We start from the raw sequence: 72,089 nt of genomic DNA on the forward strand, positions 1-72,089 counted from the left end.
TCATTTGCATCTTGTTTATGGCTGTGTTTGTGCCAAAACAATGGAGTTTAGTAGTTGCAAGAGAGACTATATGGCCCACAGAGCTTAAAATATTTATTTACTAACCAGCCCTTAGCAGAAAATCTTTGCCAACTGCTGTCTTAGAACACTCATCATACTGTATGAGAACTGGTTCTATTCATATTCATCTCCTGAGCCAGACTTTTGAGCTTATGAAAGGCTTCACTTTGCTTAGAATGAGGCTTTATTTTTGGTTGGCACTTTACAAATGTTTGTAGGATGAAAAGGTAAATGAATGAATGATGTGGGCTTGGGCAAGTCAGTTCCCCTTTCTGGGCCTCAGTTTCCCCTTTTATGAAGTGGAAGAGTTGGCTAAGGTGATGTCAGTCCCTTCTAGCTCCAAAATTCTGTGTTTTATATTATGGCTACTGTTTCCCAAGTCTGTCAGTATCTTGAAGGGGATGCCCTTACAGGAACTTGAGTGGAGCATATGATGTTAGTGTATGTGATGTGTGCGTTGCACATAGTGTGAATACTATAAATCGATAACTTCGTTTCTTCGTGTCTGCTTGTCTTGTGTGAATCTAGTGATGTGAACGATTTTCTCAGGCCCTCAGAATCTGAACATGTGGAGTCCAGAGACCACGCTCTGGGTTTGTAGCCACCCACTCACCTCCATCAGCATGCATCCACAGAAACAGCCCAGAAAACAGCCATCTGCCCTCACTTAGAAAATCTCAATACTTAGAAAAACTTACTACTTGGAGAATTGTGGCATTTTTCAAACCAAATAGATATAAAGTCCTCCTCCAAGCTTCATGAGTGCACAAGGCCACACCTGCAGGTGGTGTTTGGTGGATACCTTCATGGCGCAAGGGTAGGGCCTGAGGTGTTACCAATGGGATTGATTTAAACCATTATCCTGCACTGTTTTCTCCCAGAAGGGCCGCTGCCTCTCCCCAACCCCATCATTGTTGAATGGACAGAATCTTAGCATTGAGGCACATGTGACATGAGGAAATGTGCCTGCCTGTAGATGTGTCCCGATGAAGGCTTCCTGTGCTGAAGCCAAGACCAGCTCTCATGTAATAGGTGAAATTTGTTTTCTGGACCCTTCTGTTCCCTTTTCTGCCCCTTCCCCCAGGTTTCTAACACTGTCCACTGATTATCCTGTGCTTCTGCTATGATGCACCCAGCGTGGGAAACACTAGAGCTTTCGGTTCAGTATCTCTTTTCCCTTTCCCTTTTAAATGAAGAGTGGTGAGGTATGGTGGAAAAGGGTAAAGCACTTAGAATCCAGTTAGTGTCAGACCCAGTTCCTCTACTCATCAGTGGAGCTTCAATTCCTATTATCTGCTAAATGGAGATAATACTTATCGTTTACCTCTGCTAATCACCCAGAGTCCCTTATAGGCAAGGACCATGCATTATTTATTATTTTTTATCTCTCACTGCTCAGTATACAGCGTGCAGCAGACAATTGACATATGCCTCCCAATCAAGAACTGACTCTACATATAATCATGCATGGATCATGAAGTGCGGAGTGTTTGAGCTAAACAGAACTCAAAGACCTATCCAGTTCAATGTCAGCAAATGAGAGGCAGGCATACCCCACTTCCCACTTCTGTGCTAAATGGACATAAACAGTCACTATATTCTTTCCAACTGAGTGTCTTTTCTGACCTGAACTTTACAATCTTCTGCAAAGCTCTCTCGGGGGCCACTACCTTTCAACTGAAATTATCACTGGAAGGAAAAAACCTATATACCATTCTGGATTGAATTCAGCTTCCACCTTATAAATGAAGAAACCCAGGCCTAGAGAGATGATATGATCTGGCCGAGGTCACAGAACTAATTGCGGGGTATGTTGGAACTAGAATATAGGTCTCTATGTTCTTCATCCAGTGCTCTGTCCACTACCTAATATTTGTGTTCTAACAGAAGTCTTGATGCCTTCAAACCAAGGAATGAGCAGTGGGGGAAATTTCTAGCAAGGGCAAATGAGATTTGTGGGGTTTGTTTTGAGACAAGAGGCCCTTAGAGTCATGTGGCTGTCTCCCTAGTAATTCAAAAGGCAAGTAAATTATTCAACACACTTTCACTGAAGGCCTCTTCCAAGCAAAAGTGCAAGGCCCCAGAAGTCTAGATAGATAAAATGAGGACTCTGCCCCAGGGCTTATAGACCCATAAACAAACAGTAAAAAAAAAAAAAAAAAGAGGAGGTGGTAAGTGTGCTAACAGAGGTATGCTTAGAGCTCTCTAAGGTCAGAGGGCATGACCTCTCAATACCCGGAGAAGTCAAGGAGGGCTTAATTGAGGAAGTGACTTCTGAGCCGATTCTTCTAAAAAGTCACAATTCTCCAGAGCAAAGAAGGGGAAGGGTGTTCCATCAGAGGGAACTATATGTGCAAAGTCATAGCTGGAAAGAGCCTTGCACATATAGGGACTTCCCAAGAGTTCTGCATGGAAGAACATCAGATGTGTGGTGAATGGGGAGGAGGGAGGCGCAGTTTGAGGGCAGTGTCAGGACAGGGATCTGGAGAGATAAGCAAAAGCAGCCTGCTTTGAAGGAGTCTACAAAGGCTGATAAGACATATATAAAAATAATTATAACACATGGTAGAATGATCCAGTGCTTTTCAGAAGATCAAAGGAAGTGCAGGGGAGCTCAGATAAGGGAGAGATGGTTTCCCACTGGGGGTTAGAGACAGTATCACTGATTAGTCAGGCAGGGTTAGAAGTGGTCCTTTTGAACTTCTGGGATTCAAGTAGAAGTTAAAGGTCTGCAATATAATTACCTACCCAATAGTGTTCTTTTAGATCATATCTTTAACTTAATGGACCAAGATCCTAAATCTCAATGCACTGCTCTGTGGGGTGCCTATTCCCGTTACATAACCTGGTTTTGTTCACCACTCTATCACCAGTGCCTAGAATAGTGCATGACACCTAGTAGGCACCAAATAAATATTTGTGGAATCAGTCTTTTAAATGATGTATTTTTACCATGGTAACTACATACTCTAGATTTTTTTGGAGTATCCTTAAAATATCCTGTCCCTTAGTTGCCGTTAGTACAACTGTATTTGTCATGCATCTGGAGTTCTGACTTAGAAAATATAGTGACAGAACCCACAGCCACAACATAGGAAAGCTTCATTCTCATTTTCAAAAACTCTCCCCATGCCAGCTGGAGTGTTTGGGAGAGAGGTGGGAAGTGAATGTGGTTTTGTGGAGAGCACACCGTTTCTGGGCTGGAGGCCTCAGCCACACCCTTCTGCATGGTTGGCTGCCCATGTGGTCTCAGACCAGGGCTGACCCTTGGTCTTGTTCTTTGCCCACTGAAAACATAGGCTTTGGGAGTCTTGGATGAAAGTGAAAAGCGTTAGCATCTTAGAAGGATGTAGTTGGGGTGCTTGTGGCCTTGTTCGGGTCTTTCCAAACAACTTTCTGGCTGTTCTATTGGGAGAAGAAAACTTCCACATCCCTGGGGATGAAAAAGCACTGTTTTACAAATTTAGCATCTGCTTGACCCTCCCTGGAATGTAACATTAAATGTACTTGATTATCACTGTCAAGTGGATCATCAGTGAAAATCATTATCAACCCTATATGTGTTTTGGGTATTTTTTTGTTTTTCAGTTGTTCCATTTTTGTTTAGTTTTAGATTCAGATGCCAAAATTACTGGGTGCACATAGATTTTTTTTTTGAGTTGAGGAAGAGGATTGCATTATATTCTGACTTTTCACAGCTTATATTGATCTCTTCTTGAAAATTTTGAATCCCTTCTGTATTTAGAAAACAATAGAGAAGGCTGTCTTTCTTAATGGTTTCACCATCCTCCCATTCACCCCAAATAAAAGCTTTTAGAATTATCGCCTCCATTTCTCTCACAACTACATGTCAAGTCCTCTTAATTCCACCCTCAAATTATTCTCACATGTATCCCCTCTTGTCCTGCACCTTAATTGAGGCTCTCAATCTGGCTCATTCTAACAGCCTCTTAACTGATCGCTCAGACTTCAGGATCTTCTGTTCTGGACAGCCTTTGCACTGCTTCCTAAACCATGGTTAGACTACGACACTCTCCTCCTCTGTAGCCATGGGCAGCTCCTCATCACACAGGGAATAAATATAAAGTCCTTGGCATGCTATTCAGAACCATGTTGAGTCTTGACAATATTTTATCAGCTAACTTTCGGAAATTAAAAATGAGTAGAAGAAAAATAAATGTATACAATAAACTGGACATATTACATAAAACCTATTGTCCAAAAATCCACTCCAAAAGGAATATGTGTTTGTGTGTGTGTATATATATATATATATATATATATATATATATAAACGTGGATAGATAGACAGGTGTATATATATATATACATACAGTGTTATAAGTGGTTACTAGGGTTTTTAGGCAAGCCCACAAAAGTCTATTCAATGTATAATTATAGGCAAACTACTGTGCTTGTGTAATTAAAACAAATTCTGCAGCAAAGCCAACAAATAAAACAGGAAAACCACTAAGATTTACAATTATTTTAAGAAATATATCTTGACTACTGGCCCTTCAGGTGACAAGATGGACCGATAACTACATTTGTCTTAATAGCTAACCTTTACTATGTGCTTACAATATGCCAGGCCATGTTCTAAGACCTTTACAAGCATTAGCATTACAAGTATTTGATCTCACAACAACCTTATAAAATAGGTATTATTATTTTCCCCATTTAACAAACAAGGAACTGAGGCATAGAGAAGTTAAATAACTTGCTCAAGGTCACACAGAGAGTGGTAAAGGTGAGATTTGAATTGAGGCAGCTTGGTTCCAAAGTTCCCACTCTAAATGACAAAACTAGATTAAGAGTCACTTGAGAGTTATTGGGAACAGTCAGGGCCAGTTAATAGTGGAAAATGTGCAGGAAGTGTCTGAAGCTGGCAACAAGAGACTGGCTGGGGACAAAACTGGGTAGTCAGGATTGAGTACTGGGTGTATGATGTTTCGTTGAGGTCATTTTGATGCTAGTGATAGTTTGACATTCACACAATTCATTTCAATAAAGAATAAAGCATTACATTTTCAGCTTTTAAAAAATCATCGGGTACACTATGCAGAAAAAAATCACCCTAATGTCAGGAGGAAGTGAAGGTCAGATGGGGGAATTCAGGGATGGGGCTGTAGTCAGAGATGTGGCAAGAGATGGTGAACCTTAGAAATGGAGTAAGGTGTTAAACATACTATTTGTTCATTTTTAAAAGGTGATTCGGCTTGATTTTTGTTGTTGTTAGTGCCATTGAGTTTATTCTGTCTCCTAGCAACCCTGTGTGCAGCAGAGCAGAACCCTGTCTGGTGTTTTTGTGCCATCATCTCACCTTGTGGAGCTATATCAGACAATGCTCCACTACTATCTGTAGGGTTTTCATGGCAAATCTTTTCAAAAGTGGATGGCCAGGTCCTTCTTCCTAGTCTGTCTGTTTGGAAGCTCTGCTGAAACCTGCCCACCATGGACGACCCGGCTGATATTTGAAATCCTGGTGGCATAGCTTTCAGCATCACAGCAACACACAGCCACCACAGTATGACAACTGAAAGATGACTGGTGTGGTTCCCTGAACCGAAACGAACCTGGGCCGTAGCGGTGAGAGCGCAGAATCTTAACCACTAGACCACCAGGGCTGGCTGGCTTGATATTTAGGGTCATAGAATGTCCATGGTGTCAAAATGGGCTAAACAAAACGTCCAACTTCAAAGAGGGACTTGCAGGAGGAAGAGGTAAAGTGGTGAGTGCTAACCACAGCCTGCCTTGGGCAGAAGCAGAAGGAAGCCTCAGGCCAAGTAATGGAAGGAAAGTTGCTTTCTGTTTTGGTTGTCAGTAAGAGCATAGAATCAAAACACCGTTTTTGCAATGGATGAGTTTACAAAATTGCAGGAGGTGTGGCGAGACTTAAAGACAAGACATTTTTGAAAGGTCTTTTTGCTTTGGACTATTTCCCATCTGAAAATTGGGATTATTTGATGAAGTGGTGTCACATCTGGTAGACCCATGGATCAAGACAAATAAAGTACTGTGAGAAAATTGGGATACAGAACCAGGTTCAAACCCAGGCTCCACCGCTTGCCATCTGTGTGTCTTCAGGTAAATCTCAACCTCTCTGAACTTCAGTTCTTTCATTGATTAAAAGGGAATAATAATCCTACCTAAGTCTCAGGGTTGTTGTGGGCCTTAAATTGTGCCTAAGCTAGTCAGCATTCAGTAAATGTTCATCAAATGACAAGAGTGGTTAGTGCGATTACAGATGAGTCTCTATTTTATTTTTCTGTATTTCTTACATTTTCTACCATGAACATATATTGTGTTTGTAATTAGAAGCAAAAAAAACCCATTCTTTTAAAAAATGACAGGCATAATTTCCCATATTTTCACATTTGCTTTTTCCACCTTTGTCTCTTTCGTGTTTCTTTCCGCTGTACAAAGCATGGATCCTCGCTCCACAGTGATATTCAGAATATGCCGTGAATGTCAGTTGTTCCCTCTACTCCAGCATGGCTTTACTGGGCTCAGCTCCCTGTACCCAGGACTGCAGCACTGAAATGAGGCAGAGAGTCACTGGTAGCTCAGTGCCCGCAGGGAGCTCTCTTCTTTCCATTACATATCGATCCCCCGTCCTGTCATTTCCTGTCTGCCACTCAGCTGGATGCTCCCAGCCATTCCCAGTCCTCAGGGGGCTCCATTTCTTTCTCCTTCTAGTTTCATTTATTCAGTACCAAGGCCTGGAGGCACTGACATAGGCTGCAGGAGGCGAGCGTCAGCTGGTCTTTGAAAACCAGGGAGAATGTGGGCGAGTGCATTAAATGAAGCAAAGTGCTGGCAGGAAACCAGCTTCTAGTCTTAAAGCTTCCTCTGCTTCTCCTCTTTTTCTTTATAGTTTTAGGTTTATGGGTCCCAGATCTCCATATTTGCCTTCCAGAGATGCCTTAGCAAGAAGAGAAAAGATGGATGTATGGATTTAAGGCTGACTTACAGCGGCCCCTGAAGCATTCCAGGACCAGGAAGCATAACCAGGGGCTCTGTCACATTTGAAGCTACCCGGTCTGCCTACCATCTCATGCAGTAGGCCTATTTTCAGTCAAGGGGGTAGGGGAAACCCAAAAGGCCAGGATCTTTCTGTGTGTGGGCTTCTAGGAGCTAAAGGTGTGGTTCGTCAGCTTCCTCTCAAACCCATTCCTGCTGGCTTGTTTCTCTCTCAGCAAACATTGCTGCCATCCACCCAGCTGCTTAAGTCAGAAATCTAGGAGTCATCCTTGACCACTTCCCCTCCTTCACATCTCACATCAAATTATACACGCAACCCTACTTCTCCTCCTCCTTTAAAATGGCCCTTAAAGCCTCCACTTCTCTCCATTTCCACTGCTATCAACCAGTTGAAACAATCATGCTCTCCTGACTCTAAAACTGAAATTCTCAAATAGGATAGTTGTTTGAATGCCAGGTAGACCGAGATGACCCCTAGAGAGGATAAGGAATGTGTAAGGGTCACATAGGTCATCAGTGACAGATCCAAAGGAGAATCCAGGCTTCCTGGTCCCAAGTCCAGCACTGCTTCTGGACACCGCCATGTTCCATTTGTTCATTCATTCACTGTACTGTATTGAGACCCTGATAGGTGCCAGACACAGTGCTAGACACAATCATTGTCTCCGTCTGGGGCTTCTTCAGCGTTACCTCTGGGAGTGGCTCCCCATGTTGGGTTATGGTTGTCTATTCGTTAATTTATGTCCCCTCACTCCTGCACATTCTCAACTGCAGACTGAGTAGGGCATCTCTCAGGCTCCTGCTGAGTTTCTCATTCCAGCATTCTACAAGTTGGCTTCTGCATGGTCTCCTCACAAACAGTTTCTGAGCTAGTGGGGCCAACAAAAAATACACACATTGAGACACTTCTCCAGAGGAAACACTTTATGTGATTCCAACATTTAAACCACAAATAAGTGGGAATATTTCCCTCTTGGCCAAATTTATAGTCTATATAGGAAAAGGGAACAGGAAAGTTGATCTGCTTCAGTTTTCGTTTCTATCATACTCCATAACTTCTTGTGAAGTCAATGCTCAGAGCATAGTAGGTTCTTCAGTGAACCCAAGATTCCAACTGATTCATTTAATGCATGTTAACAAAGATGTACTATGTGCCAGGCACAGTAATGGGCACTGGGAGCACAATACTGTATCACATAGACAGATATCCTGCCTTAGGGAAAATTACAGGCTAATGGAATCTGAATTAACCTACTACTTAGTTTCCTTTTCAGTATTATTTGTTTCTGGATACCATCTTTACAAATTTCAAGTATAGGATTATAGAATCTTAGATTCTAGGAAACATAAAGGAGATATTCATTTGGCCCAATGCCTTTCTGCCCTTAGCCAAAGTTTAACTCTCTTTTACAATATCCCTGTCAAATGATCATGTGGTCCCTCCTGGGACACCTCCAATAATAAGGGATTTACTACCTCCAAGGTGATCTATTTCTAAACAGCAGAAGGAGTTAGAATGTTCTTCCCTATGTTGAACCAAAATTGGTCTCCCTAAAATTTGCACTGTGTTCTGCCCTCTGGGCCGACACAAGACAAGACAGTCTCTTCTGCTCTGAGTAGGCCCTGGGCTTATTAATTTCCCCAAGCATTCTCTTCTCCAGATCAAACATCTCCACTTGATTTTCTACCTTTCCGTATAAACATGGTTTCAAGCTACTTCTCTAGTCAAATGGCCAACAGAGCTACTCCCTCTCGCTCCATGGAAGCATGAGAAGAATATTCACATAAACAATATTATTCTCCTTGATTGTCCCATGTCAAGCTCAGAGATCATGTGATCATAGAGCAAACTTCTCCTACCCCTGCAACAACCCATCACATGCAAAACTCTGTAGATAGCTTTGAAACAAGCAGGTCAACTTTGTTATTCACAAACTAGAGCTAATAATATTGAACTTTCACCATTGCGAATATTAAAAGAGATAATGAATGTTGCATTAAATACTTCAGCAAGTAGTGGTTGAACACCCATGATTAGACACTGTGCTGGGCTCTGGGTAGGATATAATCCTGAAAAAGAGAGATGAGACCTCTACCCTTATGGGGCTTACAGCCTAGATCCTGAATATGAGCTGCTTTCCAAGGGTCATATGGTTTGAACTGAAGCCCAGGGGTCCCCGTGACCTTAGCTGGAAGCTCCAAAATGGTACCATTTTTATGATTATCATCATGATGAACATAAATACAACCATATTAATGCAAATTAAGCCTTTAGGTATTCTAATTTCTTTGTGAGCATAATGCTTTTAGAAACTCAGGAAAAACCGTAGTGGTATTTCTTATGAATAATAACATTATATCACAGATTGTCTCATTTTCTCCTCCCAGAAACCCCATATTTCCCATAAATCAGGGAGGTTTATAATAAATGAGCTGAGTTAGCTTCCACTCAGTGACTGTTTATTCAAATCTGGATCACTTTCCTAATTTGGTCAAACCGAATGCGAAATTCTAGTGCAGAACAGCAGCTTCATGGAGGAAGGTGCAGCTGTACTTATAGGTATGGTGCCTGGCTCACTTCCCCCCTCCAGATGTCTGCTAAAGCAGTTGTCTTGTCCATAAAGTTGTCTTCAGCTGTCATAATGCAGTAGATGACAGGATGTGCTTCCAACTTCAAAGAGGCTTTCAGCTTTTCCAAAAGCTGTGTCTTGGCTTCCTTATCATTTCACATCACAGTTTGCTCAGTGTTTGGTCAAGGAACTGATAGAAATGGAAGAGTTATTTACCATAAAACATGTAGTCTCTTTGCTCAATTGAAACCACTGATCTTCCTGTTTCTGTTGCTGTGAGATAATCCACCATCTTGGTGGGGTGTGCATGAAACCACCACCTAGGGGAGGGGAGTGACCACGGGATGTCATCATCTGTGTCAGAAGAGTGGTAAATATTTAGCAGGAAGGACTTTACATTTTCCTATCTGAGAGGATGCTCCACGTCCACCATGCTGCTGGGATGAGAGTTAAGCCTCCTCTACTGATTCTATATGCTGACGAGATTTTTAAATACTGCCTATGTCTTGGTGTGTTAATCATAATGATATTTATAGTGGCTGATATTTATAGTGACTAATATTTATTATCTACAATTAGCCTGGCATCGTGCTTGGCATGAGATATACTTTATCTCAGTTAATCCTCACAACGATTTTCTGAGGTAAACATTATTCTCTTTTTTCCTGTGGGGAAACTGGTTCACAGACAGCAAGTGGCTTGCTCCGAGTAATTTATTCCAAGCGCCAAGATTCAGGCCTATTCCCATGCCTGCAATCTTTTTACTCCTTTGCCCCACTACCCTGTACACGTGAATCCCAATCCAGAGTAGAGGGGGCTAATCTCAGGATGTCCTTCTCCCCAACTTGTCCACTGTCTTTCATTGTTTGTGTCCTTTTCTATCTCCTACATAGGATCTAAGTTCCTCTGAGGGGAAGATAACTTATTCATCTTTGTATACCTCCCCAGGGAAGAGAACATAGTAAGGTGTCAATAAGTGCATTTTAAGTGAAAACACTCTCACAAACCAGAATACAATGCTATAGCTAGACTTTCTGACTCCTACTTCAAAATTACAGAAAGCCTCCCATTTTAAAATTAATAATGAATCAAATCACCTTGTATAGACTATGTGATAGTGGCCGTGGAATGATGGAACAGTAAAACCACTTTTTACTATGGCTCCAAATTGTGCATCCTTTTGCTGTCCAAAGCCAGAGAGAATAAAATCTTCCCATCCTTAGTGTGACACTCAAAAGTAGTTGAGCAGAGACATGCAGTTGTTCAAAGATGGATAGAAGAACTTGCCGCTCTACACAAATACAGAAGCTTCCCCAGAAGTTCAAGAAACTGGTGGCACTCATGGTGCAGAGCACATGGGAGGAAAACTCTCCCCTTTATTCAAGGGGGGCTTCACTTGGAGCAGTTGAAGATTGAGAGACAGTTCCTGGCATTAGTATTTAAGACTCCAACACCTGAAAGTCATCATTCCAATTGGAATGGAAGAAAAATGGAACAAATAGATGTATAGGGATCAGCAAGCCAGGAAAGAAAGCAGACTGAGATGGTAACAACAGCTCTCCACGTTTATAGAACATTTCCTATGTTCCAGGCACTTATGTTATTTTTTTTAATCCTTACAACAGTCTAAGGGGTAGGTACGTTTTAAAGATATAGAAAAGAAACTTAGAGAAGTTAAATAACATGCCCAAGGCCTCCTTGTTGGCAAGTGTAGAGCTGAGTGAATTCAACCCAAGTTTCTCTGACTCCAAAGTCTAAGTTCTTAACCATCAATGCTAATCGTTAACTACACTTACCTAACCATCTCATTTGTTCCTTGGTGAGCAAGGACTAGAGGTTAAATACTAGAGATACCTGCATACTATTTATATTTATGTAAAAGCTAAATGTATAGTTCTTGTTTTGTAAGATGAGTGCTATCATTCTAAATTAATCTTTTAGTTGTCAATATCAGTCCAGGCTAACAACCTCCTCTAGATAATATACAGGGACATCTGAACTCAGTGTCTCCAAAGTGACAATTTTGTTCAAGAAACTGATGCCCAGAGTGGGGAGACCAGATAAGCAGCAGCCGTTACAGACTTGAGCCTGATGAAAAATGCTACTTGTTTCACTTATATTTGTAGAGTGGATTATGGTGTACCAGGCATGTCATATGTATTATTTCACTTGATCCCCTAAGGAAAATTATGAGGTAGTTAAGGCAAGTAATAGTATCTCTATTATACCAATGAGGAGACTAGCCCAGTATTATAAACCTATTAAGTGGTAGAACTGGGACTTCAGTTCAGGTCCTGAGAATCCAACTTCCAAATAAATGAACTTCTAGCCCTTTTAATCCTTCAATAATGTGGATGGAACTGTGTTCAGGTCTTGACTCTGCCACACATCTCTCTGAGCCTTCAGTTTTCTTCTCTGTCAAATAGGGGATGAGGATGTCTACATCACAGGATTGTGAAACTAAGTGCAATAATGTAGATAAAGCCCTTTTGCTAAAATAGTGAAAAGAACAGACGCAGATCCTACCCTCATGGACCATACAGTCTGGAGTTAGGAGGTGGGGAGTGAAAAACAAAAATTCAATAATTATACGCTTAACGATCAAGTTACAATAATAATGGGTGTTATAAAGGAAAAATACAGACCACTATGCAAGTGTACAGTCAGGGGAGCTAGCCTTCTGTGTGGCTCAGGGAAGGCCTCCCTAGGCCGTGGCAGCTAAGCTGAGACCTGAAGGATGAGTGGCAATTAGCCAGGTGAGTGGGGCAAGGTGGGAGGATTGGGTATGGGTTGCAGCAGAGACTGTTCCAGGCAGAAGGAACATCACCACTGATGAAGAATCTTGGTGCCCTTGAGGAAAAAAGAAGTGACTGTGTGGCTGGAGAGTAAAGAGCAGGAAGAATGATGTGAAAGGATCCTGGTAAGGTAGGCAGCCTCCAGGCCATGTGAAGCCTTGCAAGTCAAATTAAGCATTTTGAACTTTATCCTAAGAGCAATGGGAAGTAATCAAAAGGGCTTTAAACAAGCGGCAATATTAGATTTGAACTTCCAGTTCCTAACTAGGGAAAGTTGGGATCTTTTTAAAAAGCTTTCCTTTCTTTTTTTAAACACTTCTCTATCATCCTTTACATGGCAAAGAGAGACATAGGTTGTGTGTTTGAAATGTAGGATGAGAAAACCTAGACTGAGGCACGTACCAGCTCTTCCCTTTACTACTTTCAGGATCTAGGACAACTCAAAGACTCACCTCAAAGTCACCTCAAAGACTACTTCTGTTCTTGCCATCTAATACAGTTGCTGCTCTCTCTAAGCAAGAATTAATCTTTAAATCCTAAAAGTATGTTGAAAACCAGTCTGCATATTTCTGGGAAACTCATTGATCCATTCTTTTTGCTGAGCAAACATTTATGAACCATCAGCCATGTACATGGCATCATACTGGGTGCTGAGGGTATAGAAGTGGATAAGAAAGAGGTCCTGTACTTTAAGTACTTACAGTTTGGGGTAGAGGTAGGCCAGGAAAACAAATAAGTAATCACAGAGAAGTAGGATCTATTACAAGCAAAGAAGCAGCAAAGGAATAACTCACAAAGCCTAGAGTCAGCGGAAGTTTTTTGGGGTTTTTTTGTGAGGAACCCTGAGTTAACATCTGTGCAAATCTTCCTCTATTTTGTATGTGGGATGCCTCCACAGCATGGCTGACAAGTGGAGTAGGTCTGCGCCCAGGATCTGAACCTGTGAACCTGGGCTGCCAAAGTGGACCGTATGGAACTTTAACCACTTAGCCATGGGACTGGGCCCCAGGGGAAGTTTTTAGACGAGGTAATTGGTACATAGAATGTGCTCAGTACCTGTCAAGTAATGTATGTTGAGTAAATAAAAGTTTGAATTGAGTCTTTTTGCCCCAACTTTATTGTGATATAATTGATATATAACATTGTGTAAATCCAAGGTGTACCATGTATTGATTTGGTACACATATATTGCAAATGATTACCACTACAACGTTATCAAGCTGAGGCTTGAAGGATGAGGGGAAGCTTAGCAGGCAGAATAAGAGGAGTAAGGAATGAACAATCACAAATACTATAAAAGTGTGTTTTTTGAGATTATATTATCACCAGTCAACTGGATGAGTTGAAAGGGAGAGATTATAGGTGAGAAGACGAAGTGAAAACCTGAGACAGGAATCCAGGTGAAAGGTGAAGAGGACTTGAGATTCCCTCAGCAGTTATCTGGCTGTGCTCAGTCTGCCTGGCACTAAGTTGCACTCAGTAGTACAGTTTATGGCTTGTAAGCGTTATTTCTTCTCTACATGAATGGAAATCTCTTCTCCTTCACTAGGGCAGAGACCATGTCATCTACTGAAATCTTTATGGCACCTAATACTATGCTCTTTATCCCATGTGCACCCATCAAAAGTTGGGTTGACAATTGGATTCACTGTGCTGGAGTGGGAGTGAGCTGGAATGAGGGAAAAGGGAAAGGATTCCCCTTCTGTCTTGTACCCTAGGCATTCTTCCCTCCCATAAGAGGGAAGGCAGCATCTTAAACTCAACCAAACCTGCTTTTTATCTTTCCCCAAAAGCCTGGTATGTCTTTTCTCTTGTTCTGTTGCACCTATCTACCCTAGCTAGAAACCTCAAAATAATACTGGAAGCCAAGGATAAAGCTAGGGGGAAAAATCATTTTTTAGGCTTCTGAGAACTATACTTTTTCCTCCAGGATCTTCAAAAGAATTTTCCCTCTCATTCACACATAGAAAGAAGTAGGTGATCCTAAGATACAGCAATGCCACTTCTCTGAATCTACTCTAGAGACACACTTATACACGTACCCATAGAAGCATGTATAAGTGTGTTCTTTGTAAGAGTGAAAAAGTGAAAATGGCCTAAAAGCCAATTAATACAACATATGCTAACTAAACCATGGTATATTCATAATACAGAATACTATGCTACAGCTAAAATGAATGAAGTAAATCTATAAGCATTAATGCAGAAAGCACTCCAAGACTGATTGTTTAGCAAGAAAGGTAATTTGAAGAATGATAGGTAATGTATTATAGCATTGGTGTAAAAAATAATCAACAACAAACCAACAGCCCCAGACAGTAATTTGTCTTCTAGGCTACATATATATGCATTAAACGCATAGGAAATAGTCTGGGAGAATACACACAAAACTGATTAAGTATTGTCTGTGTTTAAATTTTTTTCACAAGTGTAATCATGCATTCATGTGTTCATGATTTAATTAAAGTATCTTTTAAAATAAGAAAATCATTAAGGATGTACAGTACTGTTTTTAATAGTGAAAAGTGTAAACCACCTAAATATCCAGCAGTAGAAATACTATTAAATCAATCATGGTCAATCCGTGTGGCAGAATTTAATGAAAATGATACTGTCAAGGTATGTTCACAAATGTAAATAAGTTAGTAATCTCTAGTTCCATTAAAAAATAAGCAGATACTAATTATTATGTTCTGAATTATCCCAATTTTTTGTTAACAAATATATGCACAAAAAGATTTGAGATAATTTTTTATAAAAGGTTTACAGTTGTTTCTACATTGGTGGGATTCTGGTTATGTTTTCTTTTGCTTCTTTCTTTCTTAGTTTTTCTATAAGAAATAAGTAATAAGAAACAAAATTATTTTAAGAAATATAAATGAAATGAGGGAATTGAACTAGGAATGACAAAAGAAAGAAAGGTGAGAGGAAGAAATACGCAATTGTGGTTAGGAATAATACAGAAAGTAGGGAAAAGATGTTGTTGGGATGTTTTTTAAGGAGATTTTTTTATTTTCCAGAAAGTTAAGGGGAAGGATATTTTTGTTCTCAGAGTTTTTCAATATACTCTCCAAGCCATCAAGTTCCTAAATATAACCAAAGATGATGATTTTACAAGCAAGCAAATATAAACATAGTAGATGTTTATATTTCTACATTAACAACATGACATTGGAGATGCAAAAGTTGTTTCAAATTGGCTGTATTTTATTTTTTGAAAAAAATTTCCATTTTGAGTCCCCTTTTAAAATGTAACACTCCCCACCCCCGCCATGCCTTTAAGTTTTTTAAAAAGGCAGAACAAGATTAACATAGCAACATTTGGGAGTGAGGATGGAGAAGAAAGGAGCAAGAGAGAAGTGGGAGAGGGTTGAACATTTGGGAGGAAGGGGAAAGGACAGACATTTTGCAGAGCCTTATCTTATAGTGTACTATGCAAACTTGCGTATATATTCAGATCATCTAGGGATCTTGTGAAAATGTAGATTTCGATTCAGCAGGTCTAGGGGGCGGGTACTCTCAGGTGATGCCCATGCTGCTGTTCCATGGACAGTTTTGAGCATCAAGGCCTTAGAGTCTGGGAATTTGCTCTTTTACTTTGGTCGATTTGCATTTCACATGGGAAACCTCTGGCCATGATAACCTCTTTCTGACCTAAGGTGGGGTTTTTTTGTTATAAAACCAATTAGTGGAAACTTTTCAGAAAGTCATTTTACCACATACAAGGTATAGTTCAAGGTCCTATGCATGGAAGTGAGTAAAATGGGAAACAGAATATGCAATGGGCAGGAGCCCCTGATATACAAGTGTTATTTGTTATAAAGGGTGTGGTATTATGGAAAAAGCCCTGGACTGGATGTCCCAAGACCTGGTTTCAATCCTAGTGATCATTAGCTAGTTTTGTGTCTTTGTGCCAGTCATTTCTCTCCGGTTCTCTGCTCCCTTTTCTGTCAAATAAAAGAATTGATCTACATGGCTTCTAAAATCTTTTCAGCTCTGACACTTGAGGAGTCTATAAAGGAGATCCTATATCAACAAGAAGGGAAGAAAAGAAAGATGTGCCACCACACACACAGCTGCCAAGGATCCTGTACATGTGATATTATAATGGAAGAATTTTCCCCTTGTCTGCCCAGATGCAAAAATGTTTTTGGAGTGAGAGACTGGGAAGCTTGCCTGGTATGAAATCTTAGTACCCCGACTTCCTGGTTTTGGCAATTTAGAGTCTTGGGAATCTGTCCTAGCCCCTGTAAAGTAAGCGGACTGTGTAAACAGGCCCTCCAAGAACCTCGAAGTGGCTCTGGTAGCTTTCAGATCCTAAGCTCCTCAATCCTTGGAGCCACCCTCATTCCCCTACACCAATCAGGAGCCAAATTCTGAGTTCTCTTGAGCTTAAGGTCCCAGCCAAATGGCCCTACTGCCTTCTTGCTTGTGAAAGCCTCCAATTCCCAGCCTGTGGCCAAATCCAATTTTTGCAGCAAATCAACCCTTCCCCCAGTAGCACCCCACCGACCCTGAGTGTCTCAGATGCTGCAGACTCTATTTAGGCTTGTAGCAGACAAGTCTAAGGGAATTGGGCAGGCCAGGCAGTGACACTTCTTTCTCTATGTTTGAGTGCTATCCTCAAAGTGGGGATCAGCCCCTGGTATGATAAGCACAGGGTGGGAGAGGGACCTGCTGTGGTGAGATTACCCAGACTCTGAGACAAGCTCCTGCAGCTCCGCCTCACACCTCAACAGACCTGCACTCCTGTCTTTTAAATTACCAAACAGGCCTGCGGCTATTCTAACAAAGACTCACAAGTCACCTATAAACACGCCAGCTTCAGGCCACTTCCTGTGGTTTGCCTAAGCCAGCCAGGAGGGCAGATGAACACTGTCCACGTTCCTGAGACCCCTTCCCCTGCAGCTACTCACGCAGGGCCTGGCCTCCTGAGGTACCCACCTGGGATGCAGTGACCTTGTGGACTGCAGGAGGAGTTATTTTCCCCTTTAGCGCCAGCCTAGGCTGGGCTGAATGATGGGCGTGCTGTTACAAAGGCTGCTTTTCATCGTGTTCTTCCTTGGTATTTTTGGTGTCTGGAGAGGACTTCCTTTCCTCCTATGGTTAATTAGCAGCATCATAGCATTTTCCTTTTCTCAACAGAAAGTCTGTTCCCACCCCTGAGGCCAGGCAGAGGAGGTGGCAGGTGTGGCTAAGTACTCCCTGAGGTTAACCTCAAACTTAAACTTAGAACCATACTTGTCTAGAAGCAATGTGAAATGCAGGATTAGCTTCCATTTGGGGCAGAGTTGGCAAGTGGGCACAGGTCCCTGGCAAGCCAGGGGATTGTTTTCTAGCGTCTCAGTCAGGTGAGGAGACAGGAGAAGGGGGTGGGGAACCAATGCGTGTTTGACACGTTTGTGAATTGTTCCTACAACAAAGGCTTTTTTAAAACAACAGAGTGGAGCTTTATATATTTGAATGAGAAGCACACAGAAGGATCTATTGTCAGAAGAAAAAATTGTATGAGTAATTGTGCATGACTTCAGTCTTCCCAGTTAAAATGTTAGGCTTGTTAAGGATGACTGTGGACATTCCTGTGTTTTCAGCGTGGGGAAGACAAAGGAAGGAGCTCCTGGGAGGTGAGGAGGCAGGTTGTCTAGCAAGACAAGAGAGGCAGGAAACCAAGAAGCTCTTTCCCCCACTTTTCCTTGCTGGTTCCCATTCTTCTTCTACTTAATTGAGGTACCACTTCCTACAGGAAGACTTCCTGCCCCTATCCCCTTCCCCCATGTATTATTGATACATATCTCCTGTCTTTTCATTATTTACTATACTAGAGACTATTGATAGGCTGTAGAGCAGTGAGCATGGATGCCAGGACCAGACTCCAGCACTTCCTAAATGTCTAACCTCGGCTAAGTTATTTATCCTCTCTATACCTCAGTTTCCTCATCTATAAATGGGAATAATACCTACCTTGTTTATGAGGGGATTAAATGTGTTAATATATATAAGGCACATAGAACAGTGCCTGACATATACCCCATCCTTAGGAATGTCAAGACATGGTGTGTCTTCTGCAGAAAGTTGGCTCTTCCTGGGGCAGGCTTAAGAGAACAATATGACACTGAATGTAATGGAATACATGAAAAAATCACAATTCTAGCCATCTCAACATATTGCAATATTGAAGAAATAGAGAGAAAAACAATTAGCTAGTGGTAATATTAGAGATCAATAGGTATTTTCTCTTGTTCTCTCTTCTGTTTATGTAGACTTATTGCTTAGAGAGTTGCCATAACAACTCTAGCCAGAAGCTGAACTTTGACCTTTCCTCGAGTTTTAATTTCTATTTGTAACCCAATCTTTAATTTAGTGGACATCATACAACATTTAAAGACCTTGAATAAAGCATTTGTACCACTCTAATATATAATTATCTGCAAGATAATAAAATAATTGTAATTAACTGCTTTTACCTAGTTGGTTTACAAAATTTAAACTGACTGCTGCTTATAGAACATTATATCAGGCACCTCACAATAGAAATAGGAAACTAGAGCCAGGGTCCCTACTCTCAAGGAAGTTATATGTTAGTGGAGGAAGTAAAGATAAACATACTAAAAACTAGAGAAAATAAATATACCAGAAACATGTAAATAGTGTAGAGCAGTGTAAAGTGGGCTTTGGAGTCAAACTTTAGGTCTATTTCTTATTAGCTGTGTGACCTCAATTAATTCAGCTAGCTTTCCAGAGTTTCAGCTTCTTCATCCACCAAATGAGAATTTTGATGCCGACATCACAGGAGTGTTGTGAGGCTTCAAAGTGATAATATATGTAAGTGTCTGGCACTTTTTATTAAATGAAATTATTTTAATTAACAAAGACACTGTATTCCAACAGCACACTTTGTTGTCAGAAATTTTATTATCAAGAGGAGAGATAATGGGAAGAGGAGGAAGCAAATCAAGAAGGAGAACCAAGCACAAACATATACCTACTCTCCTGCCATAAATCCCTTAAAAGAGAAAAGATAGCTTTTAAAATCAGTAGGTGTCTACCAGTACCAGCAAACAAGAGAAGAGGCCAAAATTATGATAAAAATCTGGATAGGAAGCAGCTGGGATCAGGGTGGTACAGAACCCAGAGCAGAGTATTAACATACTCCAAACACTCTTAAGAGGAAATTACTTTGAAGGTAGGAGCAGAGAATCTCTTAGCTCAGAGGAAGCAAATAGAGAGAATAGGAGGGGGTTGTGAAGCAATCATCAGAGTTATTAATCTTTAAACTGCCCTCTGAACAACAGACCTCTCCTCCTCCCTCCACTTCAGGAGGAGGTAGGTGTGTGTGTCCGGAGGCGGGGAGTGGGAGTTGGGGGTTGGGAGGGTTATCCACGGGTAAGACACAGAGCCTCACTCTAAGAAAGGAAATCATCTGTCTGGGGAGGGCGCCTGCTGGGGAACAAGGGCCTGTGAGAAAAGCAGGGTTGGAAGTAACCCCAGCTACCTTCGACAGACACAGAGAGTGGAAAAAGGAAAAGCTGTTCCTGCCCAGCCTGTCATCTGTGACTTCATCAGGTTAAAGGCCTCCTTATTTTGGCATTTGAGGATGGACGAAGGACTGAGTAGGGAGGAGTGTGGTCCCCAAGCCTGCCTCTCTGCCTGCTCCCAGCATCTTACAGGGAAGTCTGCAGTCAAAATGTCCTACTCAGAGTCGTGACTAACCCTCCATTATCAAAAGAGCCTGCAGGGGAAATGGATAGCTCAAAACTGAAGTGAAAAAAACAAAATACCTACTAATTAACCTATCCTTCAAACACAGATATTAACGGAAAACTAAGAATCACCAGATACTTGAGGAAATTTAACAGCTCTAAAGAAAAGCACTAAGACGAACAAACTGAAAACTGACCCCAGAGAAAAGACAGGTAAAGGAACAGAAAGGAACACTTAAAAAAATTCTAAATAGCATCATCCTCAGAAAGATGCTTGAGGATATTGTAGCAGACTGCTGTGAAAAAGGAACAAACAAATGCTATGACAAAGGAAAACCAATAAACAAAAAGGAAATTAAAAATGATGATAATAAATCCAAAAAAGCAATAGATGGGATGAATAATAGGATGGATATGGCAAAAACTGGGGGTGTTATCCAGAAGCTAAGTGTGAGGAAATCTCCCTGAATCTACAGAAAAGATGAAGAATGGAAAATTTGAGAGAAAAATTAAGAGATTGCTATGGACTGAATTGCCCCCCCAAATTCATATGTTGAAGTCCTAATCTCAACATGAATGTATCTGGACATAGGGCCTGTGAGGAGGTAATGAAAGTTAAATGAGGTCGTTAAGGGTGGAACCCTAATTTGATAGGGCTAGTGCCCTTATAAGAAGAGGAAGAGACCCCAGAGCTCTCTCTCTGCTGTGAGAGGACACAGCAAGAAGGCAGCCATCTGCAAGCCAGGAAGAGAGCCCTCACCAGAAACTGAATAGGCTATCATCTTGGTCTTAGCCTCCAAAACTGTGAGAAAATAAATTTCTGTCGTTTAATCCACCCAGTCTATGGTATCTTGTTATGACAGCCCAAACAGAGGAATACAGAGACACAAAAGATTGATTCAGAAGTGCCTCCATTCATTCAAAACAAGTGCCAGGAGGAACTGAGAATTGGTGGGGAAGAGATCCACAAAAAATAATTAAAGAAAATTTTCCCAACCCAAAGAAAGGCTCAAGACTTCATAAGGCCTGCCAAGTGTCAGGCAAGGTAAATTTTAAAAGATGCTTTTTAGGCAAATATTTGGGATGTTTCAAAGCCAAAAGGGCAAAGAGAAAACCCTAAAAGTATTCAGAGAAGAAAAGCAGGTTATCTACAAGGAACAAAAATAAGATTGGCTTTCAGATTTTTCAAAGGTAACTCTCAGTGCTGGGCAGCAATGCAGCAATAACTTCAAAATCTGAAAGAAAATAATTTTGAGCCTAGAATTATGTACCATGCTAGCCCAACTAGTGTTCAAATGAGAGAGCAAAATAAAGACGTTTTCTATTGACCCTTCAAGTTGTCAAAAATGAGTAAACTTGATAAAATGCAGCACTAGCAAAGTTTCAAGGGAAATGGCACTCTCAAACCCTGTGGGAGTGTCAGTTGGCACAGCCATTTTTAGAGGGCAATTTGGAAGTATGCATCAAAATTTTCCATTTCCAGCTATGTAACCTGGAGAAAAGCTGGTAAAAATGCACAAGAGGCTCACACAGCAGAGTGGGGTCAATAGTGCAGACCTTGGAGTCAGAGTGCTGTCATGCAAATCCCAGCTCAGCCACCTATTAGCTTTGGGATGTTGGGTGAAATTACATTAGTTGCCTCAGCAGTGAAACAAAGATGATAATATGTGGTCTCTATTTCATAGGGTTGTTCTCAGAATTGAATGAGTTATTACATGTAAAGTACTTAGAACAGAGCCTGGTACAGACTAAGCATTCATAAATGAATATTATCATATATCGAATATATGGATATTAGATGTTATGTAAGGACGTTAGACGATAGGTTGCTTCCAGTTTTGTGCCACTGGAAATGTGACGTGGCAGCATTTGCAGTGGCACGGTGTTGGACCACATAATATCTATTAATAGGAGAATGGTACCACCATACTATGGAATACTATGCATCTGTTAATAAAAAGGTCATAAAGTTATACTAATTCTATATGCTATCATGGAAGGGTCCTAAGGACATATTGCTAAATGGAAGTGAGGGAGAGAAAGCAAATTGCAGAACAAAATGTCCTGATCACCCCATTAAAAGATACATGAATGTCTATATTGGACATATATCCAATGGTATACCATGGCAGGACAAAGTAGGGGGTGCTGTCTGCCCTGGGTGTAGGCAATAAGGGGATGCATTACTTGAGGATAATTTTAAACAATAACTTGAAAACAATAGTAAATAATAATAAAATCTACTTGATCTGCTTTCTATTCTCACCATGAACAGGGAAAACAAACAATGTCAGTGATAAAATACTACTCCTTGCCAGGCCAGCCCACTCCTCTTTTTCCCCAAACCCTATCCCTGTGTGCTATTGCATCTTCCTAAGTGCATAGAAAAACTACTGCAGAAACTTATTTACAGTACTTACTAACTAGGAGTATAATTTACAGAAGGAAGTGGGGTTGAGTAGTGGTGAGTAAGATTTTCACTTTTTACTTGCTACTTATTGTTTTTTAAAAAAATTTTGTGAAGAATATATTCCTTTGTTTATGATATTTCTTGTATAGTTAAAATTTTTTCAATTTGAAAAAATAAATAACATGGTAGGCAAAAGGATTTATTCCAGGAAGTCAGAAAAATAGAGTGCAATGATAGCATATAATCATTCCTGCAAATATTTTAGATCATAGAATATGGGTTAGGTACAGTGACTGCATTTTCAGAACTAAAAATCAGAATTCAGTGTCTGCCAAAAGATTTTTGGTACCACTTCTGAGTAGGAGAGGAAGCCTGGGACGTCCAATCTTGATGCCAAAATAATGGAATTTCTGGGACAGTCTGATGGCTTATTATTGCAAACAGACTGTTTGAAACTAGGCCTGTCCATCAATCCCCAATCCCATTCCATTTTTGGATCCTGTTGGAACGGAGCTCCTCCTGATACAATACCAGCTTAAAACCTAGCATTCACCCTGCCTTACCCTACCTCCCCCAAGTCCTGGGCCTCACAGCCTTTGTTCCCCCTGAGATCTGCCAGGAGCCCTGACAGAGCACTCCTAACTTCTCGATTGCCTCAGCAGCATCCCCAGGCATACTGTCTGCCTCACCTAAGAGGGTAGCTATTTTTCTAACTCTCTATCAGCCCTTCTTGTTACCTACTGGCTTTCCACACCCATAGCTTGATTGCCTTCTGCACCCCCCCCCCCCCACACTCCCTACTAGCCCTCCTACTCCTCACCCTACACTTGGTGTACAGCTGAGCTAGCCTGGCCTGAGCTACTGATACCAATCCTGCTGAGGCTAGCACAGACAGTCCCAGATGCAGGGTAAGCTGAGGCTGTGAAAATGAAATTGCTGGGTACAGAAAGGAGGAGGGTGATAGACACAGAGAAACAGGAAAGAGTTTGCCAGGAAGCCAGACTGGTTGAGGGCTGAGTGGAAAAGAGAAGTTGAAGCAGGACTCACAGAACATCTTGGGACCAGTAAAGGAAGTGGGAGAGAGGTAAGAACTAAATGTACAGAGCAGTTTTAGTTCCAAGTGTGAACAAGGATGTCAAGGTAAATGTATGGATTCATCGCTGAGAAGGACAAAATGAAAGGCTCCAGTGGGTCCCGAGCCTTCTGCTGGGGAACGGAGAAAGAACATGTGAAGAAAACCTGCTCCCCACCCTGACTGCGTGACATCGAGCAAATTCCTTAACCCCCTGAGCTTTACCTGGAAGTTGGAGTCCTTCCAATTTAGGTAAGTAAATCTCTCAGGCCAGCATTCAGGAAATCTGAATTTCTTTCTCCTTCTGTCACATTGATGGTGATGATAAAAACTCACCTGCAGCCTCTTGTTACCCACTCCGTCCTCAGAGCAAGCAGTGGACACACCAAATAATAGCTAACTGTGATAGCTAACGTTGATTGAAGGCGTATTATTTGAAGGCTCTGTTCTAAATCCTTTGCAGTATTAACTCAATCCTCACAACAACCCTATGAAGTAAATTATATTATTATTCCTAGTTTAAAAATGAGAAAGTCAAGGCTCAAAGAAGTTAAGTACTTTGCCCAAGGTGCATAGCTAATAAGAGACAGAAGCAGGATGAAAATCCAGCTCTAACTGTAAAACCCATGCTCTTTACCACTGCACTAGATTCCTTCCCAATAGTAAGGCAGAAAATAGAGAAAAGGTTAAGAAGTTAAGGTCCTATCAGAGGCATTGATGGAGATGAGCAAGAAGGCTCCTGTTATCCTGTTGCCCTGTGAGAGAACAGCTGCTCTAGGAGTCTTCCCAAGAGCTCCCATTTGACAGTGAGACCCAGGAGAAATGCTGTGGCCAAGATGAAGTCATGACCCCCTCCCTAACTGCTAAAGATGGGTGATGGCATCTGAGAACAAGCCCATCACCTACGTAACCAGTGCAAATAAAGCTGTAGCTGGGGCATTGCCTCATGTTATGAAAGCATCTTGCAATAAAGGATGTGGTAATAAGTCCAAACAGGAGGGTTATGAGTCGGGAGGCAATCTGGAATAAGCCTAGTCAAAGTTTGCTCATGTGTCTACAGCTCTGTCTACTCTAATCCCAAATGTTCCATTCTGTTCTGTAGGCAGAAGGCCTTGGGATGAGGAGAAGGGCCTGAAGGAGATGCTTCCTGGGGAAGGTCAAAGCACCAAACAAGTATAAGAAATTACCACTCTTGATTTACTAAAGCCAATGATAGAGGTTTTTCATTATCACAGAGGTGATAGTCATCACCACCACTTCATTTAATTATCCCCCCATATATTTATCCAGGAAATATTTATAGAGAGCCTACTGTGCTCCACGGCCTGTGCTAGGTGCAAGGACACTGTAAGGAGTCCCCATGAGCTTACAGGGTAGTCAGGAGACAGCAGAAAGAGGCTCTTCTAACACAGTCGGGTAAAGCTCTTCCATCACTGAGGGCCTGCCATGTGCAACCATATGGCCCTCCCTGCAAGGAGGTAATTGTGCAGGAAATACCTTCTATAAGCCAGAAAGGGCCTTTGAAGTAGTCTGTCTTCCTCACTGTATGGAGAAGGAGGCCATGGACCTGAGTTACGAAAAGGATAAACTGCAATTCAAGACTGCATATGGTAAGTATCAGCTGAATAGCACTATCACAAGTACCCCAGAAGTTTAAGGGAGACAGGCATCACTGGGAGTCAAATCTTCCTGGAAGAGGTGGGACTTAGGCTGGGCTTTCCTGGAAATTTTTTTTTCCTAGAAATAAATTCCAGTGTCTGTGTATAAAGGGGAGACACCTAGTTTTTAGACATTGATCAAGTTGTTCCTTAAGTCTATCTGATTTTCTTTTATCTGGTTTGTTAATCACCCAAAGTCCTTTAGATCTGCAATTTTTCATTTGTTTGTTTGAGAGGATCTGTTATGATATGATTAGTTGCACAGGCTATGGAATCTGACAGAGTTGGGCTCAAATCCAGGCTCTGCCATTTTCTAATTGTGTGCCCTCAGTTTCCTTATCTGTTAAATGGGGGATAATACCTACTATAGGATTGTTATGAGTATTAAATGAAATAATACATGTAAAGCATGTAGCAAAGGGCCAGACACTGAGGAAACACCTAGCATAGCTCCTTAATTGTTGTGGTAATTACTTACCTGCATGGACCCTGTAACATTTACAGTGTACCCTGTATTCATTCAGTTTACATTAATTCTTTTATCAAACTGTTAGGCGTAGTGCCAGCCTCCATGCCAGATGCTGGAAACAGCCATGTATCAGACAAACATTGTCCCTGCCTGCTCAGGGCAGTCTGGAGGGATGTCAGACATGTAAACATATGCTTGAAGTACAGTGTAAGTTGCACTGTAAATAGGGGCAGCTAGTAGTTATTGGTGGTCAGTTTTAGGTGGGCTGTGGATTTGAAGGGCCATACCAGGGCCTGTGGGACCTGACTTCACCAGGGAGCAGCTGCCCTGGAGGCTGAGCTGAAAGATGCCCCCACCTTCAAAGTCATTCCACTCCTTGACAGCTCTAAGCTCCTCTATATTTTCTACAATGTTGTTTCCATTTAATAACAGAATAATCTGAATAGAAAAGAAAGTTCTCTTTTAATAGTCTGACATCCAGCAGAAACTACAAGAAGCAGTAAAAATGTACCTGAGCTTAAGCTTCAAGCACCCAAGATGGCTCCCAATGATCCATGCCTCCTGCAAGTTACACTCTTGTCTATTTCCCTCCTGCGTTGTACCTTGGTTGGTCTACGTGAGCAACAGAAAATGGCAGAAGTGATAGCATGGCACTTCTAAGATTAGGTTATAATCTTGGGTGATCTCTCACTTATACTCTCTCTCTTGGATGACCGCTTTGGGGAAAGTCATGTCTTGAGCAGATGTATGCAGAGGCCCACATGGCAAAGAACTGAAGCCTCCTGCTGACAGCCACATGAGTGAACTTGGAAGTGGATTCTCCAGCCCCAATCAAATCTTCAGAGACTATAGCCCTAGCCAACATCTTGACCCCATGAAAGGCCCTGAGCCAGAACTACCCAGCTAAGCCATTGCCAGGATCCTGACTCTCAGTATATATGTGAGATAATAAATGCTTGTTTTAAGTAACTAAGTTTTGGGGTAATTTGTTTTGCAGCAATAGATAACTAAGACAGTGCCCCTTTCTGTGCTTCAAGCATTCTGCTCCTCCCCTGTCACAGCACTTACCATACTGTGTTGTAATGACCTGTTTATGTGTCTGACTCTTCCTCAGACTGTGAGCTTAATGGAAATCATGTCTTATTGTCTTTGTACCCTCATCACCTGGCATGTGCTTGACCCATAGCAGATGGTCAAAAACCTTGTTGGAGAAATAACTTGCAATTGTATAGCACGTTAGAATTGACAAAGCATTGGTGCATTCATTCTCTCATATAGTCTTCATGGCAACCCTAGGAGGTAAGTACTAATATCATCCCCATTCAACAGTTAAGAAAATTGAGGCTTGGTGACTCGCTTAATGATCTCAGAGCCAGTAATTAATAAAATCAGGACTCAAACCAAAGTCATCCAATTTCTAGTCTATGTTCTTTCCTCTGCGTCAAACTGCTCTTCATTTAGTTTAGGGAGGTGGGATGAGGGTAGGAGAAAAATTAATCTGGAGAATGGGGTGCTGTCCAATCATGGATGGAGCTCCACAGAAGGGACAGTGGACAAGAAAGTGGTTCATTTATGAATAGGCCAGTTCTCTGTGGGCCTTCCCAGCACCCCACATTCAATATCTCATTTAATTCTCACAAAAATCCTAAGATGAGAAATCAGTTGTTTTTATTCCCACTTCACAGATGAGGAAACTGAGGCAAGATCTCACATATGTTTAATAATAGAGCTGGGACTCAAGCAAATGTATTCAAATGTCTAGCTAAAGGCTCTTTTTGTAAAACTCAAACTGCTTCCTTTTCTCAGTACTGGACAGCTGGGTTGGGAGTCCAGATAAATTTCTGATTCCAGCAGGAAAGCACAGGGCAATTATCACAGTCTCAGATGATGAGCAGATATGACTAGTACAAGGATTCTACCTGTATGGCTGTGTCCCACTTCACCCTCATGCTGAGCTCCAGTTACTAATTCTCAGGCCCAAGGTCAAAGGTTTCACAATATCCCTTTTATCAACAAAAGGAAATAAGCTGTTGTGCTTAGAGTCAGTTTCAGTTTGTACATCATTAAAATGGGAAAAATAATCACAGTGATGATTAAATGAGACGATGTGTGTAAAGTGCTGGCATGTAATAGGTGTTTACATTCTTAATTTAATGCTTACATTACTAGCATATAAATACTCTTCTCCCTTCCAGCTCTGTCCTATATTTCTATAGGATATTTTCAGGACAAGAGCACTCATCCTTTTGTGAGCCTCTCTTCTCCCCATAAGCTGAAAGCTTAGCAGTGGCAGTGGAAAGTAGAAGGAGAAGAAACTTCTGAGGGCTCTGTGCACAGTCTTCAGCCTGAAGGGAGCTCTGCAGTGGGATTTCTGCTTTATGTCAGCTGAGCAGTGGGGCAGAAAGACCTCCATCCTTGGAGGGCAGGTATCATGGTGAAGAGAGGAAGACCCAGCTGTTCTGTGGGCCCTAATGGGATGTGGCTCAGGGCTGCCTGACGCCTTGCCTAGTTGGGTAAATTTTGGCTGTTCACTTCCATCCAAGAGACCTTTCACCTTGAGGCCTCAGTGACCAGAAAAACATCCCAGAAGGCAGTAATTTCTTATTCTCCAGGGAGGCAGGGAGCAGACAGTTTCTGGACTGGATATGAGGGACAAACCCATGAACTGTGAGAGGGCCTCCATGCTGAGGGCTCCATCTGATCCCAGGAAATGGAGGGCTGGCTCCATGTGCTAGAAGACCCAGCTTCCTGCCAAGAAGAGGATCTCGGCTTTGTCCCCATGAATGCCAGCATTTAGATGTGGCTGTCTAGGGTTTCATGGATGGGCTATGGAGATGCCCAGGCTCCAGCTGCAAATTGGAGTGAGCCTGTCTCTTGCAGTCCTATTCAATGCAGTTCAGAGCAATTAAATGGCCAAGTGAGAACCTACCAGGTGCAGGCCTTTGAGGAAGCAGATGATGTTGTGGAAAGGCCATGGGCTTTGAAGTCTGAGAGGCTTCAGTTTAAATGCCAGCTCTACCACCTACTAACTGTGACTTGTAAAAGATGCTTAACCTCTTTGGGCCTCAGTTTCTTTATATGTAAAGTAATTGTAATAGTAATGCCTGCTTTGCAGAGCTGAGATAAAGACTAAATGAAGTTATCAGTAGTGCCTGCTGCTGATCAGTGCTCAAACTATTCTTTATTATTAGGTTTCTTGGGGGGATGGAGGAGAGGAGAATAATAGCAATATTTAGGGAGATAGTGCATGTAAAATTCACTATAACTCATTTGATTTTTTTCAACCAGTATACATTAGAAAATCTCCTAAGTGCTAGCAACTAAAGTGGAGATACAAGAATAATGGCCCCTGACCTAGAGGAACTCAGAGTTTTGCAACTGAGATGGATGACTAAGCAACTAATTTCTATCAGGGTTATAAGTAGTATGAGAAAAACAAGTGGAAATGCTATGGGAGCAGAGAGGAGGAGGAGCTGACACTGTTGAAGGGGTTAGAAGAGGCCTTGCTGAGGAAGCGGCTCTTGGGCTCCATTGGCTGAGTCTTAAAAGATGAACAAACAGGAGGTCACCAGGTGAAGTGAATGTGGAAGGTCATTGCTGATATCAGAGACAATGTATGGAAAAAATTCAAAGACATGAAAGAGCTTGGTTAGGGGTATGGGACCATGGAGTAACTGGCTATAAGGGACATGATAAAGGGCCATCAGCCTTGAGAGATACTATAAAGACCTTGCTTGCCTGCTAAGGAGTTGGGACTTTGCTCTGGAGGCAACAAGGGGGTTTTAAAGCGAAAAACAAGATGATTAATTTGTTTTCAGAAAAGATAACTGGGTGGAGGATGGAGGATGGAGAGCAGAGGGGAAAGAATGGGAGACTGGAAGCATATGGAGATAAGAAGCTCATCTGGGTTACGTAATCAGGAAGTTGGTGGGGGATCAGGAAGAGAGGCTAGACCTCCTGGCTCCTGGTTCAAGCTTTCTTGATTAGATTGCTTCTCCTTCCACATCTTTGAAACCTGCCTACTAAGCAAACCTTGCCCTAAAATTGCAGTGCACATGTGAACGGGAAAATAAAGCACACAATATTGCTACTAGGTTTGAATTGGACCAAGGCACCTGATTTTTATCCATGGTTTGCCACAGCGTTAAAATATGTTCAGCAGTTTTCTGAGCATCCACTCCCTGAGTCTGTATTCCAAAAGAGAATGCAGACCCTTATTGATTTAGGCCAGTCGTTCATCCATTTGTTCAATCCATCTATTCATCCATCCATCCATTCACAGAACCATGGAACCATCCATCCATCCACAGATATGTATTGGCAGTTATTATGTTCTAGTTTGGCTAAGTCCTGGGGATACAGAGGTGGAAGACAATCTCTGCCCTCAGAGAGCTCACAGCCTGGTGGAGGGGGGAGACAGAAAAGTAAATAGACAGGGACAATCCAATGTGATGTGTGTTAATCCAATGAGAGAGATGTACTAATTGCTCTGGGAGCTTGGAGCAGGCATACTCAACAGTCTGAACCATCAGGGAAGGAAGGAACACTTGTGCCAAGCCTTGAGGGGCAAAGAAGAGGTCACAGAGGACTCTAAGTAGACAGAAGACCACATGCCGTTTGGGGCTACAGTGCAGTGATGGGAATGATTAGAATTTGAGAACTCAGTAGTCTTCCTAGTCCTGAAGCCAGACACATGCTTTTCTATTTTAATTACATAAACCACATTAATTCTGATTTAACTTATGACTTCCCTCAGGTACCGCACTGTACAAGGCTAAGCTAGTGCCCATTTTCCCCCAAATTACCAAATAAGCAAAGTTTGCTTGGCAGTTTATGACCTCCTCTTTTAGTGCCTGTCTTAGAGCACCTTCACCTCTGGCCTCAGTGCCCTAAGTTGTTCCTCCAACAACCAAGAGCCCACTTCAGCCCCTCCTGGTCGGTAGCCCAGGTTCCCAGTCTCTGTCCATCCTCACTCACTTCCCTATCAAGTCTTAGCTTGTGGGTCAAATTCTGCCCAGCTTTACATTGTGAAACTGGAAGGCTACTGTTCACTCTACTTTTTTTTGTAACTACTAGCCAGCTTAAAGCATTCACCTTGTCAGAGGTATCTGCATTCGACGTTTTCTTTCCTTACCTTTGTCCTCTGTAAGGTGCATGTCTTCATCATTCTTCCACTCATGGTTTTCTGTGACATCCCTTTCTCTGAGGTCATCTCCTACCTTCCTGGCAGCCCCATAGGTAAAGCTCTATCATGACACTTGTCAAACACACAGAGTTTGAACTGTCTCCCTAGTTTGGTCTTCACTAGACTAAAGCTTTGTGTCCTACTCGTTTTTCTCTCCCCAGTTCCTGTACATAGTGGTGCTAATAAACATTTGATGAATGAATGAATTAGTAAAGGAATGGACTGAAGTCTCCGGAGCACACTTTGGCCAATGGAACTCCACTCTAAAGGTAGGAATGCCAAGCTTAAGAGGCAGGTTGGAGAACCAACTTTTGAGGCTTTCAGTACCACTCCATGCTACAGGCCAGCGCCTACTTTGCCTCTGTCTAACGTTAGCCGTGAGAAAAGAAATGCTGCTCCTGAGAATAGGTAGAATGCAGCATCTTATACCTTAATTTCTTTGAACTCTGTCTGGCCTAATTTCCCCAGGCCCATTTCTGTGGGCCTGTGCTACTTTGTATGGCTCTTATTCATGAACTAGGAACTATTAATGACACACCAGGAGCTGATGTTATACTTGACCTGAATTATGTTTTAACATTAATGCTGTGAAATTTCATGGAAGAGAATTAAATTGAAGTTAATACCTCTAAAAAGAAAATGAGTAGTCCCTGATTTATTATTAGAAAAATCATGGCCTTTGGTCTGAATTTTTTTCAATTAAAATCCAAAAATATTTAAAAGTCTGACTGACTAGCCATGTAAAGCATATGCTGAGAGTCCTCAGCCAAAGCAAAATATGAGAAAAGTCAAACAGTGTATAGGAAACAAATAAATGAATCACAGTGCTGGATAAACTGCTGTTTGGCACGAAACCATTAACACAGACCAAGAAGTATCTCTGCAAAAATGTGAGAAATGTCTATGGAAAATATCTCAGAAACAGATCTGAATTTGACCTGAAATCTTGACTACAACTGAACTTTGTACTGCAGGAGTAGCACATAATGTTTTCCTTTAGTACAGATTTGATCACCAATTTATGCATGGATTCTGGGTGAGGCTGCTTCCTGTAGAGTGAGCTGTACTCTGTGGTGGCTTTGGTCATCGTTGTGCATGGCCAGCTGGAACCAGGCTGAGCCACCACCATGGAAAGCAAAGGTGACAGAATCTGGCTGCTTGGAGTGGTGGAATGAGGCCAGGACTAGGAGTTGAGAGCCCTGAGTCAAATAGCTGTACACCACATGTGACATTCTTTCAAAAGCCCTGTGCTTACCACAGCATTGGCGTGCAACTGACTATAGACTGTTTAGTCTAATGTCCAATTTGACATTTAATTACAATAAGCTTCTTTATTCATGGAATAGCTTATTTCATGATTAAAGTCGTCTTGTGACTATTAAGGATGAAAAGGGAAGAAGGACTTGGGCCTAAGTTTTCCGAAGTCTAGTTTTGTGTGATAAGTTCTAGGCACAAAAGGAGCTACAAAAAATGAGCAAGCACAAATCCTCTCCTCTCAACAGTGTAGAGTCTAGGAGGAAACATAAGACAGGGATATTATATCTGTAAAATAAGGCAGAAGGAGAGAAGTAATGATAGCTAGTATTTCTTAAACACTCACTATGGGCAAGGCAATATTATAAATGCTTTACATGTACTGGCACATTGAAACCTAACAAAAACATTATCAGGAAGGTATTACCATTAGCTCCATTTTACAGATGAGGAAACTGAGGCTTGGAGAGGTTTATACTTGCCCAAGACTACAGCTAAGGGGCCAATAGGAATTTGAACTCAAGTGACCCTGTGTGCCTTCCCACTGTGTTATTCTGTGTGCCGGGGACCACCTGAGAGGTACATTCCAAAAGTGTTCTGGGAGCCTAGCTGAGGGAATAATTCACTGCACCCAAGGAGAAAGATTACCCACACTTTATGGACAGGTGACATTTGCACTAAGCCTTTAAGGATGGGGAGGATTTGGACGTACAAATATTGGCAGTGAGAGCGGAGGAAGAATTCAAAGAAAAAGAAGTGTTTTCAGGTTGAGAGCAGTATTAGTAAAACATCAAGTGGTAAACACACAGGATCTAAGGAAACAGCCAAGATCGGCGTGGTCGTGTCAGAATGTGCTCGAGCAAAGCAGTGGGAAAAAGGGCGGAGAGGGGTGAGCTGGAGATGGACCTAAAAGGTTTGCTCATAAAGAACATCTTTACTAACCTGTTCCCAGTTCTTGCCAAATTGATTAACTTATTACCAAACACCACTCTCAGAGAGAAACTTTGACAATACAAATGAACAGATGAGAAAGTTCAAAAAAAGTCACTTTCCCTCAGGGACCAGCAAGTGCAAGGGGTCTCAAGTTCTGGTTGGTTGTCAGCTAGAATATCCTTCCAAATGTTCCAGGTCAGCTATACACTGTCGAACCATTAGATTAAAAAGTGCACACATCGTAATATTGGATGGTGTCAGATTCTTGGCAATAATCCTTGATAATCATGAAGGGCCTTAGTACTTCTTTAAAAATAATTGGGATTTGACTTACTGTTGTAGCTATGCAGGTAATATGTAATTAGAGTGTGGAATAAGTCCATGTACTTATTTTAGAATTGGTAGGGCCTTTAGAAACCATGTAGTCTAGGCCCACTTACTTTGCAGAGGAAGCCAAAAAAGCTTAAAAGGTTAAACAGACTTATCCAAAGTCACCCAGCAAATCAATAACAAAATTACTTTTTGAACACAAAATTTTTGGAAAGTAAAGCAAACGCTTTCATACATTTATAAAATCTGCATATGGATGTACCCAATGTTCTGTTGTCCCACCACTCATCCATGAATCTTTAAAATTTGGTTAAAACGCAATATCTAAACAGGAAGCTTTTAAAAATGTTTAACACAAATTTTCTTGTACTTACAAATGTGATCTTTTTTTTTTGTTAGATTTTTTTTTTATTTTTTCCTTTTTCTCCCCAAAGCCCCCCAGTACATAGTTGTATATTCTTCGTTGTGGGTCCTTCTAGTTGTGGCATATGGGACGCTGCCTCAGCGTGGTTTGATGAGCAGTGCCATGTCCGCGCCCAGGATTCGAACCAACGAAACACTGGGCCGCCTGCAGCGGAGCGCGCGAACCCAACCACTCGGCCACGGGGCCAGCCCCCAAATGTGATCTTTTTTTAAATATACCATGCTACAAAATAATTCAGTAGAGATATTAAAATTAACAATAGCTGACCCTGCTTGAGCTCTTGCTCTGTGGCAAGCATTGTGCTGAGCACTTAAAATGCATTTTCTCATATTGTTAGGACAACAATTCTCAGACAGGTACCATTATTATCCCCATTTTATGGTTGAGGAAACAAAGAGATTTAGTGACTTGCTCAAGGTTACACAGCTCGTGATTACCAGTCTGGACTCAACCCAGGACTGCCTGACACAAAATTCCATTAACTGTTATAATATGTGACCTCCATAGCCAGTAGTGGATGATACTTACCTTTTACCAGGAAATTTACATTATCCAGCCAAGGTGTAGAAACTAGAAGATTTAATTTTTAAGAATTTTTACCGTTACCTGAAAGCTTCTAAGTAGATAACACTTTTAAAAGGACTTCCTATCTGTGTCACAACCAACCATCTTTGCTGGGGAAACAGACCACCTTGGTTTATCACACAGTAAGAACGTCAGTGACTATTATTGACCACTGCTGTGGCCATCAAACAGCTGCCCTGCAATGAATGAAGTCTACTTGGTCAGTCTGGGACCCTAGGCAGGAGTGTAAGGTCTTGAGGGGTTGTGCTTCGGCTGGCCTAGGGCCCAGCCTTCTGCCCCTTCTGGCACACCTGTCGTCCCCCTGACCACAGGCCCCATTGACTGCATTTAAGAAATGACCTTCGGGTGAAAGGGGTGATTAGGCACATGTGTATGGTGATGGATGGTAATTAGTCTTTGGGTGGTGAATATGATGTAATCTCCATAGAAATCAAAATATAATGATGTACACCTGAAATTTATATAATGTTATAAACCAATGGTACCTCAATAAAAAAAAAAAAGGAAATGGGCTTTGGCTCTCCTGCTTTCTCTCTGTCCTACTGCCACTGCCCTTCTTTACACCTCAGTCAATCATGTCCACTCTAAAAGCCTTCTATATCCTCATGCATCTAACCTGACAGCTTCCAATCCATCCTCTTCTCTGCTACCAGAATGATATCTCTAAAACTGATCATGTCAATCCTCTGAACTCTTTGACGGCTTCAGGTTGCCTACAAAATAGAAGTCACACTCCTAAGCATGGCATTCACATCCTTCACAAAGTGGCCCTTCCTTACCTTCTGAGACTCAACAAATATTTAGTGAATTAGTGAATGCTCTCCTGTTTAGAAATCCTGTTAGCAAACATTCCCTCCACTTGTTATTCAACAATAAAATTTACTGAGTGTTTGCAAGGTGTTGAATTTTAACAACCACCATTTTTTCATAGGATGACGGACACACCTGTGGACATCGAATCTAGAGACCCGGGATTAGGTGCAGTTTGGGCCCTTTCTCTCTGTGTGGATTTGGGCAAGTCATTTCCCTCGTTTGGGCCTCAGTTTCTCCATCTGTGTAAAAGAAAGTAGCTCTAAATGATCTCTAAGTCTCTTTCAGCCCATGTCTACATTGGTCCCCGATACCAGAATCCCCTTGAAGGAAGAACCAAGAATGTTAGCCCCTAGTCAGCCACGGATGTGAGTCCCACAGCCAATTCCTGTGCTCAGCAGCTTGGCAGAACCCTACCTTGTCCGCTTCACCACTGTCTCTTGAAATCTCCTGACTGGCCCTGCTCTGAATCACAGCACTGGCATTTATATCTTCGACATAACAGACCCTGGAGCTGAGACAATGGGGCTCTTAGAGACTTCAGCTATGATCTCATCTTCTGACCAAGATTTTTCTTGGCCTATGATTGCTCAGCCCTGACCAGAAAAAAAAAAAAAAGCCCCTACTCCAGGAAGTGCTCATGCTGACTTGGCATGCTGTAGGTCTGGAATTGAAGCAGGAACTTGTGTGGACCGGTAGGGACCTTGTAGGCTCCAGTAGGAGAAAAAGGAAAAAATCCAGACAAGCCCAGGAGAAACAATTCTGAGGGCACAGAGACTTAAAGAGATGGAAAGCAGCTGACTTGGTGTGAGGGAGAACTCCTTTATTGAGAACCTTCTGTGTGCCAGGCACTTTCAATCTGGGCTACAGCTTTGCAAGGCAGGTATTATTATCCTATTTCCGAAGCTCAGAGAGATTAATGGACTTCTTCAGAATCACCTGACTAACAAGTAGCTGTGGGGTTCAAACCTACGTCTCCAAAGACCTGCATCCTTCTTTCAGATCCCCTGAGAAGCCTCCGGGAGGAACTTAGGAAGTTCAGAGAGTACTCACTGGATGATTATTTCAAGGAAATGGGCAAAATACTAATGGGATAATATTGAATCTGAAATCACCAGCACTAACCATGAGCAAAGGTAGAATTACAATCATCATCCTAAATAGCTTTAGATCATAAGTGAATATTGCCCTTTGGGGGAATGCAAAATGAGGTTGTTAATTCCTTGAAGATAAATGTGACTAATAAACTGGGTGTGGCGTCAGTCATCTTGTCCACACAGCTGTCTGGGTAGGCTAATCTGTGGCTTGAGTCTCTAGCTGCTGTCTGCCCAGTGGTGTGCTGCCCTCTAATCTCTTGGCTTCAGTTAGCTTGACACTTTTGCTGAGTCTGACTCACTCACTCCCAGCCTCGATTGTTCTGTACCAGTGCAGCCTTCTTTTACAGTTGGCCTACTTAGAAACACAGGATGTTAGTGTTGGAAAGCAGCTACCTTAGAAGTCACCTAGGATAACTCCCTCATGTCACAAATGAGAGAATGGGCCTCAGATGAGATTTGGCCATCTCTCAACTCGGGTCGGTTTAGGTGTGAGGCATGATGGAACCTCAGCCACACAGGGCCTGTTGGGCAGGAGGAGGAAGCTAGGATCAAGCAGCACTGAAGCCGGCAATGTTAACTCTGCTGCAGGATTATTGGGCCGGGGTGGGGGTGGGGGCCAGGGAGTAGACCTAGCCCCTAGAATAATGGGCTGGGATAGGGAAGCAGATTGTCAGGATTCCAGCCGAGCAGTCTGGAGTTCGGGGCAGGGCTTCTGACCCAGCAGGGAAATGTGCGGCTGGAGAGGGGAATTAGGCTGAAGGTCAGTTGTGAGGACTGGACCAACAGGTCCAGGAGGGTGATGGGGCATAAAGAGAAAAGTCTTAACTCAGAGGCTATCAGGGTGTGCAGGGTTCACCAGAGGCTCAATAAAGTCCAGATTAGTGGCGGCATTCCCTACTCCCATGGTGGGTTGTGGCTGATGAATTTCTCACACTCCTCAGGAAGCCTCCAGACTGCAGCTGAAGGGAGCAAGCGACTCCAGATCATAGCTGGGAAGCCAGGGGAGACAGCACTGAAGTATTCCATCCATTCTGCCTCCTAAATGTCTCTGGGATGTCCCTTTCCTCCATTGCTACTGTCATCATCCTGAGCCCTGATCATGACTCACCTGAATCATTGCAATAGAATTTTAGTTCATCTCTTATCCTCTACCTGTACTCTTTCTAAAACATTCTTCTCATTGTCACCAGAGCAATGTTTCTATGACACATGAGGATGTCACTTGCTTTCTATAAATGTTGGATGGCTTATCATTGCCTAGCAGCCATTCCCAACTGGGTTTCCATATGAGAATCAAGTCCTACAGAAAATTATTTGAGTGACTATTTTCTCCAGGATCGTATATAGCTAGTCTCATTCTATGTATACAGGGAAGAAATTGAGTTGTCCAATGGGTGCATTATGTCAAGAGGGCTGAGTATTCTTGTGGAACCCTGGTTGAGAAGAGCTGGAGAAAATATGGCCCAAATGTCTAAGCCTGACAAGCTGGGTCTGCACAACCTCAGCCCAAACTTCCTTCTAGCTTCATCTCCTGCCCTCCCTACCAGGCACCCTGTGCTCTGGCCACACCAAACTCTTCCCATTTCTGCATCACACTATTTTGTTCATGTCTTAATGTTCTTCCTTCCACTTGATTTCCTTATTGGCCTTGTAAAATCTTAGTCATCCTTCAAGGCCTAGCTCAGATGTCACCTCCTTCTCTCTGAAGTGGTACCTCTACAACCTTAGAAGGTTGATTAAAATGTTCCTTGCTCTGTATACACATATTATTTGTGTGTGTGCTACTATATAGCACATTGCTCATAGTTGGAGGTTTCCTTATTCGTGTGACCTACAAAATTTTGAGTTTATGCACAGCAGGCAACATCCCTCACTACCACCAAACTGAATAGATGTTTATCAAACTGAATGGCCCAGTGCTCCCTGGATAATCAAAAACAATGCTAATTCCGGAACACAGGACTCTTGACATTTAGTCTATCGTTGTTTGGGTTTCTACACATGACAGCAACTAGATCAAACATTAAGTATGCCAGTGTCAAGTATGCAGCTGTGTATGGTGATAGAGTGGACTGGGAGAAAACCTCCTGAATAATTATTGACAGACTGAGAAAGGAAGAGCTAGTAGGCTCTACTGGGAGGGGAGATTGGAGCCAGGAAGATTTTAGGTAAGGTATAGGAATAGACTCAGGAGTATGCACAGGGCCAACTTTATAATTTCTTCCAGAAACAAGCAAAGAAAACGGAGGAGAAACAGTTGGCGGTGAGGTTAAGCGAAGGACACATACATCAAGAACTGATGTCTGAAATGACTCATTAAAGCTCAAATCTGATGATAAAGAGAACTTGCATTTGCATAGTGCAGAATACCATCACATACATGATCTCATTGAATTCGCAGAATAACCGTGTGGCAGGGTGTGAGGTGGCGGGGGGGAGTGTGTGTGTGGGGTTGTTATAGTCCTCCCTGTACAGAGAAGACGACTAACGTTCAGAGAGGAGAAGTGGCACGTCAAACACCCACTGTCCCTAAGTGATGCGGCTGGAAGTAGGAGGCAGGCCTGCCTGTGTCAGGGTCTGGAGCCATACTCACTTTATTTGAGAACAAGGAGGCTGCTCTTCTGGTCTAAAAGCTGAAGGCCTTTTTATGTCAAAATAGGATGACATGTAAAGGTTTTTCTGAGCTGTGACTCAGAGGGACTTTCCAGAAACTCAAGACTTTTCTAGGCTGCTTTAAAATGAAGATAGAAAACTATTAGTCAGCTGACTTTCAGGGAGTTAGCTGATACAGAACAATTCTCGGCTTGAACTGGGCAAAAGTCTGACTTGACTAAAGAATCTGGGGCAGGACAGAAAAGCGGAGGGCAATTTGTTTTTACCTGCCTGCGGCTCCAGGGGGTATGGGGGGCAGCGGATGAGTACCCTGCTGCTGCACTTTTTGGTCGGCTTAGGATGGAGACAGAAAATGTCGTAAAGATGGAGTGGAAAAGTTGGGACCACATGAGGTCACTCAGCTGGTCCTCCCCCTCTCAAATTTATCCATGAACCTTGGAAACTGTGAGACCTTAGAATATAAATACCACTAACCAGACTCTGCAGACGTTCCTTCTGTCGTCATTTGGCATCTTTGGTATGCACTTCCTGTCACCTCAACAAAATGGTGAGACCCTCAGGGGCACAGAGTTGGTCAAAATAACTTTGTACCTCACTATCTAGTGCTCTGAATATATAAAACAAATTTCAGGAAATGCCTTTTTGATTAAAATAAGGATTTTTCGAGTTTATTAAAAACTTCTTTTATGTGACTCTACGGGATGAGATTCCTTGATTTCTCTTCAAAAGTTACCTACATAGTTTTTTTTAACCCTCATTTATTCATTCAGTGCTAGTATTTATAAGGTCCACGATGTGCTAGGTGTTACTACATGTTAGGCCCTATGCGTGGAATTAGAGTTTGGTGTGGTTGAGAGAGATTATCTAATTCAACTACCTCATTTTAACAGTGAGGAAATGAAGGTCCAGAGAAGGGTAGTATTTTGCTGAAGGTCACACAGCTAGTCCATGGCAAAACCAGATAAAGAAAATAATTCTACTTTTCAATTAAGATCCTGATCTGAAGTTATTCAGGAAGCGAAGAAAAGCATTATCTTCCTTCCCTTCTGTCCCAACTCAGTAAAGCTTTCTTGGCTTCTTGATTATTGGAGAAAGTGAATGTTTTCCTACCCTGTCTTTTCTGGAACTGAGCGTGGTCTGTTGGTAATAAATTAGTTTCCTCATTCTCTGGAACTCCATCTTCTATGTCTTTTGTAAGCCCCCCTCTCCACGTAGGCTCTCGGTCTCATAACTGGACCCCCAGGACTAGAAAAAAACATGCTGCCTGAGTTTTACTTTTTCATAAGAAGCAGAATATGTTAACTCTGTGTCAGAAAATACCAGGAAGTTCTGTTTCACTGTTGTCTAAAGGATTCATTCTGTACGAAATGCTGCTAATGTTTGTGTTAGAGAAACAGAACCAATACGAGAGATAGATAGACGGACAGACAGATAAATAGATGGATAGATAGATTTTAAAGAATTGGCTCATACAGTTATGGAGGCTGGCAAGTCCAAAATCTGCAGGTAGGCCAGCAGGCTAGAGAACCAGAAAAGAGTCAATGTTGCAGTTCAAGTCCAAAGGCAATCTGCTGGCAGAATTCCCTCTTGCTCTGGAGAGGTCAATCTTTTGTTCTGTTCAGGCCTTCACCTGGTTAGATGAGGCCCACCCACATTATGGAGGGCAATCTACTTTACTGAAACTCCACTGATTTGAATGTTAATCTCATCCAAAACACCCTCACAGAAACGTCCAGAATAACGTTTGACCAAATATCTGAGTATCATGGCCCAGCCAAATTGACACATAAAATTAGCCATCACAATACTAAAGGCTGAAAGTTTTACAACCCCAAGAGTCATACCAGAATTCCGAAGTAGCTGTGTGAGTGTCAGCTGCTGGGGGAACCACTGGATGGAAAGTCCTCGTGAAACTCTAAGTCAGCATCAGGGGAGAAAGAAGGAAGTCTGGTGAAGATAGAAAAGCCATCACGTGGACAGAAAAGATCAGAAGAGGGTTTTGTTTTGACAAACTTAGAGACTCCATAGCCCTAATCCCTTTCCTTCTATTCCATTTCGTAGATGAAGAGGAGGAAAATTCAGAAACCAAAGACCAGATAGGGGAGACACTGCCTTACTCTTCCTTCAGATATGCCTGGCGGACATGAGTTCCAACAACCAGAACTTGGGGGCTGAGATATTTCCCCTTCCGACTCCTCTGTATGGGGAACCAAGACACTTGGCTTCGTGTTTAGGGAGTTAAAGCCTGTGGCTACAGAAGAAGGTCTGTCGAGACTCTGATCATCAGTGGAGCTGCAGCAGTCTTGAGCTCTGAACACGTGCCATGAAGGGTTTCGGACGTGGAGATTCTTGTACACATTCAGCAAGTCTCCCTTGTGCCAGGCATTGTTGTAGATGCTGGTGCCACAGCAGTGGACAAAACCCACAACAATCCCTGCCCTCCTGGAGTTTACATTCCACCAGGGGAGACAGACAATAAACAATATAAATAAGTGAAATACAACATATAATATGCTAATGACAAGTGCTAAAGAGGAAAATAAAGCAGAGAAGGGGACTAGGAAATACTGAGGGATGGATGTTGCCATTTCAGTGGTAAGGTGGCCATGGGAAGTCCTCACCCAGAAAGTGATATGTGAATAAAGACCAGAAGGAAGTGAGAGGGTGAGCAATACCGACATGTGGGAAAAGAGCAAGCCAGGCAGAAGGATCAGCTGTAAAGGCCATTGTTGTGGGTTGAATTGTATCCTTCAAAAGATATATTGAATGGGGTCAGCCCCGAGGCCCAGTGGTTAAGCTCATGCGCTCCGCTTCCACTGCCCAGGATTTCACTGGTTCGGATCCTGGGCGCGGACATGGCACCGCTCATCAGGCCACGTTGAGGCGGTGTCCCACATGCCACAACTAGAAGGACCCACAATTAAAATACACAACTATGTACTGGGGGGATTTGGGGAGAAAAAGCAGAAAAAAACCCAAGAAGATTGGCAACAGTTGTTAGCTCAGGTGCCAATCTTTAAAAAAAAAAAAAGATGTATTGAAGTTCTAGCCCATGGGACCCGTGAAATGTTATCTCATTTGGAAATAGGGACTTTGCAGATGTAATTGAGTTAAGATGAGGTCTTTAGGGTGCTCCCCAATCCAATATGTATGACTGCAGGGAGAATGCCAGGTGATGAGGCAGAGATCGGAGTGAGGCAGCTGCAAGCCAAGGAAGGCCAGGGATTGACAGCCACCGCCAGAAGCTAGGAGGAGGCAAGGAAGGATTCTCCCTTACAGGATCCAAAGGGAGCATGGCTCTGCCAAAACCTTATTTTTGAAATTCCAGCCTCCAGAACTGTAAGACAATAAATTTCTGTTGTTTTAAGCCACCCAGTTTGTGGTAGTTTGTTACATCAGCCCTAGGAAACTAACACAGCCATGAAGCAGAAACGTGGCTGGCATGTTGAAGGAATTTGGAGGCCAGTATAACAAGGGCATGAGTAACAGGAGATCAGAGAGGTTACATAACAGATGGAGAGACCATGTGGCACCTTATGGGTCAGAGAAGTGACATGAGTTGACTTTCCTTCAACAGGTTCACATATAGTTCTAACTGTGTGCTGTATTTATGGCTGAATGGAAATGTGTAGAAGAACCCAGATTATATTAAGTAGATCCAATAATCATAAAAAGTAATGAGATAAGTGTGAAATTATATAAATACTAATACTTATAATTGAATCTTTCATTTGCTCTTTAGGTCTATGTTAATCTATAATGTTATGCACCTCTAATTTTAAAAAGATAACACTTTTATTTTCAAAAACAGAGCATTAGGTGGCAAAGCATGAACTCTCTTATCTGATCTCAATCGACCACACTGGTGGTCAACAGGGTTGTTCAGACCATAATCACATGACCCAAAACAGAAGTCCCAACATGTCGACCTCAGTTGCCCTTATTTCTGCCACCTAACAGATCCAGTGCCCATAGCCAATTGGTCCTATCTTTCTGGATTCCCAGGAGAGAGGGTTTGAGTGGGCTTCCTCTTGGGTCAGATGTCTACTCCTGAGCCAATGAACCATGGCTGAGGACTGGGTCACTTGGAATGGAAAACTGCCTTCCTTCCAAGCCTGTGGATGGAATTAATTTTCTAAGAAAAGGATGTGAGAGTAGGAAGGATATGAAGGGCATCTCTAGCACAAAAGTCCTCGTAGCTGTGGGGTTGTAGAAGAAATGTTCAACCTTGAAGCCAATGAACAGTTTTGAGCTCCTCTTCGGCCATGTATTAACTGTACAATCTTAAATGGAGTCAAAATTTTGAGCCTGTTTCCTCAACTGAAAAATGGAGATAATATCCCTACTTCAAAGGTTTGTTTTCATTCCCTTATTTTAAAAATAATTTTACAGTTTTTGAGATGGGCACTATGCTAGGCACCAGAAATGTAGAAACAAATATACAGCCCCTGCTGCAGAGATGTTCACAATCTAGTGATGGAGGCAGGTAGGAAAGCAAATGATTACAGTCCAAGGTAATATGCAGTGAGAGAGAGTACACCTGGGTTAGGTGTTCTCCTTGCATGCCCCCAGTGGGTAGGGTACGCACGTGTTTCTGCGGATGTGGGTGTGGGTGTGGTGCGGACAGAAGAGGAAGGAAAGAGAGTGGAGAACACTTCCTAGAGGAGGTAAACCTCAGTGGAGGCTTGATAGACAGGTAGCCATCACTAGGAGATAAATCTGGGGCGGGGGAAGTAGGCCCAGGCAAGGAGGGCAGCCTGTGCTGAGTCTCAAATTTGTGAAAGGGATTGGTCATTTCAGAGATGTGCCCACAGGAGAGCAGGGCTGAAGTAAGGAACAGCGTCTGGCATGGAGTGAGGCAGGAAGTGTAGTGGGATGGCTAGAGATGAAGCTAGAGAGGAAAGCGAGACTCTGATTGAAGAGGAAGAAGTGAAAGAATGTGTGGGTAAGTTCTCTGAGAACCAAAAGTGCTGCACACATAACAATGGCTAACACTTACCGAGTGCTGATTACGTGCCAGGAATCAGGCTAAGTTCTTTCATGAATTTGCCCCTATGAGGTAAGTAATATTATCTTCATTTTATAGGTTGTTATTTGAGTAATTTTTCCAGGGTCACACGGTGTCTTAGTTTGGGATCCCCCAGAAGCAGACCACGAGAAAAAGATTCAAGTACCAGTAGTTTATTTAGGGGGTGATCCCAGAAATGCCAGTCAAGGGGTAGGGAAATGAGTGGAGAGAAGGAGGCAGGAAACTGTGTGCTATCAAGCAGGTTACCACTGAGGGCAACTGGAGCTCAGTTCCATTGGGGAATTTTGGAAGACAGCGAGGAATACTCCTCAGAGTTATTCCCACCAAGAGGTGAGGAAGCTGGGGTATTTCACACCAAATCTCCCTCTATCATTTGAGGACTGTTGCTGGGAAGTTAACTCTGGCATTCCTAGCTTCCCTTGCACAAGGGCCAAGCGCGTTTGTCACACAGGGAGTCACAGGTGTTCTCGGTAAGCAGACCTCGAGGCGTAGGGGTGAGGGCTGAGAGTTCATGAGGAGGACACTGACAGATTGTACTATGCATAGGTAGTAAGTAGGGGAGCCAGGGTTTGGTCCCAAGCAGTCTGGTTTAGGTTTTGGCAACAATATTACACTGCTTCCTAATTGGAAACTATTATGAATGTATATGTTCTATTGATATAGTACTTTTCGGAAAACATAATAGAGGGAGCCCATTGTCCTAATCAATGACTGGCAAATAACACATCCTTAATGAATATTTGTGAATATACTTAAATACTTTAAAAAATTCAATACAGGGGCCTGCCCTGTGGCATGGTAGTTAAATTCAGTATGCTCTGCTTTGGCGGTCTGGGTTCACAGGTTTGGATCCTGGGCGTGGACCTATACCACTTGTCAGCCATTCGGTGGCAGTGACCCACATATAAAGCGGAGAAGGATTGGCACAGATGTTAGCTCAGGGCTAATCTTCCTCAAGCAAAAACAAAACAACAAGTTATTCATTCAGCGTTATTTTGGTGAAAGATCCTTGGGTTGGAAATTAAGAAATTTAGATTGTAATCTGTGTTCTGCCACAGTTTGGAGACCTCAGGGAAGACATTTAGTCTCATTGAGTTTCACTTTCCGCATCTTAAAATCTTGTTTTACTACCTACCACCCCCCCCCCCCCCCACACCCTGCCTACAGGTAGAGATGTTGTGAGGATGAAATGTGATAATGGATGTGGAAACTAAAAGTACAGCAGACTGAAAGGTAATCCTGTATCTCTGTCTTGGGTTTGGATCAGAGAGAAGTTCTTGTTGGTTTTTGGTTTCCCAGGATCCAGGACCACATACTATGGACCCACCACCCATATCAGTCAGGGCTCTTGCTTGCAAATAACAGAAGCCACCTCTGGCTGTTTTAATCAGGAAAGGAGTTTACTTGAGAGATATCCGGAAGACCACAGGATTGACAGGAAGGCTAGAGAATCAAGCTTGGAAAACCGACATGAACCAAAGGAGACCACAACACAGAAACATCCCAGTTAAGATGCTGTTGCCACTCCCGACTGAGCAGTGGACAACAGTGCTGCCCCCAGCACAAATTCTAAATGGTCTCTCTTTCTTGTGCCGTTTGCTTTAAATTCAAAGTCTTGGGCAGGGCATCAGCTGGGCCAAGCTTAGATCATATGCGTGCACTTCAGCTGCCAGGAATCGAGAAGGGCAACTGTCTGACCTCTTTTCCAACTTCCATAAGGGGAAGACATACTCTGCCTCCCATGAGACCCATGTCTCATGCAATGGCAGTTCCCCTAGACAGACAAAGGGGGCTCAGATGCTGGGCAGACAATAAAAAATGTAATCCCTGACAAATGTCCTATACAAGATGCTCAAAATTCCCATCTGAGTCAGGATGTGGGGATAGCAAGGGTACTGGTTTAAAACTGGAAAAATAAGACTAGGAGAAGGTCATGGTTTATCAAGTAGCAACATTGACTTGAGACTTTTTATTTACCAGGAACTGTTCAAGGTGCTGGGTGCAAAGATGACTAAGACACAGGTGCTTACCTCAAGGTGCTCTAGATAGGTAGGGAAGAAAGATAAATAAAATACTAAAATAAAATCTGATAAGGAAGGGCTATAACCGAGACACAACAAAGTGGAAAGAACATATAGCAAGGAATTGATGCTGGGGTTCATGTCGGGGGACAGGAAAGCTTTCACAGAGAAGATGGGTCTAGATGGGTGGAAAGGGAGAGGAGGAAGGAGTGTAGAGGCAGAGCCACCTCTGGTATGGGTTGATCTTCCCAATTAATCTGAATCTGGGTACCAGAATCTGGTCCTGGTACTTCCTGTGCAGTCCTTTCCTACTGCCACCAACCACAACACATATGCTACTATGATAACTGTCTAAAATTAGTATTCATAAGGTCTAAGTGTTACTAAGGCATTGTCAGAGCCAGGTTTTTCTTCCCTTGCTCTCCCCCAAAATCTCTGGTGGATAGTGGTATTGGCCCAAGCTTACTGCTGCTTCTGCTCGTTTTAGGTGTTTCCGATGCAATCAACCCTGTACTCAGTCAGTTCTGGGTTTAAATAATGGCTCAGTCACTGACTAACTATAAGGCCTCTCTGAGCCTCGATTTCCTCAAAGGTAAAACGGGAATCAATACTACTTGCCTTCCGGGACTGTTGTGGGGATTAACTGAGATCATATTTGCCAGCTGTCATTGCTCAGCGGTCAACAGGTGCTGTGATTGCTGGCTTGAGGCAGTTCTCGGCAAGTCTGGTGACGATGAGGACACCTCTCTGTTCTTCCTCTTTGACCTGAGGGGTTTCTTACAGTGGCTGAGGAGATCACAAGAAGGAAAGGTCTTCCAGGAGAGAGGGGGCCCACAGGTTGTGCCAAAAATGTGAGAATTTTAGGGTGAAGAGGGAGCAGATATGAAGTTTATCTTGAGCTCTGAGTCCCTTTCAAAGCCTGACTCCATGATGGGATGGAGAGCCTGGCTCCTGGAGTTGAGGAAGGTTTTCTAATTCCACAAGAATGATTTCAAAAACAGCCCTCCTGGCACTAAGGATGTTTGCCTCTGCCTGCTATGAAGAGGAAACGATTTACCCAGATGTGAGCTGGGTCAGGCTCCCTTCTCTACCAAGATCAGGCCTCAGAACTGGGAAGGGTGGAGGACAGCATTTGAAATGTGTGAGATATAACAGGTTGAATAACACTTGTGGAGTGACACTTGTCTTTTCAGAATAATAAGTGTGATATTTGAGGGGAATTTGCTACGGGCTGAAGCACTTTAATTAATGGGGCAGATCCAGATGTGAAAAAACTATGTGGCTTGGAACAGACACCAAATTATGTGGAGTATGAATTTAGACCTCCTTTCTGAAATTCCTAGGGTCCAATATATTAGACTCCTTTTTCTAATAAACTATGGTATTCTTTTCCAACTTTGGACTTCTGGGTAAATTCTGATCATTCATTCATTACACAACTATATATTGAGTACTTAGCACATGCCAGGTATTGTGAGGGGTCTATAGGATCTTGATTCTGATTTTGAAGAAAGAAAAAATCTTGTAAAACTTCAGAGGGCTTCTCCCTTCAAACAGTATTTGTGGAGAAGTGCAAATGCCCCCCTCCATCTGCATGTGGAGAAAATAATTTCATGTAGAATGGCTTAGTTCCGGTGTTCACTGGGCTCATCGTCTCATCTGGGGGTAGGCTCAGGAATGGGAAGATAGAGCCAGAACATGTTGCTATGGTAACTTGGCATTAACACACCTTAGCTCCTTTCTGTCGCCCCCAAATTACCTTTTAACTAGTGTACATTTTCAGAATTTGGAAAGCTTTTCTTAATTTCCACACAGTCAGTTATAAAGGCATTTTTCAAGGCATGTAGGCAAAAGGAGTGTCCTTCCCTTTTGAGACTGACGCTATGCTGGTGCTGTTTCCTCAGCCACAGTGTGGAATGGGGATCCGGATTATCTTATTCTTTTATGGAAGATTTCACTTTCAAATCCCTTTCACATATGTTATCTCACTTTTTATTGCCATATTCTCTTAACCTCATGCTTCAACAATCTGAAAGGGCAAGAAAATGAACCCCCTAAACATTTATGCCTTAAAATAAACATATGAGGTAGGAACTAATATCCCTATTGTACAAATGAAGGAACTAAGCCTCAGAGGGTTTCTACCATGTGCCCAAGGTCACATGGTTAGAAATGGCAGGATGAGGAATGGAACCTAGCCTTTTAATTTCAAATCTAGAATCTTTGTGTTATACCTCGACTGACTCTCAGTCTCTTCCAGTCTTTGTTATTTTACAAAATACAGATGTATGCGAAACAACAACCAGTTTGTGCTTTGCTTTTTTTTAAAAAAAATATTTATTGAAGTATTATGTATATTTCATAAAATTCAACTGTTGTAAATATAAAGTTCAATGATTTTTAGAATAATTTTTGTGGGGGCCAGTGCTATGGCATACTGGTTAAATTTGCACGTTCCACTTTGGTGGCCAGGGGTTCATGGGTTTGGATCCCAGGCACAGACCTACACACCGCTGATCAAGCCACACTGTGGCAGCATCCCACATACAGAATAGAGGAAGACTGGCACAGGTGTTAGCTCAGGGCCAGTCTTCCTCACCAAAAAAAGTAAAATTTTTCTAACAGCTTTATCGAGAGATAATTTACATACCATACAGTTCACCCATTTAAAGTGTACAAGTCAATGATTTTTAGTGAATTCAGAATTGTGCAATCCTCACCACAATCAATTTTAGAACATTTTTATCACCTCAAAAGAAACCCTGTACCCTTTAGCTATCACCCCCCCAATCCTCCCATTCTCCCTCCCTCCACCCCCAACTCTAAACAACCACTAATCTACTTTCTGTCTCTACAGATTTGCCTATTCTGGACACTTCATATAAACGGTATTATATAATATGTGGTCTTTTGTAACTAGCTTCTTTCACATAGCATAATGTTTGTTTTTAAAGAAGGCCTATTTATTTATTTATTTTAAAGATTAGCACCTGAGCTAACAACTGTTGCAAATCTTCTTTTTAGTTTTTTCTCCCCAAATCCCCCCAGTACGTAGTTGTATATTTTAGTTGTGGGTCCTTCTAGTTGTGGCACGTGGGATGCTGCCTCAGCATGGCCTGACAAGCGGTGCCATGTCTACGCCCAGGATCCGAACTGGTGAAACCCTGGGCCGCCTAAGCGGAGCACACGAACTTAACCGCTCTGCGGCGGGGCTGGCCCCCAGCATAATGTTTTCAGGGTTCATCTAGGCTGAAGCACGTTAACAGTACTTCACTCCTTTTCATGGCCAAATAATACTCCATTGTGTGGATATACCACCTTTTGTTTATCCATTCATCAGCTGATGGACATTTGGGTTATTTCCACCTTTTGGCTATTATGAATAATGCTGCTATGAATATTCATGTACAAGTTTTGTGTGGGTGCATGTTTTCCTTCTCTAGGAGTGAAATTTCTGGGTCAAATGGTAACTTTATATTTGACCTTTTGAAGAACTGCCAGACTGCTTTCCCAAGTGGCTGCAGCATTTTACATTCCCATCAACAACATATGAGGGTGCAGTTTCTCCACACCTTCACCAGCACTTAGTGCCTTGCTTTTTTCACTTAACATTATTTCTTAGGTACATTTCCATATCCACATGGTTGTCATTTTTAATGATTACACAGTATTCCAAAGCAGTTAGTTTGACATTGTTTAAGCTTTACTTTAAAGCTGAGGATTTGCATTGTTTCCAGTTTTATGCTTTTATAAGTAGTGGCACTAGGATCTGTACCACTTATTACTTTTTTCCTTTAGCTTATTTCCTTGAGGTATGTTCCCAAGTGGAACAAAGGGCACACATAGCTTTGCTGCTGCTTTCCAGATAACTCTGCAAAAGTTGACTGTGTAAAATACCGCCTACAAAGCTCATGCCTGCCTACTTCCTCATAGCCTCTGCCAACAGAAGGCTTGATTGCTTTATTCATGCACACTAATAATATAGCATATAATAGAAGCTTAAGGTTGTTTCAATTGGCACTTCTTTTACTGTTGGTAAGCTTACCGTGTTTTTATGGCCATCACATAGATCATCATTATTGATCTAAAGAGGCCAGGCAGTGTGGGAGAATCTAAGGATCAAAGCAAAGGGTGGCAGATGGAGCTTAAAGGAATTTCCTGGGTGTGGGAACATAGTTCAGTTATGCTTGATAGGATGGTTGTATCCTCAGCCATAGATGAAGAGAATGCTGCTACAATGCTGAACTGATTTAGATACCTCCTTTTTCAAACTCTCCCCTCATTTAGCATAACTCCTGGTTTTGCTCCTCCATCTGTGACCATTCTTTCTCAATCTCCTTTGAGAGTTTCTTTTTCTTTACCCACCTCTTAGAGATTGGTATTCCCCAGGATTCATTCTTGGGATTCTTCTTTTTCCATTTAACACTCTGGGCAAACTCATCCACTCCCCATGGCATGACTATGTCAATGCTGAAAACTCCCAAATTTTATCTCCAGCCCAGACTTCTCTCCTGAATTCCAGATACACATATCTAACTTCCTGCTGTATATCTCCATTTCAATGTCCCTTAGCCACGTCAAGTCCAATATTTCCCCCTCCAATCACTCCATATTTTCCCAGATTCACCATCTTTGTGATGGTAGTAACATTGACCCAATAATCCAGGTCAGAAACCTGGAAGTCACTCCTAACTCCTTCCCTACCCTACATATTCCTAAATGTCACTCAAGTGCATCTTCTTGTCTCCAAACCTATTACACTAATTTGATTCATGTTTTTGTTATTTCTCCCAATAATTGTGGTATTGTTGCACATATTAGTTTGGGTTCTATTGGTTGTAATTCTGTCACTTTAGGAAGGAAAAGAAAAAGATGTATTGAATGGATACAAGCATGGAATGAAAGGAGGAACTGAGCAATCACTGTGGAAGGGCAGTTTCCAGGGAGGTTCCAGGGACCTCAGCAGCAAGCAGGTTGCCCATGTACCCTCTCTCGGGGGTCTGCTATGAATGTGACTTGGTTCCAACAGTGCTCAGCCTCTGTATCTCTCAGTTCAAAATACTAAATTTCTGGGAGATTCTTGGGACCAGCGAAGACAAAGAGGGTGGAGAGGCTGAGTCAGGTGATGGAAACACAGCTGCTGTAGGATGACCTTCATGTATTGGAGGCAATTATCAGAGAAAAAGAGAATGCATGAGATGGACAGTCTTTCCAGAAGTTGTCTAATACATTGCCACAATTTCTGAACTGGACTCTCTGCCTCTAGTCTTACCCTCTACCATGCCTCTTCTGCCAGAATGATCTTCTGTCTGAGAGAAAAGAGAAGTAGTGGGGAAATTATGGGCATGAAATCCTTATTCAGCCCTTAACAAGTCTGGGATTTTGAGTAATAATAATTATCTATTTGAGTCCTTACTATTTACCAACACTGTGTAGGCACTTCACATATATTATTTCTACAACTCATGACAACTCTGCAAGGTGAATATTATAATTACTGTGCAAAAGAGGAAACTGAGGCTCAGAAGGAATTCATAAACTTGTCCAGGGCCCATGACTGGTAAGTTACAGAATCTACCATCTGACTCAAGGCATTTATTACAGAGCTATACTCCCTCCCTGAGATTCCCAGTTTCTTTATTTGTAAAATGGGTATAACCTTTATTTTTCAGGATTTGTGCTGGGATTAGGCAGGAAAGGCTACATAATTTGTGGGGCCCAGTGCAAAATGAAAATGCAGGATGGCCCCTTGTTAAATAATTGTTAAGAGTTTCAAGACAGCAACAGCAGAGCATTAAACCAAGTGCAGGGCCCTTCTAAACATGGGGCCTTATGAGATTGCACAGGTTAACATCCATGAAGTTGGCCCTGGGCTTAGGGTTAATGTATATAAAATACTTTGTACAAAATAGATGCTCTTTAAATTGTAGCTATAATAATTACATTAGCTCCCTATTGCTACTGTAACAAATTAGTAGCTTAAAAGTTCACAAATTTATAATCCCGTAGTTCTGGAGGTCAGAAGTCTGAAAGGAGTCTTAAGGGGCTAAAATCAAAATGTCAGCAGGGCCACATTCCTTCTGGAGGCTCTAAGGGAGAATCTATTTTCTTGCCTTTTCCAGCTTCTAGAGGCTGCCTACATTCCTTAGCTCACGGCCACTTGCTCCATCGTCAAAGTCAGCAGCATAATATGTTCCAACCTCTCTCTCTTCTGACCTCTGCTTCCCTTAGCACAATTCCTTCGCTGACTCTGACTTGCTTGGGACTGTTGTGATTACACAGGGCCCACCCAAATACTCCAGGAAATCTCCCCATCTCAAGATCCTTACTTAATCGCACCTGCAAAGTCCCTTTTGCCATGTAAGATAGCATATTCACAGGTTCCAGGAATTAGGATGTCAGCATCTTGGGGGGACCATTATTCAGCCTACTGCAATGTTATTATTGTTATTATTTTGTTGCTCTTATGTTGCTCTCCTTCCTTAATCCTTCAGCAATTTCAGGGTAAAATTCAAACACTTGCAGGACATGGCAAGCCCACTGTGAATGGACCCATGCCTATCTTTCTAGCTTCAACTCTTTCTATTACCCGACGTGCACAGAACACTCCAGTAACATTGAACCACTTGTAGTTCTTCAATTGCATCCTGCTCTCACTTGCTGACCAGTCTCTTTCCTGCTGCTGCTTCTGCACAGAATATACTCTCCCATTTTCCCTCCTCAACATCCTTTTTCTCTTTGAATTTTTTTAAAATTATTTTTTTAACACTTAGCCCACATTTTCTCCTTGGGAAATCTTCCATCCACCATTTACCTGTGATTTTGAGTAAGTTATCTCACTTCTCTATGTCTCAGTTTTCTTACCTAAAAAATGAAATAATAAAATAGTAACTACGTTATTGTAAGGATCAAATGAGATAATCCACATAAAGCAATAGCAGACTGCCTGACAGATGGTAAGCGCTCACAATAAGTTCTCTATAAGTGTCATTATAAATATTCCTTGGCCATCCACCAACATGATTTAAGAGCTTCCTCCTCTGTCCTCTATTAGTGACCAGTGTGTAGAAGGTAGCAGCCTATCCTGTAATCACCTGTTCATTTGTAAGTCTTTTCTGCTGTATTGACCTTTCCTTGAGATCAGGGTCTCAGTCATTCTTTTCCATTTCCCTAGTGTCTAGCACAGGGTTTGTACCTGTAGTAGGTTACTATTTATTCAGACAAAATAGGAAAATAACTCTTAGGAAAATATGTGCTAATGCTATGCTCAGAATATTTCTGTAAAGCATTCACTCCATTTTATCTCCCTGCAGTATCAGTCTAAAAATATTTCATTTGCTTACCTTCTGTTTAAATAAACATGCAGCATTAACAAAACCAACCTTGTAAGTGTCAAATTTCCTTTTGTCTTCCTTTGCTCTAGCCACTCCCTCCTTTTTTCTTTTTCCTTCCTCCTGGTAAAAGTCATCTCTTTCTGTGTCATGATCCCATCTTTTCATTATTTTTTTAAGAGTGACAGTCTTTTCCCCAAGATTTGCATTTTGCAAGCTTCTCAGAAAGCTGTGTAGTGTTACCCGTAACAAGGAAATCCCACCCTCCTCTCTTCCTCTTAGACTGCAGCCCTTCAGCCATGAGGCTATCTGGAACCTTAGCGTGGAGTCAGTGTGTGCTCGCTGGCCCTGCAGGTTACAGTCACGCCAAAGCTAGACAGGGGGCGAGAGTGGCCCCATCTCACACAGGAATTATTATAAAGCATGAAGTAACTCGAGGCTATGTGCTCCTGGGGCTCAGATTTGAGGAGGGTGTGGGGCTAGGTAATGTCTTCATGTAGCTATGCAAGTGACAGGCGTCATAGAGATCCCAATCCCATCCTTTCCCTTGGAGGAGAGGGGCTGCACGGTTCAGCGGAAAGAGTGCTGACTTTAGACTTGGCTTTGAGCCCAGTTCTACCACTTACCTGGCTGGCTGCTCTTTTGGCAAATCACCAATATCTGTAAGCCTCTGGATCTTCAATTTTAGGGTAACATTAGACCTATTCCACCTACCTTATACGGTAAATGTAAATTTTTAAGAAGAATGTGAAAATACTGCTACTTATTGGACTCTAACCATGCACCAAGCACTGATAGGTGCATTTTTCATTTTATACATGAGAAAACCAAGCTTCAAGGCATTTTCACATAGTTACTCAGCTAACACAAGGAGAACTAGGATTCAAACCCAAGTCTTTCTGACTCAAAAGTCTTTGTTATTGTTGTTGTTTTCCCTTTAATTATATCAGACTGATGCTCATGGATTATGCATCTGAAAACATTTTGGAAAAGAAAAAGTAAAGTTCTACACCACAGAGGATAATTATTGTCTTATAGATAAAGAAACGGAGGCCCAGAGAAATGCACTAACTTCCCTTAGGAGTTGGTGGCAAGTTTTAATCCAGCAAGTACTCAGTGGGGCTGGTAGCTGTGCGGCTCACTCAGGAATTAAGTTGTGGCTGCAAACAGGTGAAAGAGGGAAATCCAACAAAGGTGACAGGCATTTAGGACTATTTTCACATGCTTTCCACTTTGTGATTGCACTAGACAACTTAGGTGACACAATTTCAGTGACACTGGCCAGGTCACAAGAGCTTCCAGATTCCTGGTGGGACATAGGAGACCCTCTGTGATTCGGCCCCAGCACAAATCTCCAGCTTCATCTCCTGTCAGGCCTCCCCAACCACCACCTACCCTCAGACTTCCTCTTCAGTCAGAATGAACTGCTTGCAGTTCCTGGAATGCACCCCATGGGTTTGCACCTCTGTGTCCCCATTCCCTTTACGTGAAATGCATTTCACCTTCTGAATGCCCAGTGAGCACCTGTTCATTTTCTTTATTTTTTTCTTAAAGATTGGCACCTGAGCTAACAACTGTTGCCAATCTCTTTTTTTTTCCTGCTTTTTCTCCTCAAATCCCCCCAGTACATAGTTATGTACTTTAGTTGTGGATCCTTCTCGTTGTGGCATGTGGGATGCCGCCTCAGCGTGGCCTAATGAACGGTGCCGTGTCTGCACCGAGGATCCGAACCGGTGAGACCCTGGGCCGCCGCAGCAGAGCTCGCACAAACTTAACCACTCAGCCACGGGGCCAGCCCCTATTCACTTTCTAAGACTCTGCTTCAATATCACTTCCTGAATGAAGTCTTACCTGGCCTCCCCCAACCCCTCTCCACTTTACATGGAATCAACCATTCTCTCCTTTAGGCCTCTAACATCTCCTCTACATATTTTTGCATTGGGACATATAAAATTTTTTGCACCGATTTATGCAATAAAACTGTTTATTTACATGTCTGTCTTCAACTGTTAACACCTTAAGGGTAAGCACTATCTTATTTGTAATGCATCTTTAGTCTTTAGTATGATGAACTCTTAGAGGCAGAACCTGGTGGCTGGCTCACCCAACATCTATTCCCAACCTGCTTATCCTTCCCTGCATCTTCTCTAAAGGCTGGAAGAACAAAATTCTCTTTTTCCAACCTCCCTCGCAGCTATTAGGGACTGTGTGGAAAAACAATTCTGGCCAATGAGATAGAAGCAAAGGTCTTGGGGAAGAGCGGAGAGCTTCTAGTAGACTGCTAGAAGAGATTTCATATCTCTCATAAAAGGGTCAGAGTGACTGGTGCAAACTATCCCCGCTTCATCCTGCCTTGAATGCAAACATGATGTTGGAGCTGGAATGGCGCCATCTTGTAACCATAAGGCAAAGGCCCAAAGGATCACTGAGCCACTGAACGAATGCAACAGCTGCCTCTCTCTAGGTTTTTGTTATGTGAGAAAAATAAACCCCCACTAATTCAATCTATTGTTGTTGGGTTGTCTGCTATTTGCAGCTGAAAACATTTCTAAGTAACTGATGGATTAATGTTTGTTGACCAAAAGAAGTAGTTTCTTATTTTGATGATTTTTAAATGTTCGGTTTAGTGTTAGAAACCTCTCTTCAAGAGGAGTTTAAAACTAATCACAATAAGGAATATTGATGAAAGCACATGTGCTCTGGTTGAAGAGGGTAGGAGACTGCAGCATGGACTCCCAACCCTTTTCTTACCCCTTCTTTCCCTCAGAGGACCCCTAAGACACCTCTTTGGAACCCTGAAGGCTTTTCTGGACACTAATCCATGCTCTAACACTGTTTATGGGAGCGTAAATTGGAATACCCATTTTTCTGCACAGCTTGGCAGTTTAAGGGCAATTTCTATCATGTTGTTAAATTATATAATCTGTGACTCAACAGCTCCATTTCTAAGAATCTATCCTATAGAAATACTGGCATTTTTGTACAAGGATATATATGTACAAGGTAGTTCATTACAGAATTGCTCGAAGGTAAAAAGAAGATTGGAAACGACTTCAAGGTCCATTAAGGAACTGATCAATTACTTTACAGCACATTCATCCTCTGGCGTATTCTTTAGCCATTACTGACATTGAAAGATCGCCAAGATACATTGAAGTAATATATCTCGAACGTATATTTTAAAAGTAACTTGAAAAATTCTATTAGAAGAGAAACTATATGGTTGTGTAAAAATATACGTATGTAAGCATGTAAATGCATAGACAAGTGTCTTGAAGAAAGACAAAGAAAATGTTGACAATGATTACTTTTGGGTAGTGAGATTGAGGGAAAGAGAAGTTTGACTTTTTACTTTGTAAACTTGTGCATTGTTTGAATAATTGGCATGTATTTATTTCTATTATGTAAAAATAGAGAATAACACCTCATGAAAGAAAATATACAGATGGCAAGTAGGAAAATGAAAAGATGCTGAACATCATATGTCATTAGGGAATTGCAAATTAAAACGAGATACCACTACCTATTAGAATGGCAAAAACTCAAAACACCAACACCGCCAAATGCTGGCAAGGATGTGGAGCAACAAGAATGCCCTCTCATTAATTGCTGGTGGGAAGGCAAAGTGGCACAGCCACTTTGGAAGACAGTTTGGCAGCTTCTTATAAAACTGAACATACTCTTACCATATGATTCAGCAATTGCACTCCTTGATATTTACCCAAATGAGTTGAAAACTCATGTCTACACAAAAACCTGCACACACATGTTTATAGCAGCTTTATTCACAATTGCTAAAACTTGGAAGCAACCAAGATGTCCTTCAGTAGATGAATGGATAAACAAACTGTGGTACATTCTGACAATAGAATATTACTCATCACTAAAAAGAAATGAGCTATGAACCGATTACAAGATATGGAAGAAATTTAAATACATATTGCTAAATGAAAGAAGCCAATCTGAAAAGGCTACTTACAGTGTGATTCCAGTTATATGACATTCTGGAAAGGAAAAACCTACGGAGACAGTAAAAAGAGCAGTGGCTGCCAGGGCTTAGCTGGGAGGAAGGGATGAATAGGCGGATCACAGAAGATTTTTAGGGCAGTGAAACTGTAATAGTGAATACATGTCTTTATATGTTTGTCAAAACTCACAGAATGTATAACACCAAGAGTGAACTCTAATGTAAACTATGGACTTTGGGTGATAATGATGTGTCAGTGTAGGTTCATCGATTGTAGCAAGTATACCCATAAATATGGTGGGGGATGTTGATAGTGGGAGAGGCCATGCATGTGTGTGGTTAGAGGTATATGGGCATTCTCTGTTCAGTTTGCTGTGAACCTAAAACTGCTCTTTAGAAAATTAATTCCATTTTAAAAAATAGAGAATTAAAGAAATGACACCAATTCAAGACTTAGCCCAAAATATTTATTCAATTTTTTTATTAAGATTATGATAGATTACAACCTTGTGAGATTTCAGTTGTACATTATTGTTAGTCATGTTGTGGGTACACCACTTCACCCTTTGTGCCCTCCCCCCACCCCCCCTTTTCCCTGGTAACCACTGATCAGTTCTCCTTGTCTATATGTTAACTTCCACCTGTGAGTGGAGTCATATAGAGTTCGTCTTTCTCTGTCTGGCTTATTTTGCTTAACATAATACCCTCAAAGTCCATCCATGTTGATACGAATGGAACAATTTTGTCCTTTTTTATGGCTGAGTAGTATTCCATTGTGTATATATACCATATCTTCTTTATCCAATCATCAGTTTCTGGGCATTTAGGTTGGTTCCACGTCTTGGCTATTGTAAATAATGCTGCGATGAACATAGGGGTGAATGGGACTCTTGAGATTTCTGATTTCAGGTTGTTAGGATAGATACCCAGTAATGGGATGGCTGGGTCATAGGGTATTTCTATTTTTAACTTTTTGAGAAATCTTCATACTGTTTTCCATAGTGGCTGCACTAGTTTGCATTCCCACCAACAGTGTATGAGGGTTCCTTTTTCTCCACAACCTCTCCAACATTTGTCACTCTTGGTTTTGGATATTTTTGCCAATCTAACAGGTGTAAGGTGATATCTTAGTGTAGTTTTGATTTGCATTTCCCTGATGATTAGTGATGATGAACATCGTTTCATGTGTCTATTGGCCATACTTATATCTTCTTTGGAGAAATGTCTGTTCATGTCCTCTGCCCATTTTTTGATCGGGTTGTTTGTTTTTTTGTTGTTAAGCTGTGTGAGTTCTTTGTATATTATGGAGATTAACCCTTTGTCGGATAAGTAGCTTGTAAATATTTTTTCCCAATTAGTGGGCTGTTTTTTTGTTTCAATTCTGTTTTCCCTTGCCTTGAAGAAGCTCTTTAGTCTGATGAAGTCCCATTTGTTTATTCTTTCTATTGTCTCCCTCATCTGAGGAGTTAGAGTGTCTGAAAAGATTCTTTTGAAACTGACGTCAAAGAGTGTACTGCCTATATTCTCTTCTAGAAGACTTATTGTTTCACACCTAATCTTTAGGTCTTTGATCCATTTTGAGTTTATTTTGGTGAGTGGTGAAAAAGAGTGGTCAATTTTCAATCTTTTGCATGTGGCTGTCCAGTTTTCCCAGCACCATTTGTTAAAGAGACTTTCTTTTCTCCAATGTAGGCCCTCCACTCCTTTGTCGAAGATTAGCTGTCCATAGATGTGTGTTTTTATCTCTGGGCTTTCAATTCTGTTCCATTGATCTGTGCACCTGTTTTTGTACCGGTACCATGCTGTTTTAATCACTGTAGCTTTGTAGTATGTTTTGAAATTGGGGATTGTGATGCCTCTGGCTTTGTTTTTCTTACTCAGGATTGCTTTAGCAATTCGGGGTCTTTTGTTGCCCCATATGAATTTTAGGATTCTTTGTTCAATTTCTGTAAAGAATGTCCTTGGGATTCTGATTGGGATAGCGTTGAATCTGTAGATTGCTTTAGGTAGTATGGACATTTTAACTATGTTTATTCTTCCGATCCATGTGCATGGAATGTCTTTCCATCTCTTTATGTCGTCATCAATTTCTTTCAAGAAAGTCTTGTAGTTTTCATTGTATAAATCCTTCACTTCCTTGGTTAAATTTATCCCAAGGTATTTTATTCTTTTCGTTGAGATTGTGAATGGGATTGAGTTCTTGAGTTCTTTTTCTGTTAGTTCATTGTTAGTGTATAGAAATGCTACTGATTTATGTATGTTGATTTTATACCCTGCAACTTTGCTGTAACTGTTGATTGTTTCTAATAGTTTTCCTATGGATTCTTTGGGGTTTTCTATATATAAGATCATGTCATCTGCAAACAGCGAGAGTTTTACTTCTTCATTGCCTATTTGGATTCCTTTTATTTCTTTTTCCTGCCAAATTGCTCTGGCCAACACCTCCAGTACTGTGTTGAATAGGATTTATTCAATTTTTATTATGTACAATGCAATGGTCTAGGTGCCATGAGGGTGCAGTGATGATTAAAACATAGTTCCTGTTCTCAAGAAGCTTAAACATAACATGGTGAAGATATAGAACCATACTGTACTATAAAGTGGAATTTCTAAAGTGCTAAATAAAGATCCAAACATTTGATTATGAGAGTTCAGAGAAAGGAATGATTTGCTCTGTTTTGATTAGGGGGAGTCTTAGAATCCTTGAGCAAGGCAATAACATATGAGTTGGATCTTGAAACATAAATAAGGTTGTGTCAATCAGATATAGTTGTCAAGTGAACAGGAAGGGGCCTTTAGCCAGAGGGAACAGCACAAACAAAGACATGGATGCATGAAAGTATATACTGATGTGACGAATGGTGGCTGCCTGTGTGGCTGCAATGTAAGGTAAGTAAAGAGAGATAGTGGGAAATAAAATTGGGAAGGAAAGGTGGGGTAAAAGTGTACAATATCTTATATACTTCATGCTAAGTTGTTTATGTTAATAAGATAGAGGGAGTCAGCACAGGTCAGCAAAGTCAACCACTGTAGACCGGGTCCATTGTCTTGCAGCCAGGACAGGGGTAAAGAGGCATAGACCTCAGTCCAAGGGTCTGGGCCAGTATTGAGGAAGGATGGGTTCTGGCAAGGCAGCATTCAGGAGCCTTCAGTTGGAGCTCCCAGGAGAGATGCATGGCTGGGGTTGCACCCACAGCCAAATAAGAATATCCCCTGCCTTTTGGGTTAGAGCAGCTCTGCCCTCCCTGCTCAGCCCCTCCCTGACGGACTGGAACTTCTATAATGAAAACTCAGGCTTTCTCATGCTTAGTGTCCTCTAAGGGTCACCTTCTCTAGCTAGACAGGAGAGATTTATGGAGATCTCTGGTGAGAGTCTCTTTTCTTTCTTTCTTCTTATTCTTCCTATTCTAGGAGTTGAGTAAGGGACTTGTCACTTGATCGGACTCTTTCTGATCATTCATAATTCAGTCAAAGAGTTTGTATTTTGGAATCCCTAAATTCTCCTAATTCTGGTCTTCTAAGGTCCTGACCTTAAATTACTATCTTACCTTTTTCCAATGTTCTATTTGCCTTCCTGACTGATCCCCAGTTGTTCCAAAACTCATTGGTTTAATGGCTCAACTGTGCATTTCAACCTTACTCAGAACCTCAGCCTCAGAAACCTAAAAGTAAGAGCTTGTCACCTAAAATGGACTGAGCCCATTGTTCCTAAGCTTCTAATCTAATTATAATCTAATCAGGGATATGTGACTTATAAACTTAAACAAAATGCAAGATTGGTTAGACTTAAACTCTAAAATACGTTAGCTGTTAAACAAAAGGCAGTAAGGTGTAGTGGGAAGAAAACTAAAGTCAAGACACCTGGGATCTAGTTCTGGCTGTCACTGACTGGTTGCAGGACTGGCCAAGTCTCTGAACCTCAACCATAAAACTGGAGGACTGTTCTCTATGATTTCTAAGAGAACTTAGAACTCTGTGACTAAGTGCTATGTGGGTGGAGAAAGGAAGAGATCTGTTTGGGTGGCATTTATTGGGTATGCCTTCTGGAAAAAAAAGATGGAATTTAAGATAAGCCTTAAGGATGGGTGGGATTTTTGATTGGGAAGATGCGAGTGAGAACACTTGACAAGTTGGAGGTAAATCATTAGTCAAATAGGGAGGTAGGAACGAGCAGAGTGGTTTATAGTGCAGCAAACATGCCTACCTGAGCACAAGAGCTGGAAAGCAATGGGAGATGGCTGGATGGGCACATTACAGAGGGTATTGGATGCAAAACTGAGGGATCATGGAGGATCCTTGAAGAGGGAAGAGTGGTCTGGGAACAATGGGCAGGATGGATTGGTGGGAGATGTGTTGGAGGGGAGATGAGGTTGTGACAGAAGTCCAGGTGCGAGTTAAGTGAGTTTGGACTAGGGTAGCTGAGGTATGAGTGAAGAGAAAGTGGTAAATCTGAGAGGCATTTTGAAGAAGAAGAATAAAGAGGAAAAATAACAGGAAGCAATCTAAGCTCACCATCAAGAGTGGAAAAGTATCTCTTTGGGGGAGAGTTGGTCTGCTGGGGAGTTTCATAGTTTCTTTCCTTTTTTTTTAGGAAGTTTGGCCCTGAACTAACATCTGTTGCCAATCTTCCTCTTTTTACTTGAGGAAGATTGTCGCTGAACTAACATCTGTGCCAGTCTTCCTCTATTTTATATGGGATGCCACCACAGCATGGCTTGACGAGTGGTGCCAGGTCTGCACCTGGGATCCAAACCTGTGAACCCTGGGCCGCCAAAGTGGAGTGTGCAAACTTAACCACTACGCCACTGGGCTGGCCCCCTAAAGTTTCATTTTTAAACATGAACATGTCTAAATAGTTTTACTGGAAGTCCTCTAAGATGTGCATCTCTTTGTAGCAGTTAGAAACGAGAATATGACTGTCAGGACCAGATACATGGAATTTTTAGTCATTTATACTGAGGCAGTAGCTGAAACCTTAAAAGTGGATGCTGTGTATGAAGGAGAATATTACAAAGAGAAAGACATAGAGATAAATTATTGGAATAAAAAAAGGAATTATAAGTCTTTTATAATTCCCAGATATTCTATTTTAGCTTTCATTATATTATTTCCACCTCTTATAGTACTCCTTCAACTTGTTGCACAAATCTCTTTTTTTGCATTAATGTTAGCAATCTTTTCATTTCTGGGTAATTGTATTAGCAAAGATAGGTTAGCTTATACTTACACTCAAAATCTCAGTGGCTGAAAAAGTACTTCTCGTTCACTCTACATGTTTGTCACTTACACTCACATTTTTTAAAAATTTTTTTTAAGATTTTCTTTTTCCTTTTTCTCCCTAAATCCCCCCAGTACATAGTTGTATATTTTAGTTGTGGGTCCTTCTAGTTGTGGGATGTGGGACGCCACCTCAGCATGGCCTGATTAGCAGTGCCATGTCCACACCCAGGATCCGAACAAGCGAAACCCTGGGCCACTGGAGTGGAGCATGCCAACTTAACCATTTGGCCATGGGGCCGGCCCCTACACACACATTTTATTAGCCAAAGAAAGCCACAGAGCCACATCAATCTTTGAAAGAGGTGGGAAGTGCAATATGCTCATGTGCATTAATAGAAAGGTGGGAATATTTGTAAATAATTGTAACAATAACTATAATAACAAACTTTTTTTCTTAGACTTCTATCTACAACCATGCCTCCTCTACCATTTTATCTGTATCATCACTAAAATGCTCCTGGTATCAGCATTTTATAACCAGTGGTACTATAGCATAATACCTATGTGAACAAGTTATTTCTTCTGCTTTTCTGTTTCTCATTTTGATGCTAAGCCTTCCTTTGGCTCCCTGGTTGGCTTTCTTTTTTTCTGGTTGGCTCTCTTTTTTCCTTCCTTTCCTTATGCTTGCAACTGAAGAGACTCAAGAAAATGCCTCACCCATAATCAAAACAATCTTTACTCCTGTCTCTCTGTGGTTCTGCTTCTCTTCCTTCTTTTGCAAGAATAAATTCCTTCCCTCTGGGTCCTGCCACACTTCCTTCTTCTACTTTCTCACTTCCTTATCATGCAGAGTTCAAGGCCGTCACAGAGCAAAATAACCAGCTGATGAGTAACAGATATTACTCAATCCACTATTTATTCTGTCCAACATTAATTAGCCAGTTGCTCTGATTTTCACAGTCTGTGTGCATCCCATAAATTATTGACTTGATTGATTCTGATCAGAATTAATCTTTTTTCCCTCAGAATCCCATGGAATGTTGCTTGAATCTCTAGTATAAGCATCACAGTCTGCCCTGTCTCGGGATTATTTTTGTATATGCTCCTTCACTGAATCATAACATCCTTATAGATTAAGCTGTGATTTGCACATAATAGATATCCAATCATTGTTAACTCACTGATGAATCCTTTAGTTGACTGAATTGACCATTGGTTTTCATAACATTTGCATATTTCTTAATTCAGCAATTGGCGTTTACTAGACTCTTGCTCATATCTAGGGAAAAAAAGGAATATAATTATTTTTCTGTTGATGACCTTTCTACCTCTTACCTCCCATATTATACTGTAGTATTATTGTTCATTTAAAATTCATACTACATCTACTTCCCAAAGACTTTGATTAGATGTATTAGGCAGTAAATTCATTTATTCATTTGTTCATTCACTGATGTACCCAATAGTCACTTAAGGAGTCCCCAGCAGGAGCTAGGGCTAGGGTAGAAAATCTAACAAGACATGGGAGTCTCTTTCAAAATCTGAGCAGGTGGGAGACAGGTAAGTAAAGCAATTGCTACAGTGTGGTAAGTGCTATGGCTTAGAGGAGAAGCATGTAAATCAGACTGGGACTTTTTGGGAGATGGGACCCCTGAAACTAGCTGTAAGGTTAAGAGGAGATAGCTAGAGAATTGGGGGTGAAACAAGGGCTCTTCATGAGAAGGAACCATGCCATGTGCAAACATTGTGATGGGAAATAAAATTACTTGCTCCAGAACCTGCTCAAGAAATTCAATATAACTGAAACATAACATACAAGTTGAAGGTTGGTAGGAGATGAAGAAAGACAAGCAGATGTCAGATCTAAAGGGAGCTTATGTGCTAAACTAAGGAATTTTAACTTCAAAGCTATGGAACATGTCTAAACTCCTCTCCTAAGCAAGTGGGATCTAGGATGCCATTCTGGGTTTACAGTTCCAGAAGCTGGGTCCAGTTACAGGTAGGGTGAGACTTTCCCTAAGGTGCAGGGAATGGAACTGAGATTATCTGAAAGTGAAGGCCCAGGGACAAATCCAGGATTTATTCAAAGTTGAGAGGAAAAGTCAATAATAATTAATATGAAACATGAACTAAAGGTACTAGCATAGAGCAAACAGGTCAAAACAGAGAGCCAGAGGCACAGTGTGATATGATTTCTTAAAGCCTCTTCTCTCCTTTCTGGGCAACTTCAGCCTGCTCTCTGGGAGGGAGAGAAATATTCTGAACCAGTTCAGACTGGAGGTGCTCCAAGGATTTTAAGAGAATTATAGGGACTGTCACTCTCCTCTTAACTCTGGGCACACAGCATCTTGTTGTGTCCTGTGAATCCTCCCCCATTTGTATCTGGCCCAGAGTAAGTATGCAATAAATATTTAGTGAATGATATGGACCTGCCGCTAATTGTTAAGCACAGGAATGCTTTTGTTTAGTCTATTTATATGTTATATGAGTATAACACCACGAGAAAACTGATTTCATACAAGCCCACAAGAACTCTTCTCCTTTATTTATTTTAATAAATGTCAACTAAAGTTATATTATTTACCAGCCATTCAAATATAAACTAACCTTTTTTTCAACAGTGTCTCGGGCACACAAATTTAAATCATATGCATTAAGAAATAAAACAATAGAAAAGAAACTCCAAAAAGAAGAACCAACTAAAATATAAGAACAAGGTAATACAAGTAGTTTAGCAGTAATGTGGTATAAGTCTCCATAACAACAGTCATCCAGAAATCATCCTGAGATGATTGTAAAACAGAAGTTGAAACAATACAGAGCCGCTCACAAATCTTGTAAGTACTTAGATGTGAGATGCCATTCATAACTGAAGTTGGGTGGCTAAAAGTAATGGTGGTAATAACAACAGCTAGACTCTCCTGGTGGTGAAAAGCTTCACTATTTGCCTGCCTTTCTAAAGTTGGGAGGAAATGGGTAAGCTTTGGGGCAGCCCATCAGGAGAGAATTTAAATAACAGTTGAACAGGGTGTGACCAGCCTGTACACATGTCACAATGGTGCCATCATGAGACAAGTTCATGTAATATAAAAAGTGAGGGAAGAAATACAAACTCCAAGTGAAGATCAAACTAACAAGAACTGCAGAGCCTCCTGGATTACCCTCTTCCCACAGCACAGGCATCAAACATGCCTTGTGGATGTGCATACGTAACATCTGAATGGATGTGCATCATAAGTTGAGTCAACAGGCATTAAGTATGTACTATGATTTCAGTTAATTACATGAACTTTCTGTCTCAGATCTCAGGATGATTCCCTCATACTTAACATCATCAGAGAAGAGAAAGCAGCATTCCTTCTCTGCAAAGATATCCCTTGAGGTATAATAAAAAAAAAATAAGTATTTGGTCTTTGTACCCAGTTCCTAGTACATAGCTCCTAAAATTCTTGGAGTGATTAGAGTGTCTTTTGTATTGTTAATGAGATGACTAGTGCCTGAGGACTTGTCAATAGCTTCAGGATAGGGGGTGGTGGCCAGAAAGAACAAGGCTTGATTAGAAAATTGGAACTTTCAGCCCCAACCCCCAACCTCCAGGAAGGGGAGAGGAGCTGGAGATTGAGTTCAGTTACCAATGCCCAATGATTTAATCAATCATGTCTACATAATGAAGTATCCATGAAAACCCCTAAGCGATGAGGTTTGGATAGGTTCCAAGTTGGTGAACACATTGAGGTGCTGGGAGGGTGGTACACTCCAACTCCACAGGGACAGAAGCTCCTGCACTCAGTTGCTTCAGGACCTTGTACCATGTCCCTCTTCATCTGGCTGTTCACTGTATCATTTATAATAAACCAGGAAACATAAACTTAAGTACAGTTACTTCCTGAATTCTGTGAGCTAGTCTAGCAAATTACTGAACCTGAGGAAAGAGTAATGGGAATCTCCAACTTATAGCTGGTTGTTTAGAAGCATGGATGTCCTTGGACTTGTGATTGGTGTCTGAAAATGAGAACAGTCTTATGGAACTGAGCCGTTAAACCTGTGAAGTCTAATACTAACTCTAGGTGATACTGGCTGAACACAAGGTTGACATAAGGGAAGCCATGTTGTAGAAAAGAACCCACATTGTAACTTTGAATGACCTCTGATTAACTAACCCAGACATGCTCAGTAAATTTTATGGCCCTTCCCAGCTGCTATAAGTTGATAACTTTGTTCTTTTGAGTTCCTTAGTAATATGATGACCACTAGGCAGAGAGCCTATGCTGATAGCCATCATCAATGACAAGTGAAATATCAGGGTATAGGGCATTGCTCCAGTCTCTGATGCATATCCGGTGAATCAAAAGATTATCAGGAACTGAGACCAGATATCTGCCCCCACCTGGAGATCAGATGGAGGCCCCATTGGAGTTAGGTATATTTTTCAGGGAGTGTTAAAATTTGGGTAGTCTGTACTTTGTATCCTTCTGGTTAGATACTTGATTATAAAATGTAACTTTAGATGTTGTTCCAAAATTGTTGAGCAAGGTACAAAAATTCTAATAATGCAAAATGTCAACCTGAAGCTAGGAACAAGAAAATATTTCCAAATGAGAGGTAAACAGTTTCATTCCTCTAACCCAGATCTATGCCCTAATTAAGCAGGAAGTAGCTAGATTAGTTGTCACCCTGAATCACTCAAGAATGTGGAATGACCAAAGAATAGGCGGGATTGAAACTGGCAAACAGTTAGCCATTGATGATTAAGTAGCTAGGAACAATTTTTTTTTCCTTTTTGCAATTACTAACTATAACTTTTAGTTGTTCCCCTACCCATTGTTAACTGTGCCATTTAGGCAATATGCTGACTCCCACAGGTTACTAGAGCTAGAGATAACATCTTCCTGGAGACTGGTTCACCACAGTAATGGGTGTTTGAGCTGTTTTTCAGGAATTAAAACACCGTGTCTACTTCAGGCTGGTTGAGACCACCAACCCATGAACTGGGCCTGCACAATATCTGATAAGTGACCTTTTGACATCAACAGGCTAAAAACTCCACCCTCAGGTCATGCTAATGCCACCATTTTGTGAACATGGGTCCTATGAAGAGGCATGAAGTCTGACTGTGCTTGCACAGATCATCAATTACCACACCTCTCCTCACATCCAATCATCTAACTCCACATTTCAGACCACCTTGCCCCTAAGCCATAAATATCCTTGAGTCCCTATTTTTGGAGAAGCAAATTTGAGACTCAGTCTCTCACTTCCTCACTTGGCTGCCTTGTGAGTAAAGCCACTCTCTGCAGCAATCTCGTCATCTTGGTGTTTGGCTTTCCAGGCAGCGGGCAAAAATGAACCAGGTTTGGTAACACAGGTAGTTAGTGTCAGAATAGAACTGAATTGTAGAACACCTAGTTGATATCCAGAGAATCAGAGAATTGGTTGGTGTGAGGGAAAAAACCCATGTATTTGGTGTCAGAAGTCTTGTGAGTAAAAACAGTTCACCCCTGATTAAATATATCTTTCTAATCTTACTATTGTATCTATTTGTTGAAAAATTAGTATTTAGCAAAATCTCACAGGTTCTCTGAGTGTGTGTGTGTGTGTGTGTGTGTGTGTATGTAATTGTGAGAAATTTGGAATAATAGCTTTGGTAGGTATAGAAGTGAAACTGAGTTTTTTTCCCCTCAAACATTCCGGGTCTAGATTGAATGTTGCTCTGTTCTTCTCCATATTTCTCAATTCCTTCAAGTAAACTTCAGGTTAATTCACCACTTTTGGAAACCAGTATCAACCCCCACCCCCCTTTCAGGTACCTCCCTATTTGGTTCTGCAGATATTCCATTTTCTAACACGTTCTGTAAGGCAATGGAGAGCCAAGTAATTGTTTCAAGTCTTGAAGACACAGTAAAATTTGCCATGATTTTAGGTAATCACTTAGGCCAGAGGATATGTAGAAGATGAATTTGAGGAATGAGGCTAGGGGTGTAGTGCACAAAAGCACATGTTCTGGAGTCAGCCAAACCTGGGTCCAAATCTAGTTTCCAACACTTGCTAGCTGTATTACCTTGAACAAGTTACTTAGCCTCTCCAAGCTGGCATTTCTTCATCAAGAGCCATAGTAATGGTTTTCAATTAAGTCATATTTATAAAGTGCTTAACGTATAGACTGGCACATAGTAAGCGCTCACAAATGGCAACCATTAAGCTTAAGTGCTGTGGTGTTCTGTGAATGTTTTTCAGTTGGGTCTTAGCTAGATTTAAACTTCTCATCAGCATCTCTCTCTTTTATTTCCCGTTAAAGGCACCTGATACAATATCTGTTTCCCAGTTCTCACTGGAAGTTTATTCAAATGTCATCCCATTCCAACTGTGAGGCAACCTTATGTCACAGGAATGTAGACTAGGCCAAGTTGGTCTTTGATACCCACTTCTCTTTTTAGTGCCCTTGAGACCCTATTCAGTCTTGGTTCTCCCTGGACTCACACTTCATTCAATGCCACCCACTCGCACCACTCCTACCTGCCCTCCTAGAAAGAGTCCTTCGTTAAAACTTACTCTGCCACATCATACACTTTCCAGCTCTACCTGCTTACTAACTCATTCAACAACAAACTTTTACTGAATGCTTACAACATGCCATGAGCTGGGGGAACAAAAATGACAGCAGTATAGTCTTTACACTCCAGTAATTCATATTCCGCTTAAGCCATGATCCAATGGTGCTATGATCAGTGATGCTCAGCTCCAGAATTAGGCCCACCTGAAAAGTTTTTAAAACTACAAATGCCTAGGTTTACTAACCTAGGTGGGACTCATATATAAAATTTCTAAACCTCCCTCAAGGAGTTTACTGAATAGCTGGAGTAAAGAAGAACCAAAGGATGTAAGTGTGGAAAGGTGATAGGAATCTGGAAGTGGTGGGCGTTGATATTGGAGGTTTAAATTGTATGTGAAGGATGAGTGGTTTTCCAGGAGGAGAAGAGAATTCCAGGAAAAGGAAAGCATAAAACCTAAACCTAAGGCTTTTGAATTTATCAGTATAATTTTTACTACAATACCAGTAGAAAAGCGTTAGAAGACTCATTTCTGAATCACATTTATGCATATTAACTATAAATTTCTGGGGAGAAATACCTTTACTTTTGTCCATCAGTGTAGTTAACACATAGTATAGTAACCATTTTGTTTTCATGGTTAGTTTCTTCTATAAATTACAAACCTTTCAGGAGAGGAACATTTGACTTAATCTTTGTAACCTCAAAACTGGTGCACAGTAGGTTTCTCAACCCATGTTTGTTGCATGAATGAACGATGGTCTCTGTGTCATGATCTTAATAACGGAAATTTCAAACCAAGTGAAAAAGAGATATTTGGGGACAGGCAAGCCTCTCAATTCCACTTGCAAAGCATGAAAGTGATCACCTTTGTCTATGTGTTGTGGACCCATTTTGAAATATCTGAAACTTATCCATTTATTTGACAAGAATTTATTGTTTCTATTATATACCAGGCCCTCGATGTATATATTTATTTTCAAAGTGATATGAATTTGTTTTTCTAAAAAATTGTAAGTAAATATTAGAGAAGGGAAGTTTGCACTTAATGAATACCAACCACATGCTTGGTACTTTATATATATAGCTAATCTGTATAATATCATGTAATTTTTACTTCTCACATCAATCTTAAAAATAATCTTTCCACTCCCACCATCATTTTTATAGATAAGGAAACTGATGCTCGAAGGTGCAGCATCCAGGATCCTGTGGCTAAAGGGTAGAAGCACCAGAATTTGGACCAAACTTTGTCTTCCTTCAAAGCTCAGGCCCTTTTCCTCACACTACACTACTCCATGGGTTAGCCCAAAGGTTAGGTTGTTAGCAAATAGTTAATGAATCCATGATCAAGGCCAGGTCTGCATGATTAAAATGTGACCAGTCAACAAAATGAGCCCACGTGGCACACAGCATCAAAATGCTCACTTTAAACTAGTAGATTATCCTGAAGACAATGGCAGTAACTTAATCAACTTCTCGTCACTAATTCAGTGGTCTTGGAAATACAGTTTATGATGAAAGTCTATGAGCACAAAGTGAAGTGGAGGTTTGTCAGTTTTTATTAATGCTGAAGATCAAGCTGGATAACTCAGAGTAGCCTTTTTTATTTTTATTTTTTGAACTGGTTTTGCTTGATTGATTGCTTTTAGGCCATTCCTTCAATCTCTTACTTCTAAACAGCACGACTTAGAGCATTAACAATTATCCAGTTAATTTGGCCATTGTGAACAATCAATTTGGATAAGAATAATACTGAATTGACAACCAGAAAATAAATCAGGGTCAAATTCAAAATTAGATTATGAGATTGTTAGGCCATACTAAAACCAGGCCAAAAGTCTTTAGAAATTTATCCAGGTCATTCCCAAATACGTGTCGATATGGGAGTGGGGGAGGAGGATGGGATGGAGAACTAGTTAGTATACCCACCTCAGGATTGAAAGGATTGTATGATATACACCATATCCTGCACAGGATATGCAGATCTCCTGAGCGCAGCTCCACCGTGCAGCACTAGCTGGGCCAAGGCCTCTCACTGGCCCACAGTGCCGGGAGGGTGATTCATAGACAGATTTGAAACTCCAGAGCCCATGTGGAATGGTTTCTTTGGACCCCTCTGCCTTAGGGCCTGCTCTTTAACCCCTCCTATTCAATGCATTTCCTATCCAGGAACATGTTGCAGACAGTGCCAGGGTTCTGTGTGTATGAAATCTTGACTGTCTGCCTTGTGGAGTCAGTGGCAGGACATCTAAGAAGCAGTGGAAGGTCCAGGGCAGAGAGTGTCCCTTACTTCTAGGGAATGACTCAGACGGAAGGACTCTCCTCAAGACAGGAAAGGCATCAGATGTTCTAGCTCAGTCTTGGAACAGTAGTTGACCATTAATGGACAGGAATTCTCTTTAGTCAGACACTGAGTAGAGCAACTCAAATGTTCTCTAACTCAGGCTAGAGAGAAGCCCTCCTAAGTTCCTTGACAAAGTTCTTTAAAAAACTGAGGAAATGGGCCTAATAAAGATTTAACCATAGGGAGGCTACGAAAGCCCAAGAGTAGAATTAGCCTATTTGGGAGAACAGTAATTATAACGCTGTCTGCCCAGTACTCCCCACCACTTCAGGGCAAGCAGCCTCAGCAAGCAGGGCAATGTGGCTGGAGACAGGAAGCCTGAACTCACTTGGTCAGTGTTAAACCTCACCATCAGAGAGTGTTCCCAGGAACCACAACAGGAAGAGAGCAGAGCCCATGAGGCAGTGAAATGGAGAGATGGGCACTCCAGCTTCTGGGTATTTCATGTAGACCTGGGATGAGTGAGGCCACCCTAGGATTCTGCCTGGAGAGGAGGGTCTTGGGGGCACCGGGGCTCCTGATTTTGGCCTGGGATTTTGCTTCCTTAACGTGACTTTGCATTGATTTGTTCTCATCCATTATGTACTGGGTTGTTGTTATTGTTGTTGGTTTTAATCAAATCTGAGTTCTGCTGATGTCCATGTTCTACCCACATTTACTGTTAATTTAGTGAGGTC

The 72,089-nt window shown here is 41.7% G+C and overlaps 1 long non-coding RNA gene across 3 annotated transcripts; it reads left to right on the forward strand.

The window, feature by feature from the left end:
* The first annotated feature begins 6,014 nt into the window (after positions 1–6,014).
* LOC124225094 (uncharacterized) lies at positions 6,015–41,767 on the forward strand. 3 transcript variants are annotated; one of them, XR_006884988.1, is made up of 4 exons: positions 22,556–23,843; positions 31,065–31,172; positions 35,361–36,375; positions 41,011–41,767. It is a non-coding gene; the product is annotated as an uncharacterized LOC124225094 (long non-coding RNA). The 3 variants fall into 3 exon arrangements; XR_006884987.1 differs by lacking the exons at positions 22,556–23,843; positions 41,011–41,767 and adding an exon at positions 6,015–6,147 and having other exon boundaries at positions 35,361–36,814; XR_006884986.1 differs by lacking the exon at positions 41,011–41,767 and having other exon boundaries at positions 35,361–36,814.
* The last annotated feature ends 30,322 nt before the right edge of the window (positions 41,768–72,089 follow it).

The sequence above is a fragment of the Equus quagga genome, chromosome 14 (assembly GCF_021613505.1).
Source record: "Equus quagga isolate Etosha38 chromosome 14, UCLA_HA_Equagga_1.0, whole genome shotgun sequence".
In the NCBI taxonomy this organism is placed as follows: domain Eukaryota; kingdom Metazoa; phylum Chordata; class Mammalia; order Perissodactyla; family Equidae; genus Equus; species Equus quagga.